Source organism: Callorhinus ursinus, unplaced genomic scaffold (genome assembly GCF_003265705.2).
Source record: "Callorhinus ursinus isolate GAN/ISIS: 27379988/994484 unplaced genomic scaffold, GSC_fseal_2.0 scaffold16, whole genome shotgun sequence".
Taxonomy (NCBI): Eukaryota; Metazoa; Chordata; class Mammalia; order Carnivora; family Otariidae; genus Callorhinus; species Callorhinus ursinus.
In genome coordinates, this window is record NW_027397078.1 from 8,011,591 (window position 1) to 8,083,679 (window position 72,089).

The 72,089-nt window shown below is 43.6% G+C and overlaps 1 protein-coding gene across 3 annotated transcripts; it reads right to left on the minus strand.

Annotated features, from left to right (window-relative positions):
• Nucleotides 1-21,585: 21,585 nt before the first annotated feature.
• Nucleotides 21,586-50,979, minus strand: DDX3X (DEAD-box helicase 3 X-linked). Of its 3 annotated transcripts, none has more exons than XM_025857868.2 (17): nucleotides 50,809-50,979; nucleotides 47,944-48,001; nucleotides 45,962-46,009; nucleotides 43,993-44,125; nucleotides 42,890-43,048; nucleotides 42,707-42,806; nucleotides 42,153-42,288; nucleotides 40,905-40,990; nucleotides 40,297-40,395; nucleotides 40,027-40,187; nucleotides 39,488-39,632; nucleotides 39,261-39,405; nucleotides 38,869-39,050; nucleotides 38,663-38,780; nucleotides 38,223-38,376; nucleotides 37,759-37,898; nucleotides 21,586-21,784 (listed from the first exon to the last, which is right to left on the minus strand). In XM_025857868.2, the coding sequence occupies exons 1-17, from the start codon at nucleotides 50,851-50,853 to the stop codon at nucleotides 21,711-21,713; spliced, it is 1,983 nt and encodes a 660-aa protein (XP_025713653.1). In that variant the 5' UTR covers nucleotides 50,854-50,979; the 3' UTR covers nucleotides 21,586-21,710. The 3 variants fall into 3 exon arrangements, with proteins under 3 accessions (XP_025713653.1, XP_025713651.1, XP_025713652.1); XM_025857866.2 differs by lacking the exon at nucleotides 21,586-21,784 and adding an exon at nucleotides 34,979-37,554 and having other exon boundaries at nucleotides 50,809-50,975; XM_025857867.2 differs by lacking the exon at nucleotides 21,586-21,784 and adding an exon at nucleotides 34,979-37,554 and having other exon boundaries at nucleotides 37,759-37,895; nucleotides 50,809-50,974.
• Between the last annotated feature and the right edge of the window lie 21,110 nt (nucleotides 50,980-72,089).

Below are 72,089 nucleotides of genomic sequence, written 5' to 3' on the forward strand. Positions count from 1 at the left end.
CTGTCTGTCAAATAGTCTTTAAAAAAAATTAAAAATGTCTTAAAATAAGCTTAAAAAAAAAAAAAACGCACCACAGTATGGTACTGGCACAAAAATGGACACACAGATCAATGAAACAGAATAGAGCCCAGAAATAAACCCATGACTATATGGTCAATTAGTCTCTGACAGAACAGGCAAGAATACGCAATGGGAAAAAGACAGTCTCTTCAACAAAATGGTGTTAGAAAAACTGGACAACTACATGCAAAAGAATGAAACTGGACCACTTTCTTACACCATACACAAAATAAACTCAAAATGGATTAAAGACCTAAATGTGAGACCTGAAATCATAAAATTCTTTTTTTTAAGATTTTATTTATTTATTTGTCAGAGAGAGAGACAGCACAAGCAGGGGGAGTGGCAGGTAGAGGGAGAAGCAGGCTCCCTGCTCAGCAGGAAGCCCGATGCGGGGCTCAATCCCAGGACCCTGGGATCATGACCTAAGCCAAAGGCAAATGATTAACTGCCTGAGCCACCCAGGCGTCCCGAAATCATAAAATTCTTAGAAGAAAACATAGCAGTAATCTCTTTGACATTAGCCATAGACTCACTTTTCTAGATATGTCTCCTTTAGCAAAGGAAACAAAAGCAAAATTAGACTACTAGGACTACATACAAATAAAAAGCTTTCACACAGTGAAGGAAACCATCCACAAAACAAAAAGACAACTCACTAAATGGGAGAAGGTATTTGGAAATGACATCCGATAAGGGGTTAATATCCAAAATATATAAAGAACTTATACGACACAACACCAGAAAAACAAATAATCCAATTTTAAAATGGGCAGAGGACATGAACAGACATTTCTCCAAAGAAGACATACAGATGGCCAACTGACACACGAAAAGATGCTAAATATCACTCATCATCAGGAAAATGCAAACCAAAACCGCAGTAAGATATCACCTCACACCTGTCAGAATCTAGTATCAAAAAGACAAAAAACAACAGGTGTTGGCAGGGATGTGGAGAAAAAGGAACCCTTGTGCACTGTTGGTGGGAATGCAAACTGGTGAGTCCATGGTGGAAAACAGTATGGAGTTTCCTCAAAAAATTAAAAATAGAATTACCATACAATCCAGTAATTCCACTACTGGGTATTTATCCAAAGAATACAAAACACTAATTTGAAAAGATATATGCACCCCTATGTTTACTGCAGCATTATTTACAATAGCCAAGATAAAAAAGCAACCCAAGTGTTCATCAGTAGATAAATAGATAAGGAAGATGTGCTATATATATACACAATAGACTATGACTCATCCATAAAAAGAATAAAATCTTGGGGCACCTGGGTGGCTCAGTCAGTTGAGCGTCTGCCTTCGGCTCAGGTCATGATCCTGGGGTCCTGGGATCGAGCCCCGCATCGGGCTCCCTGCTCAGCGGGAAGCCTGCTTCTCCCTCTGCCTCTCCCCCACCCCAGCTTGTGCACTCTCTCTCTCTCTCTCTCTCTCTCGAATAGATAAAAAATAAAATCTTAAAAAAAAAAGAAGAAAATCTTGTCATTTGCAACAACATCCAGAAGGCATAATGCTAAGTGAGATTAAGTCAGTCAGAGAAAGACAAATACCATATGATTTCACTCATATGTGGAATTTAAGAAACAAAACACATGAACAAGAAAAAAAGGAGATAAACAAAAAAACAGACTCTTAAATATGGAGAACAAACTGATGGTTGCCAAAGCAGAGGTGGGTGGGGGGGATGGGGGAAACAGGTGAAGGGGATGGAGAGCACACTTACCGTGATGAGCGCCGAGTAATGTAGAGAATTGTTGAATCAGTATATTGCACACCTGAACCAAATATAACACTGTATTTTAAAAATACTGGAATAAAAAAGAAAGAGAGAGGAAGACAGGACATTCTTTTTCTTTCTTTTTAACCATTTTATTTTTTTTTTTTAAGTAATCTCTACACCCAACATGGTGCTCAAACTTACAACCCCAAGATCAAGAGCCACACGCTCTACCAACTGAGCCAAACAGGTGCCCCCACAATGTTCTCTCTTTAATCCAGCTGATGCTCTGTGATCCTTGATGCTGCAGCCCTCTTGTGACCATGAAGAAAAAAGCCAAAGGACTAAAGCCAACAATTAAGGATAACACAGCAGAAAGGTGGAAAGGGCTTGGATCTTTGCTGGTATCATGGAGTCAGTGAATTAACCAACCTGGAAGTCCCTAGCTCTGCACTTCTTAAATGAGATGACAAACCCCAATATTGTTTAAGCCATTTTAAATCGAGTCTTCTATCACTTGCAGACAAAACACCCTCATGGGCACACGCTGTTGGCTGGCTACCCATTCCCAACCTTCTTTTCCATCATAAAGGGTGAAAATGCCAGATACTTACTTTCCCAGCTTCCCTTACAGCTGGTAGCTCATGTGACCTAGTTCTGGCTCACGAGACATAAAGGCAAGTTCACCTCAAACTACCGTCCCCGCCCCCACCACCACCCCAGTCAAAATAAAAAAAGAGGCACAGGAGGAAAATTTTCGTTTTCTTCCTGAATGATGTAGTATGAACATGGGACTCTCTGAGCCATGTCAACCATCTTGTTACTGTTCGGAGCAAAACTGAATATGAAGACCAGGACACAGATTGGCAGAGTGGAAGCGGGGAAGGAACTGGGTTCTGATGACATTGGAAAGCCTCTGAACGAACCCTTGGCCCGCCTACTGCATGCTCATTAAGAAAGCAGGAAAGAGGGGCGCCTGGCTGGCTCACTCAGGAGAGCATGCAACTCTTGGTCTTGAGAAGGTGAGTTCAAGCCCTGTGTTGGGCGTGGAGAAGAAAAGAGAAGAGAAGAGAAGAGAAGAGAAGAGAAGAGAAGAGAAGAGAAAAGAAAGAGCCTTATGGTTTAAGCCACTGCTGATAAGATGGATCTTCTGTTGCTTACGGCTTCCTTACTGATATACCCACATTTATAAAACTGCTGCTTAAGAAAGGAATTGTGGCTGTGGAGCATGATCTACCTCAGCAGTAAGCATTTGTGCGGTCAGAATAATAATATAAATGCAAATTTATATTTTGCATATAAATCACAAAATAGCCCTGTTGGGGGAGGAAAAGAAGGGGAAAATGGGACCAGGGTAAGAGAAAAGTCCCTGTCTTCATCACCATGACAGGAAGTCACAAATGATATCTAAACTTAAAAAATTAAACAGAGTGGTTTACGTGTATATTAATTAGGGGGGCCTGGCTGGCTCGGTCAGTAGAACATGAGACTCCTGATCTAGGGATTTTAAATTCAAGCCCCACATTGGGTGTAGAGATTACTTAAAAAAATAAAATCTTTTTTAAAAACTGTATTAATTAGAAATATGGAGAAATATATGAGAAAGACAAAGGGCTGAAAATATCTCCTTTGGAAGAGAAGTGAAGGAGGTAGGGAAGGCCGGGGCAGGGTGATTGCTCTGATTCATCATGAAACTCTCAGTTCCACTTAACTCTTTGAAAAAATGAACACATTTGGGTGGCGCATGGGTGGCTCAGTCAGTTAAGCGTCTGCCTTCGGCTCAGGTCATGATCCCAGGGGTCCTGGGATCGAGCCCCACATCGGGATCCATGCTCAGCAGGGAGCCTGCTTCTCCCTCTCCCTTGCCCCTCTCCCCACTCATTCTCTCTCTCAAATAAATAAATAAAATCTTAAAGAAAAAAAAAAAAGGAAAGAAAGAAAAAATGAACACATTCGGGCACCTGGGTGGCTCAGTCGGTTAAGCGTCTGACTCTTGATCTCAACTCAGGTCTTGATCTCAGAGTCACGAGTTCAAGCCCCACGTTGGGCTCCACACTGGGCTCCACACTGGGCATGGAACCTACTTTAAAAAAAAAAAGAAAGAAAGAAAATGAACACATTCTTTGATAAAATCTTAATTTCAAATCAAATCAAATTTAAAAAATATGGATTTGGAGACAAATTTCACTAATTAAGCCAAGCCAAAGAGAAACAAACTAACAGAAAAAAATGATCACATGATACTCACTAACATGCTCTAATATCATTTGCTAATTATAAAAATGGCGGCATCAGGCTGGCTCGGTCAGAAGAGCATACAACTCTTGACCTCAGGGTTGTAAGTCCGAACCCCATGTTGGGCATAGAGATTACTTTTAAAAAATTATAAAAATGGATTGAAGTTATAAAGACAGGGCTATTTGAGGTGTATGGTGACATATATTTATAATGAACATAGGAAATGTGGAGAGGAAGCCTGAAATTTTTAACTTCCAGTTCAAGGCATCAATTTATCAGTTTCTAGTTTTATGCATACCACATGTTCAGTCTTATACTTGAATCTCCTTGGATCCCTGCAGTAAAAGCTCAACATCCCAGCTGGGAAGCCAAGCTTAACCAACAAACATAAAGCATAGAATGGCACAAGAAAAGAGTCGAGAGGAGTTGAGGAGCATGCTTTAGTATGGCATTAGTAATGTGGGTTTGAATTCTGGGCCGTAAAGAATGAATGATGTTTCAGAAGGCTGAAGTAGAAGGGTGGGGTTCCAGGTAAAATAAATAGGACAAACAAAGTCATTAAGGTAGGAGGGAGTGGGTGAAAAAAAAAAAGGTAGGAAATATCCTCAACATATAAAGAGCTCCTCTAATTTAAAAAAAAAAAGGGGGGGACACCTGGGTGGCTCAGTCAGTTAAGCATCTGCCTTCAGCTCAGGTCACGATCCCAGAATCCTAGGATCAAGCCCCGCGTTGAGCTCCTTGCTCATCGGGGAACCTACTTCTCCCTCTACCTGCCATTCTCCCTGCTTGTGCTCTCTGACAAATGAATAAATAAAATCTTTTTTTTAAAAAAAAAAAAAAAGAGGGGCGCCTGGGTGGCTCAATCATTAAGCGTCTGCCTTCGGCTCAGGTCATGATCCCGGGGTCCTGGGATCGAGCCCCACATCGGGCTCCCTGCTCCGCAGGAAGCCTGCTTCTCCCTCTCCCACTCACCCTGCTTGTGTTCCCTCTTTTGCTGTCTCTCTCTCTCTGTCAAATGAATAAATAAAATCTTTAAAAAAAAAAAAAAGGAAAAGAAAAAGACCAAGAACCCAGTAGAAAAAGGGGCAAAGAACATAAGCAGATAGCATTCATCCCAAAAAAAACGGAAATGGATCTTAAATATATGAAAATATTTGCGGGGCACTGGGGTGGCTCAGTCAAACCTCAAATCCTGATTTCAGCTCAGGTCATGATCTCAGGGTCACGAGATCGAGCCCTCCCCTCCCCCATCAGTTTCCATGCTGAGCTTGGAGCCTGCTTAAGATTCTCTCTCTCCAGTATGCCTGGGTGGCTCAGTCGGTTAAGCGTCTGCCTTCGGCTCGGGTCATGATCCCAGGGTCCTGGGATCCAGTCCTGCATCGGGCTCCTTGCTCAGCAGGGAGCCTGCTTCTCCCTCTGCCTGCCATTCCCCCTGCTTGTGCTTGCTCTCTCTCTCTCTCTGAAAAATAAATAAATATTTTTTAAAAAAAAGATTCCCTCCCTCCTTCTTCCTCTTCCTTTGTCCTTCCCCCAACTTCCATGTGTTCGTGTGCATGAGTTCTCTAAAAAAAAAAAAAAGAAAATGCTCACAAGCATAGTAAAAGAAATATCCAATAAATTCCATTCTCATCACTCACACTGACAAAGATCAAAAAGTTTCATTACACTATGTGTGGCAGGCAGAATTCTAAGATGATCCCCCAAATTCCCACCCCTTGGTGTACACACAACTCCTCCCCTTTCAGTCCTACAACCATAAGGAACTGAAATTCACCAAAAACAAGCCTGGAAGTAGGTATCTCCCTAGAGTCTCCAGACAAGAACTCAGTCGGCCGACACCTCCATTTTAACCTTGCAATACCCTCAGCAGACAACCCAGTCATGCTGTGCCAGACTTGTGACCTACAGAACCGTGAGCTAATAAACGGGTGTTGTTTTAAGCCACTGAGTTTGAGGTAATTTGTTATGCAGCCATAGAAAACTAATACGCTGTGTTTAAAAGGGTGTGGAGAAACGGCTGTGTGCATTTATTGCTGGTTGGCGTGTAAATTCGCATGCCCTCCATAGAGGGCAAATTGGCAATATCTATGAAAATTAAAGTTGCTCATCCCTTTGACTCAGCAACTCCTCCTTTAAGAAGTCATCCTACAGATACACTCACACTTGTGCAAGATGATCTGTAAACAAAGATATACATTGCAGCCTTGTCTGTAACAGCAAATGGCTGTCTGCAACCTACATATCTATCAATAGTAGGCTAGCCAAATACAGGAGGTATGGCTCCCCAAATGGGACCCCTCCAGTTACCCTGATATTGAAAGACCTCCAGGAATGACTTTCAGGTAAAAATCTAAGGTTTAGATGGTGTAGAGAATGCTACTATTTATATGCAGCCAAAAAAAGAAAAATATAACCATATATAACCATATATCAACATATACATTGATAAATGCATAGGATATTTCTGGAAGGTACATAAGAAACTGGTCACAGGGGTTACCTTTGGGGAAGTGATCCACTGACTAGAGGACAGAAGGAGTCCTCTGTGTCCATGTTAACTGTGTCCATGTTACCTTGTTCTGTCTTTCCAGAACAAAGAAGGTGTATTACCAGTTCCGAAATATAAACACAAACAAAAGAACAAGATTAGCTCTGCCTCTGTGGGTACTTGAAGAGACTAAAACTACACTGCTTTAAAGGCAGGAAGGAGAAGGAAAGAAGAGAGGGAGAAAACTAGAAAGCGCCAAGGCGAGACAGTGCTGCTCGCCCTCTGTTCAACTGATTTTATCTCCGTGGTATCAACGCTATGGTTCAGGCAAAGGTCCACTTGTAAGTGGGCACAGAGACGTGCTCTGTGAGAAAGACGCCCCGCCATTTCCTTGTGTTGACTGGGCACCATCTGGCTCCCAGCAAGTGCCCCATAAATACTTACTGCGGGATTAAGCTAGCGCCTGATTGCTGTTTTATCTGTGTTCTTTCCTTCGAAAGTTAGGGTGCAAATGCGGTTTTGTTCCTATGTTCGTCGAAGACTTCTCTTTCTTTTAAAGATTCTATTTTTAAGTCATCTTTACACCCACCACGGGGCTCCAGCTCACAACGCCGAGATCAAGAGCCGCATGCTCTGTGGACTGAGCCAGCCTGGAGCCCCCCTCGAAGGCTTCTAAAAACTTTTGCTAAAACGGCTGCTTTTCAACATTTGATGTTGTCTTTTTTTTTCCCAGGGGGCGCTAGCGGGGCTAGAAGGCCGGGTACAGGGTTTGCTCACGATGAACCCGTGAACCGATTTTGAAACCGGGTTAGGATTGGACGGAAAACGGCAGGCGGTGTTGAGGCTGCGGAAAGGCAGGAAGCCCACCCCGAGCCCGGCGGCGCGGGAGATCCGGCCCCGCCCACCCTGGCAACTCGCACTTGCGCCCCCTGCAGGCTGGAGGTTCTACTCGCAACTCTCCATGGTTTCTCACACCCACAACCGTTTCCACCTGCGGGCCCCTCCGCCTGGAGCCCAAAACCTTCTCAATCTTCTTCGCCTGATCAACTCGGGCTTCTCATCTGACTCGGTTCAAGGCTTTTTGTCTGTTGAAACTTGTAAGGTTTCTGGTTTGGGGGCCCCTTCTCTGGGCTCCCATAGCTCCCCCAACTCACATCCCTGTTGTCTTAGGTTGCCCTCCCCCCAAAGCAAACCCTGAGAGGATTTGGAGGCAAGTAGCTTATTTGAGAGGTGACCCCAGGAATCACAAGTGATTTCCTTCCTTTAAAGAACTGTAGTTTTAGGGGCGCCTGGGTGGCTCAGTAGGTTAAGCATCCGACTCTTGATTTTGATTCAGGTGATCTCAAAGTCTTGAGATCAAGCCCTGCCTCAGGGTTCATGCTCAGGGAGGAGTCTGCTTCTCTCCCCCTCCTTCTCCCTCTCCCCCGCTGCCCCTCCCCCCTCCCTGCTCACTCTCTCCAGTGCGCGCGCTCTCTCTCTCTCTCTCTCTCTCTCTCTCTCTCTCTCTTTCTCTTTCTCTTTCTCTTTCTCTCTTTCTCAAATAAATAAATAAATCTTTTTTTAAAAAAGAATTATAGTTTTATTCTTTTCAAATAGGGAAAGTGAGACATAGAGGGAAGCCAATAAAGGTTGTGTTTATGGGTTGATTAGCACCCTGGGCAACTGGGGCTCAGGCCTGCTAGGGATCGTCTGAGAGGCGGGGGACACGCCTCCAAACTATCACACTGGAGGACCGGGAGGCTGGGATATTTCTCTACCAACTCCCATGGCCTTTTGCTAACCCCCACCCACAATTCCGGTTGTCTCTACAGTTTCTCAGGCTGAGAAACTGAGAGGCAGGCCTCTAGGTAGAGTGCTCACCCGCCTACCACAGCTGCAGGTGAGCTCAGGGGGCTCAGGGGAGATGGGGCAGGCCATCCAAGCACCCTGCAGCACCTAACCTAACACTTTCACACGGAATGCTAAATTGGTTTTTATTTCCTCTCTCTTGGCCCCTATAGACTGTATTTTTCATCTCTGCACCCCCAGCTTCAAGCAGTACATTGCCATACATCTCATGCTTAAAAACTGTTTATTGAATGAACGAATACATGGATGAATGAATGAATAAATAAAGGAGTGAATAAGCTTGGAGTTGATGTCAGTGAGTACTGAGGGAGAAGACTGATTTTCATCATGCTAGGATCAAAGTACAGCGGCTTTGAATGCCGGAATGTTGTCTACCTTAATAGTTTGAGGGAACAACTTTCACACGCAAAAACTGGCAAAAAACATAGGAGGTTCAAATCATTCGAAATCTCAAAACAACTTCAGGCACCTAGGCGGCTCAGTGGATTACGTGTCAGACTCTTGATTTCCGCTCAGGTCACGATCTCAGGGTCCTGGGATTGATTCCCGAGTCAGGCTCCATGTTCCGCGTGGAGTCGGCTTGTCCCTCTCTCTCTGCCCCTCCCCCTGCTTGCACTCACTCTCCCTCTCGCTCTCTCAAATAAATAAATCTTTTTTAAAAAAAAATCTCAAAACAATTTGGTAAATGAGACTGTATCCATATCTACCTTGTGTCACAGGGATGAACATATCCTATGAAAAACGTTTGTCGTTTCTGTAATTTCCAGGGGCAACTGAGAGTCTCAGGAAGTGACGGACTCATTATTCCCTCCTCAACCAGGGCCTTGAAAATCCATCCCCAACATTAAGGAGGGCATGTGATGAAATGAGCCCTGGGTATTATATAAGACTGATGAATCACTGACCTCTACCTCTGAAACCAATAATACATTATATGTTAATTAATTGAATTTAAATTTAAAAAAATATTTTAAAAATGTAAAAAAAAAAAAGGAAATGCCTCCACTCAAAAAAAAAAAAAAGAAAGAAAGAAAGAAAATCCATCCCCAAACTTCTCTCTGTGTCCAAATGGAGGGGCTATTTCTTTTTCATCTCATTTTTCAGACCAAGTGCTATAGAAAATAACAATCGGGGCGCCTGGGTGGCTCAGACGGTTAAGCCTCCGACTCTTGATTTTGGCTCAGGTCATGATCGCAGGGTAGTGAGATCAAGCCCCTCGTGCAGCTCCCCACTCAGCATGGAGTTGACTTGAGATTCTCTCTCTCCCTCTCCTTCTGCCCCTCCCCCCTCAAATAAATAAATAAATCTTTAAAAGAGAAAAAAGAAAGTAACAACCAAATCAAAACTAAAATTACCCCGGACAGGAGGAACAAGAAGCAGCAAGTCGTGTGGAAATCAGGGGTTGTGTGCCCAGCCACCGTCGTCCTCAGTTAATTGCCTGACACGCCCTCCTGGCCCAGTTTAGGGATCTGGACCGGGCAGGCCTGACCATGCAAGTGACCTGCCCACCCGCCTTTGGGCACTCCCACGGCCTCTGCCTCTCTGGCACTTGGAATTGGCCTCCCTGCCCAGGTTGCAACCATGGTAGTGGAAGGAAACAGTTGCTCCCTTGTCCTCTGGCCTACAGCCAGGACCCAGGCTCCCTGATGACGGGGAGTGCTCCCCTGGGCTACTGAAGGCCCTGACTCACCTCTCCCCCCATAATAGGTGTGGCTCCAGCAGGGACTCTACCAGTAAGGGCCTGGGTGGCCTCCCAAACAGGGACCTGTTTTCCTGTCAGCCTGAGATCCAACAGGAGTACAGTCCCCTCTGAAAAGAGCACATTCAAGGCCTGGAGAATTCAGCCTGCCCACCCTGAAATGTCAGGCAAGTAGGACAGCTCAGAGGCATACTAGGGACCCAGCTCCTACCACACGGATTAACCTAACTTGGCCGCCCCATGCAGTGGGCATGCACCAAGCACTTCCAGAACTGAACATCTGTCATTGAAGCTGTGGCCTCCCCCAGATTCTTCAACACAGCACTTTGTCAGATTTCCTGCCACACTTCTAGTCTCTTCAGGGACGGTCTTTTGTCCTCCCCTTGGCTGGGGGCTCTCGCAAGCCTCTGATCTAGTCTTCCCTAACTTAGGGGTCTCCTCACCCTCTTCGTCCGTGAGCTCACCAAGCTTGGATTCAAGGATCATTTCTTGAGAGTTCAAACTGTAGGTCACCTTGGCACCACTCTTTCTATATTTCCCAGGGCAGAACTTTCTAGGGGCTCAATTTATGTTGACTGCTAAATTTCTACCTATAGCCTGACTCCCTCTTCTTGGCCTAAATCCAGCCTGAACAGAAATTTCTGTCCAAGCCACGCAGCACAGGAAGGAAATCCTGGACAGCTACACTCCTCCCCGCTCTGTCTCTATCTATCTATGCTGCTTTGCCAAGACGTTCCCATGTGGCCCCCAGTGTGTGTTTGGCGGCAGGGGGCAGTTCAGGACACAGTCTCCTCTCAGGGTCCCAAATGTGAATATGACCAAAGGCCTCCTGCTTCTGGCTTCCTGTTCAACTTCTCCAACTTTTCACCGTTTCTCTGGCCATAAGCCCAGAAAAGTAACCTTGGGACCCATTGCCACGCCTTTCCTGGCCCTGCCTCCATGTTTCTTCCCACAATTCCTGGGGACCAGATGGGACAAATGTTGGGCTTTCACTTCCTCTAGGTCATATCTTCCTATTCAAAAGCAACAGCCTGACCAATATTAATGGAAGGGGCATTGTCTCTCCATCACAGAAGAACTATTGTGATCTGAATTCTCCAGAATCCGATTTTTTTGTGTCGAGGTATAATTGACATACAACATTACATTAGTTTCAGGTGTGCAACCTAACGATATGATATTTGTATGTGTTATGAAATGATCGCCACAATAAGTCTCATTAACATCCATCACCATACATAGTTACAAAAATTTTTTTCTTGGGTGCCTGGGTGGCTCAGTTGGTTAAGCAACTGCCTTCGGCTCAGGTCATGATCCTGGAGTCCCGGGATCGAGTCCCACATCGGGCTTTCTGCTCAGCAGGGAGTCTGCTTCTCCCTCTGACCCTCTTCCCGCTCGTGCTTTGTATCTCTCATTCTCTCTCTCTCTCAAATAAATAAAATCTTTAAAAAAAAAATTTTTTTTTCTTGTGATAAGAACTTTTAAGATCTACTCTCTTGGCAACTCTCAAATATGCAATCCAGTATTATTAACTATAGTCACCATGCTGTTCATTACAGCGCCATGACTTACTTATTTTATAACTGGAAGATTGTACCATTTCACCCACCCCCCACCTCTGGCAAACATCAATCTGTTCTTTATGAGCTTGTGTGTTTTGTTTGGTTTTTCAGATTCCACATATGAGTGAGATCATATGGTATTTGTCTTTCTCTGACTTATTGCACTTAGCATAATGCCCTCGATCCATCCATGTGGTTGTCGCCAATGGCAAGATTTCACTCTTTCTTATGGCTTAATGATATTCCCTTGTATATATGTACACCACATTTTCTTTGTCCCTTCATCCATTGATGGACACTTGGGTTGCTTCCACATGTTGGCTACTATAAATAATGCTGCAATAAACACGGAGGTACATGTATCTTTTCAAATTGGTGTTTTTGTTTTCCTCAGATAAACACCCAGAAGTGGGATTGCTGGATCCTATGGCAGTTCTGGTTTTAATTTTCTGAGGACCCTCTGCACTGTTTTCCAGAGTAGCCACACCAATTTACATTCCTAACAATGCACGAGGGTTCTTTTTTCTCCATATCCTCGCCAACGCTTGTTATTTCTTGTCTCTCTCTCTTTTTTTTTTAAAGATTTTATTTATTCATTTGACAGAGATAGATACAGCGAGAGAGGGAACACAAGCAGGGGGAGAGGCAGAGGGAGAAGCAGGCTTCCCACCCAGCAGGGGCCCGATGCGGGGCTCGATCCCAGGACCCTGGGATCATGACCTGAGTCGAAGGCAGACGCTTAACCGACTGAGCCACCCAGGCGCCTCTATTTCTTGTCTTTTTGACAATAGTCATCCTATCAGGAGTGAGGTGATATCCCACTGTGGTTTTGATTTGCATTTCCCTGACGATCAATGATGTTGAGCACCTTCTCATGTGTCTGTTGGCCATCTATATGCTTTCTTTGGAAAAATGTCTATTCAGATCCTCTGCCCATTTTTTAATTGGATTGTTTGGGGGGTTGCTATTGAGTTGTATGAATTCTGTTTATTTTGGATACTAGCCCCTTATAAGATATGTGATTTGCAAATATTTTCCCCCATTCAGTAGGGCACCTTTTCATTTTGTTGACGGTTTCCTTTGTTGCGCAGAAGCTTCTTAGTGCAATGTAGTCCCCCTTGTTTATTTTTGCTCAGAATTAATTTTTGAAATTGGTCCTCAAGAAATGTGGAAAAAAAACCTTTCCTGCTGCCAACCAAATGGCCCTCAGACTGCCCAAGGAGAAGGTGGCCTATATAGAAATGCAACAGGGAAAAGCCCACTTGAATTCTTCCAAGTGTTCCCTCTGTTTCATCTGGATTTTCTCAGGTACTCATCAGGACAACCTATGGGGTAGTTACTACGGTTATTTGAATTTTCCCGTTAGAAGAGTAAAGCACAGAGAGGTCACGTGACTCGCCCCCTGTCACGTGAGCCAATAGTGGGAGAGCTGGGATTGAAACTAGGGAAGCAGCCATGGTTCCTCCTTTCGTGTGCATGAGCATGTAGGCTTCTCTCTGATTCTCCTCTTTCCCTCATTCTCCATCTCATATCAATTCCCTCTTTAAACCCTGAGTTTGATCTTTCCTCTCTAACACCCTGTCAAGCCCCTGGTGCAGACCCTCACGATTTTATTTCCTGATTCCTGCCCCAGCTTTTCAACCGGCCTTTGACTGCCATTTTTATATAGATGGCAGATTATTCCTCCTAAAACTCTGCTTTCTTTGTGTCCTTATAACCCTCTTTGGCTCCACATCTCCCACCCCAGTGCTTCCTGGCTGGCACTCAAGGATCCCAGCCCACTCCTCCAAGCCTGTCTTCTCCAACACCCCCCAAGTTCACCCTCCAGGTCAGTTCAAACAGACCCCAAACCACACCATGCTCATTCCCACCCCCCAGATCTGTGCCAGGCCCATTCTCCTGCCTGGAATGTGGCCCCTCTGTCCATGTAAATGCTGCCCATTCTCCAAGGCTCAGTACCCCCACCCCTCCCAGGCCACCTTGACCCAAACTGTCTTCTCTCTCCTGAACTTCTTACGCACTCTCCTCTAGGATCACACGGTTTGACACTGAAATTGTCCCCTAAGAGGCTCCCGTGTTTCCCCAGCTCTTTGGGGACATGTGTGATGCCATACACTTTGCAAACCACTCCCTTCCCGACATTTAGGGTACTAGGGTACTTTATAAAAAGGCAGATGCCCAGGTCCCATCTCAGACTTGCTAAACCAGAATCTCTGAAGGTGGGCCCAGGCATCTGTATTATTTTTGGTAATAGCATAACCAAGGTGTAATTTACACACCATAAAATTCGCCTTTCTACACTGTACCAGTCAGTGGTTTGTAGCATATTCACGGAGTTTTGCGACCATCACCACTAGCTAATTTTACGTTTTCATCACCCCAAAAGGAAATTCCAAACCCATCAGCAGTCACTCCCCATTCTCTCCCCCCAGCTTCCTCCAGCTTCTGGCAACCACTAATTTACTTTCTGTCTCCGTGGATTTGCCTGTTCTGGACATCGCATGTACATGGAATCATTCAATACGTGGCCTCGTGTGGCCTCTGGCTTCTTCACTCAGCATCATGTTCTCACGGTCTCTCTGTGATGTAGCAGATGCCACTCCTTCCTTCCTTTTAATGGCTAAATCATATTTCCTTGCGCAGCTCGACCACATTCTGTTTATCCATGCATCCGTTAATGGACATTTGTGTTGTTTCCACTTTGGGGCCATTGTGTTTAATGCCGCTGTGAACGCCTGTGTGCAAGTTCTTCTGTGAACGTGTGTTCTCACTTCCCTTGGGTAGGTACCTAGGAGTGGAATTGCTGGGTCATAAGGGTAACTCTCTGCTTAATCCTTTGAGGCTCTGCCAAACTGTTTTCTACAGCAATCCCACCAGCAATGGATGAGGGTTCCAGTTTCCCCACATCCTTGACCTATGGATCTCTATCATGTTGCACAGGTGCGACCAAGTTTGAGCACCCTGCGCTAAGCTCTGGAAGTCCGACTTGTTTACCACTCTGAGGTGTGGGGTGGCCCAGGGTTGGATTCCCTTTCACAGAGAGCCCCAGGGTTGGGGATGGCGCCGATGGCATGCTTACGAATGTGAGCATTGCCAAGAAAATAATCATGGCAGCCCCAGTGCTAAAACTCAAGGGCCAAGAAACTGAGTGCTTAGAGCTATTTAGGAGGAAGCAGCTGGGGTAGAGGGAGGACAGAGACCCAGCCAGGTCCTGACTCAGCCTTTGAGTTGCTGTTTGACCGTCATTGGGTCATTCAGCCTCCCCAGGCCGGCTGTGATGTGTTGACAAAATGAGGATTGTGTCTGCTTCTCACCCCATCCCCTGAAGGGTGCCATGAGGTTAAATTTAGCTCATTGAAAGCATCTGGTGCAAGTTCATGGCAACTCCTATGCATTATTATGGTATTATCTCGCTCTTGTCCTCGGTGGGAACAGGAGGGCGTGGTTGATGGGACAGGCGACGCCACAGTTTTCCCGGGCTGATGCAGCAGCTCTGATTCTTTCCACGCCCAATAGCCCTGGTTTAAATCCCTGCCCTCCCCTCCCCCCACAGCTCAGCTGGACTAAAATAAACAGGAAGTGTCCATTTCACCCAGACCTCACTGAGGCTTGGGTGGCATGTGACTTCTGCTGCCCGGTTCCTTTTCTCTCTAGAAGGACCGTTCAGGCTGAGGTGTGGCTACATTCATACGCACAGCGAAGATACATCTTTTTTTTTTTCCTGGCCTCTATAACTTCCTGTCCCGCACTGATTCTAGTACCTTCCCCCCTACACATACACTTTTACAACATCAAGAGGGCATGAGCCGAAATAAAAGTGCTAGAATTCATATCAAAGCCCCACACCTAGGCTCTTGTTGCAAATCCAGATGAAGTTATTTGTGGGGGCAGAGACCGACAGTTGTTACTCAGAAGCTCAGTCCCCAGGAACAGGAAGGGGGTTGTGTTTGGGTTTGTCTTTTTTTGTTTTGTTTTGGGTTGTTTTTGTTTTTGTTTTTGCTTTTGAACCAAGTGAAACCTTAGTCCCTTGAGCAACAGGAGGCTGTTTCCTTGCCTTGCCCTACCCTGGCTCCCTGTGGGGTAGGGGGGCAGTAGAGACCTGGCTTTTCTTTGCCCCTGGGCAGAGGTGGAGGTCTGTTTGCTTTCTGGCGCGCAAAGAACAGCAAATCCCCGCAATGGGTCTACGTGGAAAGAGTCACTGAGGATAAGCAGCTGTTCCCATCTGACGGTCCTCACATGACAGCCACGGCAAGCCGGCCCTCTCCTGCTTCCTGGAATTGTGTTCCTAGGCAGGGAGATGAGCAGATGGTGTAAGTTCATTTGTGGCTTTGGAATGCTAAGGCCTGTGTGTGTGTGTGTGTGTGTGTGTGTGTGTGTGTGTGTGTGTGTTAATAGAAAAATAGAAAAGAGACAAAATTTTGTCAAGCCTTTGTATGTTTCACACGTCACCACGTCATCCAGATCTCAGTGAGAAATAAAGAAACCCATCGGAACCTTTCATCCTCTCCTTCCCAGAAGTAGGATGAGTCACCCGGCTCCTCAGCCTCCCACCCACAGAAGCGGGTGAGAATGTGGCTGGAGGGGGCTCTGCCCTGAGGGAAAACCAGGCAGGCCTCTGCCCCATGCTTGCTCTGTAGTTGTCTGTTTTCAGACAACGGAGTTCCAGCCCCTGGAGAGGGTGGGGGAGCTCTGTTCCTGACTGGAAGAGTCAAGAGTATTCTCGAAAGAGGACTGAGAAACTTCCCAGAACTGAAGAACCATGAGCAAGGGTATCCTCGCCCCGGTGGAGCCTACTGGGTTACCCTTGAAGAACAGAGGTCACGCAGGTGTCTGGGCTGTGTCCCCAGGGCCGTGACCTGGGGATAGAGCCTGTTTGAGGGAGGACTTGGAACTGGAGGGAGAAACCCCCAGGAAAGGTCATGGGGCACCTTCTCTTTGCTCTAGCGTGCTTACGGTCAGCCCTCAAACCTCACCCAGCCCCAGGCGGGAATCGAGGGACAGTGAGAATTGGACTCCAAGAGCATCCACGCTGGCCTTCCAGAAGCTTCGGCTTGAGCCCCATTTCAGGCCCGGCTCCTTTGAAGCACAGATGGATTAGAGGTACCTGCTCCTCACTAGGCACCCTGCCCACCCAGTTTGACGAGTTGGGGGCCACTCCCTCCCCAGGGGCAGCTCCTAGCCTGGCTCCAGCGTCCCCGCACCTGGCACCGACAACCCTCAGACTCCAGGGCATTGTCCAGAATGTTGATGGTTGGGAGGTGACTCTGGAAAATAACCGGAGCTAAAAAATAACTAACTGGTGCCTCCCACTTGGCCACCCCAACTCCCCTGCCCGGCTGTGTGGAAAGGGGGAAGGAGCTTCGTTTTCCAGGAAGTCAGCTCATGGGCTAATGACGCAAGCTCAAGACGGAGTGCTGAGAAGGCTGCCGAGAGTTCTCTCCGTCATCCCTCTGCACCATCCTGACCCGGGGGAGGCAGTGCCCGGCGCCAGGTGTCCGTCTCTGACGCTGTTTCTCCGTGGTGATGGGGACAAATAACAGCTCTGCCGTCCTGAGATTGTCATGAAGATAAAAGAAGATAATGTGAGGGAGCCTCAGGAGTGCTGGAATGTTCTGCAGCTTGATCTAGGTGTGGGTTGCCCAGGTGTATACATCGGGCAAAATTCATTGAGCTGGTCACTTAAGATTTATGCATTTGGCTGTATCTAAATAATAGGTCAGTAAAGTACTGTGGGCATGAAAAAGAGCAAAGAATGAGGTAACAGATGGGCACGGGCACTCCGTACCCTGTAAACCATTTGTCAGCATGGATTTAAAAACTTCTAGTGAAGGGGCACCTGGCCAGCTCCATCTGCGGAGCGTGCGACTCTTCATCTTGGGGTCGTGAGTTCGAGCCCCACACTGGGCATAAAGATTACTTAATAAAAATAAATAATAAATAGCCTTTAAAAATAAAAAATAAAATAAAATTTTAAAAATAAATTAAAAAAATAAAAAGTAAACTTCTATGCCCAATGTGGGGCTTGAACTCACAACCTTGAGATCAAGAGTTGCATGGTCTACCGACTGAGCCACCCAGGCACCCCTCTGGTGCCTCTTCTTATAGGAATATTAATCCCATCATGAGGGCCCCACTCTCATGACCTCATCGAACCTAATTACATTTCAAAGACCCCATCTCCATATACCATCACATTGCGGGGGTTAGGGCTTCAACATAGGAATGGGGGGTACAGTTTAGTCCTCAGCAAGGAGGAAGAAGACCCTGTCCATTCTGTGCTGGGTTGGAGTCCTGGAGGAGACAGATGGGATGCTTCAGGGACAGACCTCCTGAGCCTGGCCTGGATAGGGCAAGGGACAGTGGGGAGTTTTCCAGTGGGAGGAGGGGCTGTCCCTTCCTATTTGTATCATCTGTCTGGCTGTTTCACCACTGTGTCCCCAGGATCTGTGAGCAAAGGGTCTGGCACACACCGTGTGCCCCCGAAATACTGTTCTGAAACCCTATTTTTCTGGGAATTCTCAAGCATACAGAACTATAGAGAGACCAGAGTACTAAGCCCCTATATTCTCATTGCTCAGTTTCAACAATTATCGACATTTTGCCTATCTAATTTCACTTACCACTTGTCACAGTTGGTATTCCAAGGAGAGGGGATAGCATATAAAAGGCACAGAGATGTGAAGACTGCATGGTGTGCTCAGCCCCTGAAGGGCTGGAGGGTGGCCAGATTCAGGAATAGACAGCCGCTGTGACTATTCCAGCTCTCTGGCCCACAATCGCCCTGATCTCATCTCTTCTCACAACACATACTGAGCACTTCCTGTGGGTGGGCCAACCCTGAGCAGGAGTAACAAGGTGAATGAGATGCAGCCCCTCTTCTCATGGGGCTGACTCTTTAGGAGAGAAACCCACGAGGGAACAAGCAATATGGCACGACAGTGCTCTGGCAGGAGGCTGGGGGCACCCAGCCAGACGTGGGGTCAGGAAAGGATTCTTGGAGGAAGTGTTAGCTTGTGAAGATTACGCTCCATTTGTGTCCAAATCCATTCTTTGTTTTTTTGTTTTGTTTTGTTTTTTTAAGATTTTATTTACTTATTTGAGAGAGAGAGTACAAGCCGGTGAGAGAGGCAGAGGGAGAGGGAGAAGCAGACTCCCGGCTGATCAGGGAACCCAACTTGGGGCTCTATCCCAGGACCCAGAGATCATGACCTGAGCCGAAGGCAGACGCTTAACCGAATAAGCCACCCAGGCACCCCGGGACAGCTCTTTCTTACAGAAGAATTCCAATTAATAAATGTAGAAGGAACGAGAGAAATATAAACAACACAATAATAACTGTCACAGGCAAGATGTCCTGACGGATGCTAAAATCAGTGGGCCAAAGTTTGAAGAAAAACAGGATAGACGCATAGTCTCAAGGTGTCTTCTCTAAGATATTTATTAATAACAACAGGGAGGCAGGGTCGGGGGCGGGAGCGGCTGGCCCAGTCAGAGGAGCGAGCAACTCTTGATCTCGGAGTTGTGAGTTCGAGCCCTATGTTGGGTGTAGAAATTACTCAACGATAAAATCTTCAAAAAAATAACAATGGCAGTGTGCCTGGGTGGCTCAGTGGGTTAAGGGTCTGCCTTCGACTCAGGGTCCTGGGATCGAGCCCCAGGTTGGGCTTCTTGTTCAGTGGGGAGTCTGCTTCTCCCTCTCCCTCTGCCTCCTCCCCATTGCTCATGCTCGGTCTCTCTCTCTCAAATAAATAAATAAAATCTTTTAAAAAAATAACAGTGAGAGCACAGTAGTTTTACAGTGGAGAAACACAGCAGAAACCATCTTAACATCAGTGGTAACATTGCCAGGAATAAGACACATTGGCATCCATAACCCCACGATGAGATGAGAGGGGCACGACATCATTTCCATGGTATTCTTGCCCCAAATGCATAACCTCAATCTAATCAGGAGAAAACATCAGACAAACCCAAATCAAGGGACACCCCACAAAGTACATGACCGGGAGATTTCACAAATGTGGAAAAAAGACAAGATTGAAGAAGTGTCAGAGATGGGGCGCCTGGGTGGTTCAGTCGGTGAAGCATCTGCCTTCAGCTCAGGTCATGATCCCGGGGTCCTGGGATCGAGTCCCCGCATCGGGCTCCCTGCTCAGCGGGGAGCCTGCTTCTCCCTCTGCCTCTGCTGCTCCCCCTGCTTGTGCTCTCTCTCTCTGACAAATAAATAAAATCTTAAAAATAAAAAAAAGAAGAAGAGGTGTCAGAGACTGGAAGACACCAGGAGACATAATAGCCACATGCAATGTGGAATCGCAGGTTGGATCCTGAAACAGATCAAGAACATTTGTGAAAACACTGGTGACCATGGATTAGGTCCATGGTTTGGCGAATAGTGACATAACTAAATGCAATGTGGGATCTCCGGGGATTGAGCTAGAACCCTTTGCTTAGCAAAGGTGCCCCCAGAGATTCTAATGTTGCATTAAAAACACTTGCATTGCAGTGTTGATAATAGTTGAAGCTGCTTGTGGCTCCATGGGGATTCATCATACCACTCCTTCTCTACTTTTGTTTTTTCAAAAATTCTAGAACCCCAAAGCTCGCTCTGCAATTGTTCTCAGGAGCAAAATACTAGAAAATGGCCTAAATGTCCAGCAATGAGAGAATGGATCCAGTACATTGTGCTATTCATGAAATGGAATATTACAGAGCAAAGAAAGCTCAAAACCAAGCAAAACCAATATTTAAGGGGAGCCTGGATGGCTCAGTCGGTTAAGCGTCTGCCTTCGGCTCAGGTCATGATCCCAGGGTCAGGTCATGATCCTGGTGTCCCGAATCAAGTCCCGCATCGGGCTCCCTGCTCAGCAGGGAGTCTGCTTCTCCCTCTGACCCTCCCCCGCTCTCATGTGCGCGCACTCTCTCTCTCTGTCTCATTCTCGCTCTCTCAAAACTCTTAGAGAGGCATGTCCATCCTGAACCAAATAAATAAAATCTTTAAAAAAAAAAGTCATAAATGAGCCCATCCTCTGACCTCTAACCCCAGTCCTGGGAATCTATCCTCAGGGAATATTTTTTAAAAGATTTACCCACCATCCAACTTCGACAACTGTCAACTGATTGGACAATCTCATTTCGTCTGTACCCTGGCCCACTTTTGCCCCTCGATGATTTGGAAGCAGATGCCAGACATCACTTCCTTTCATTAGTAAATACGTATCTCTGAAAGGTCAGAATCCCCCTCACAAAAAAATAATTGCACTACCATTATCACACCTACAGAAAAAAACTCCCACAATTCCTCAGCGTCAGGTGCTCCTGAAAACTCGGCTCACCAAGAAAACTGAAAATCAAGAGTGGTGGTAGTTACTGGTGAGTCACTGGTTCTCGGTGTTTCTCTGTGGTGGGCTCACCTCCATCATAGTGACGCTATGACAACACAGTGTCCCCGCAGCCCGATGCTCTCCATATTCCTGAGTGTGTGTGTGTGTGTGTGTGTGTGTGTGTGTGGTGTCCTTTTTAACAGTAAAAATAAAATACACAGGGTGGCTCAGTCGTTGGGCATCTGCCTTCGGCTCAGGTCATGGTCCCAGGATCCTGGGATTGAGCCCCGCATCGGGCCCCATGCTCAGCGGGAAGCCTGCTTCTCCCTCTCCCGCTCCCCCTGCTTGTGTTCCCTCTCTCGCTGTGTCTCTGTCAAATAAATAAATAAAATCTTTAAAAAAATTAAAATAAAATAAAATATACAGTTAGGAGTTGTAAAACAAGAAATTTCGTATTTGCCAAGCGGTCATGCATATAATATCTCATATGATGAAAAATATATGTAAAAATATTTATGTATCATGACAGATTAGAGCTGCCCTTTCCCACTAGCTTTATGGGTTTGTTTGCTTCCCGATATTTTATTTAGAAAAAAATTCAAACCTGCCAAAGATTATAAGAATAAACAGCCCAAAGGAAAGAAAGTGAGATGCACAGGGGTTTATTTTTCTTATGGTAGGAGAGGCACAGGGGATGAGAGCTCAGGCTGGGGTACTGGTTTCACTGGGTCATCCATGAAGTAGGTTTGCTCATGTTTCTACTCCACTATGGTCTGCATATGGTTTTAGTCTTTCTGGCCACAGAGAATTTCCTGCCCCCCGGGTACGAGGCTCCAAGTTCTAGGAGAGAAAAAATAGCAGATCCAAAAGTTTTCTTATGAGGTTTTGCTTCGGAAGGGGCACCTGTCCATCCCAGGGGTTTTGCTTGGGAAGGGACACCCACCCATCCCAGGGACTTCTACATCTCATTGACCAGAATTGGAAGACAAGACTACCCTAGAGGAAGGCGGGGCTGAGAAGCCTAGAACTCTTAGAGAGGCATGTCCATCCTGAACCAAATTGGAGTTCTGTTCAGAAGGGAGACCAGAAAGGAGTTATCTGTCACAGACAGGGAGAAAATAAAGACAGAGAGGCAGCTATGTCCAGGGCCCAGGCTGAAGGCAGCAGGAAGGGAAGGAACAGCAGACAAGAGCCATGTTCAGAAACAACGAGCCAACCTTAGGTGATGGTACGAGAGATGTTACAATGGACCATCGGGGTGGCTCTAAGCTTCCTACCCTGGCAGACAAGTGGAAGGATTGGCGGGGGGGGGGGGGGGCAGGGCATAATTTTTTGTGTCAGTCGTGACAATTTACTATCGGTGATCTGTCCATCGACTCCATGGAATCATACAATGGCCCTTTAAATACATCCTCCCTTAATGGTCAGCAAAAGTGTATAAGGCGGATACTGTCATCGAAAGCTGTGATTCAGAGGTTAAGTCGCTTGCTGAAGGTCACTGTCAGTAAGGTGGCATTCTCTTGCTCATGAATAGACAGACAGCATCTTACTTTTAGGGAGTAAATGTGGTTTGGCGCTATAGATCCTTTCATGGCAGGAAGACAGTAGGGGAGGATGGCCCTCGGTGTAGGAGCATCAGGGAAGCACATCTAGTGGCCGGGAGAGAGTGGAAACCCAGCCCTCTGTAAGCTGGCCCTCATAAGCTGGAAAGGAGGTGGCCAAGGAAGAGTCATCAGCCTCAGCAGCTCTTGCTCCACCTTTTTTAGGCAAGAGACTGGCTCAGGGCCCTGTCAGAAGCTGCACGTCTTTCCTTAAGGGCTTCCTTGGTACTTTATAATTAGAGCAGTTAGCTAAGAATGTCGGAGAGGGCCTCTCTGAAGAGGCAACATTTGGGGGAGACCTGAATGAGCAGGAGACTGCCGTGAGAAGAAAGGAAGTTCTAGCAGAAAGGAGGAACTTGGCACGGTTAAGGGAGGGAAAGGAGGCTGGCATGAGGACACAGGGGATGCGGGGAGGAATCAAGTCAGGTAGTCTTACAAGGCATAATGGAGGCAGGGAGGCCAGTTGAGGAGACTGTTAAAGTAGTTCAAGAAAGAAAGGAAGTTAACTTGGACTTTAGCAGTGGGGATGGTGAAGTGGCCAGGTTTGGAAGTAGAACGTCTGAGGTTTGTGGATGAAGGGTATGAGAGAAAGAGAAAAAAAGGAATGACTTCTAAGCCTTTGGCCTGAGTGAGTAGGTGAATGATCTAGCCATTTAATGAAATGGGGAAAGGACCCAGGAGAGGTCAGGGAAAGGGAGTGAGAAGGTACAAGTATCTACTGTTCAGTCCTTTAGTTCAGATGGTGGAGAGTACCCCATTATTTGAATATTATAAAATCTATTAAAATTTATGTATATTTATATTCATTTATATTTTAATATAAATTCAAGTATATTGATATTAATATATTACTATATTATATTATTAATTATATTAACATAATAAAATATATTGATATTAATAAATCTAGGGGATTGATTAATCTAAGGAGTATATTTAAGTATATTACTATATTAAGTATATTAATAAATCTAGGGAGAAAAATACATATAATCATTTCTGCAGAGGCGGAAAAGGCATGTGATAAGCTCGACACCCATTCTTGATAAAAATTCAAAATATGAACAGACTGATACCCTTAGGTAATATTATTCTAGCATCATGCTTAATGGCAAACACCGGAAGAATTCACAATTCTTATTTTAACATTGTACTGGAGATACCAACTGAGGCAATTGGACAAGAAAAACGGATTAGAGGTCTAATAGTGTAGTTTTAAGGAACAGATACAATTACTTTATGTATTACTCGAGTGATTTCAGTATATCTTTATAGTATATCTTTAATATAGTTCATCTTTTATATCTTTAACATAGTATATCTTTTATATAGTATATGATATAGTTTATCTTTCATCAATTGTACCATTTCTGCAATGAAAGAAAAGAAAAGAAAGAAACATAACCTGGCTGGTGCTGCTCCCCCAATTCGAGGTCTAATAACTGGAAAGGAGGAAGTAAAACTATTATTATTTGTACATGTATACCTGGAAAAACCAAGAGACTCAGTTGAGAAACTACTATAAACAATATAAGAATTCAGTAAGGTAGCAGAAAATAAGATATGGAGAAATCAACAGCTTTCCCAGCTAGAGAATATAATGGAAGAACATTGCTCGTTTATAATAGAAACAAATAACATAAAATACATAGGAATAAACTTCACACGAAATGCGCAAAAATTATACAAAGCAAACTTTAAAAACACTACTGAAGTTACAAAAAGACAACCTGAACAGAGTCATCATAAATGTCAATTATCCCTAAGTTACTTTGTAAATCAACACCATTCCAAAACAACCTGACAAATTTTTAAAGCTAGACAAATGGAGTGTAAATGTTTTTAAGAAATAAACAAGAAGGGGTGCCTGGCTGACTCCATCAGTGGAGCATGTGACTCTTGATCTCAGGATTTTGAGTTTGACCCCCACATTGGGCATAGAGATTAGCTAATAAAAAACAATTTTAAAAAACCCTCTGTATTGTCAAAAACTAAAACACCATAAGCAACGTGAAAACACAAATGGCCAAATGTAAAAAAAAAAACAAACCAAAAACACAAAAACAAAAACAATTTGGCTACTACTATAACAAAGACCTAATCTTCCTAATATAGAGCGCCTACAAATCAAACACAAGAAATAGATCAATAACACAAAAGAAAAATCGGCCAAAGATCATTGGGAATAGATAACAGAAAAAGAAATACAAATAGCCTTTTAAATAACGGGAAGGTGTTTGAGCTCACTCAGAAGAGAACTATAAATTAAAACTATCCAGGTTAAAAAAACAAAACAAAACAGGATCAATTACATTAGCCAAAATACAAGTTTGCCAACACACTCATAGACAAAACTATGGAAGAAGCAGCACTCTTGTACCTTGCTGGTGGCAGTGCAAACTGATACAACTCCTGTGGGGAACTTGACCATATGTACCCAAATTTCAATGAATATACTTATGTGTACGAAGTTTATCATTCATTGCAGTATTACTAGAAATAGCAAATGATAGAAAACAACCTATCAATAGGATAGTTGCTTAATTATGGTATAGCCACACAATAAGCATATTTTGAGTACACAACTGTAAAAAAGAATGGGCTCTATGTACTGACATGCAAAATTTTCCATTGTATATTGTTTAGAAAAAAGGTATGGAACAATATAGTGTGCTATTTTTTTTCTAAGCAAGCTCTATGCCCAACGTGGGGCTTGAACTCACGACCCTGAGATCAAGAGTCACACACTCTGCCGACTGAGCCAGCCAGGGGCCCTGTAGTATGCTGTTGTTCATGTAAAACAAGGAGAAAATATATTCATAGATGCTTCCCTTTGCATAAAGACACTCTAGAAGTATAGACAAGTAAGTAATATGTGGTTACTGGTTGGGATGGGGGCAAGGTGGGAATAAGACTTCACTGTATAACTTCACATATCGTGTGATTCTTCAAATAAGTCAATGTATTCTCTAGGTAAAATATTAAAAGACATGGTATCGAAAGCGATGAACACGGGTGGAAGTGCAAGCTGGAGAAAGAGACATGAAATCAAGCCAGGGCTTTGAGATGGGTGACGTTAAGGGAATGATCCAGAAGAGAGGGAAATACAGATGATACATTACATTCACAGGTAAAACGCCACCACAGTGCTAAGTGGTTGAGAAAGGCACAGCCGGACGGTCAGGCCTTAAACAAGAGCAGGCCATACTCCAGCCACGAGGAGGTAATGGAAAGCATCTAAGAGAACGCAAAGTATGAATCTGGCCAGGGGTGATGCCGGTTCCTCTCTTTACTTAGGGTTTTCCACAGAGCTGTTAGCAAATACATCCTGATCTTCTGTACTAAATGCCTCTAAAAAACACCTTTGCAGGGCGCCTAGGTGGCTCAGTCGTTAAGCGTCTGCCTTCAGCTCAGATCATGATCCCAGGGTCCTGGGATGGAGCCCCGCATCGGGCTCCTGGCTCATCGGGGAGCCTGCTTCTCCCTCTCTGTCTGCCTCTCCCCCTGCTCATGCTGTTTCTTTCTGTCTGTATCTCTGTGTCTCAAATGAATAAATAAAATCTGTAAAAAAAAAAATAAAAATAAAAACAAATTTAAAAACCTATTAAAAACACCTTTGCTTTGGCTACTTGATCACGAAAACATGTAAGCCTATAGCTGTGTCCACCTATTGACACTACCAGTCACAACAAATCTCATTAGTTGTTGGCTCTCTCCCAGCAGAGAACACAATCATAGGGGCCATCCAATGTTGTTAAGCTAGTTTTTGGAAAGCCACAGACAGGAATATAAACCCTACTGTCCTATAGAATTAGATAAAACCTCTGCAGTGGTATCCCACCCAACTCCAAAGCAGGAAATAAATAGGATTACTCAGGTTACTGTGCTGTCAAAATTGAATCGCGCCCCCTCTTTTTCTTTTATTATCATTGTTAAAGCTGAATTCCCATCTGCAGATCTTCCTTCCTGTGGTTACACACCAAAACAACAGACTTAATAGCATTAAGTTTCACTTTGTATGTGTATACCTTATCTCTCTCCAAAATGTAGAGGCAAGTTTCAGAGGTCCGTGCAAGAAAATGAAAGAAGTCAGAAGAGAGAAATGAGTAGGCTGAGATTCAAGCGGGGCTATGGTTAATAAATGCCCCAGACCTCATTCCTAGGAGTGGCCCCAAGTGAAAACATGTCCTTAGAAACAAAGCCTATCTGTGACACTGACACCCAAAATAAATCTATCCCACAGGTCCTATTACAAGGAATACTGTGAACATTGTAGATCTCTTAGAAATCCACGGAATAAACAGACTCGCAAACTGCACACGGAAGCTTCCGTGCCCCTTGTGGAAAAGGCAGCTTTGCCTAAGTGTATGCCAATTAAAGAAACTTCTACAGGAAGTCACCACAGTACAAACCAAGGACACAGTTCCCTGATGAAAACTGACATTAAAACTTTATTAAAATTCTGGGACATTATGGTCATTAAGTTCAGTGCATGCTGAGAATTAATATTCAAGTAAGACTCCCAAGTACTCTCCCAATGATGAGTTTTAAGAAGATGAAACCGAAAAGGTACAACTTACAAGTTTGAGATGAACTGAATATTGCATTTTCTGCACAGGCAGTTACTGACTTGACTTTCGGGAAGCCTCTGCCTCTGTTCCTAACAGGAACCCTTCCAGAAGGTGCTTACTGGATCAGAAAGGGAATGCCTGCATTAAATTTACGTGTTTTTATGGCTGCCTTCAGCAGGAGCGTTGCTCTGAAATATCTAGGCTGCCATGAGACCCAGCTGGACTCCTTCATATATATATTCCTACGTGAACTTCCTTCACAAAATGTGGCATTTCATGGAGACACCTGCTCCATGGACATCCTCCAAACAAGGAGCATGATCCTGGGATGAATAAATAGGAGTGCACCAGATAGGAAGTAGCAGATGATTTTTCCTGTTGGCTGGATATTCTGAGTTCACAACTTAAAAATATATTTTAGACTCAACATAATAAAGATGTCAATTCTCCTCCAAATTGATCTATAGGTTCAGTACAATTACTATCGAAATCCCAGCAAGATTTTTTTGTAAGGAAAAGCTTATTCTAGGGGCGCCTGGCTGGCTCAATCAGTAGAGCATGAGACTCTTGATCTTGGGGTCATGAGTTCAAGCCCCAAGCTGGGCATAGAGATTACTTAAAAAAAAAAAAAAAGCTTATTCTAAAATTTATGTGAAAAGACAAAGGAACTAGAACAACTAAAACAAATTTGAAAAAGAATGAAGAGGGAAGAATCACTCTACCCAGTTTTCATTCTTACTATATAGCTAGAAGTAATGTTAACAGTGTGGTGTCGGTGGAGGGACAGACACATAGATCAATGAAACAGAAGAGAACCTAATATAGACCCACACAAGGATGGTCAACTGAATCTTGACAAAGTTGCAAAGGCATTTCAACAGAGGAAGGAGAGTCTTTTCAACAAATAGTGGTTGAGCAATTGAACATCCATAGATGGAAAGGTCAACATTGGGGCGTCTGGGTGGCTCAGATGGTTAAGCAGCTGCCTTCGGCTCAGGTCATGATCCCAGGGTCCTGGGATCGAGCCCCACATCTGGCTCCTGGCTCGGCAGGGAGCCTGCTTCTCCCTCGCCCTCTGCCTCTCCCCTGCTCATGCTCTCGCTCTCTCTCTGTATCTGTCTCAAATGAATAAATAAAATCTTTAAAAAATAAATAAATAAAAGGTCAACCTTAACCTAAACCTCACACCTTAAAAATGGACTCAAAATAGGGCGCCTGGGTGGCTCAGATGGTTGAGCGTCTGCCTTCACCTCAGGTCATGATCCCAGCTTCCTGGGATCGAGTCCCGCATCGGGCTCCCTGCTCAGCAGGGAGCCTGCTTCTCCCTCTGCCTCTCTCTCTCTGTCTCTTCTGAATAAATAAGTAAAATCTTTAAAAAAAAAAAATGGACTCAAAATGGATCATAGATTTAAATGTAAAATTATAAATTAGAAAAAATAGAAAATCTTTAGGACCTAGGGCTAGGTGAAGTGTTCTTAGACATGACACCAAAAGCACAATCCACAAAAGGAAATATTGATAATTGGACTGCATCAAAATTGAAAATGTTTTTAAAAAACTAAAAATGTTTGCAAAAAACCCTGTTAAGAAAAATCAGCAGCCTATGTGTCCATTGATGGATGAGTGGATAAAGAAGATGTGGTATATATATATATATATATATATATATATATATATATATATATATATACAATGGGATATTATTCAATCATAAAAAAGAATGAAATCTTGCCATTTGCAACAATGTGGATGGATCTAGAGAGTATAACGCTAACTGAAATAAGCCAGTCAGAGAAAGACAAATACTATATCATTTCACTCATATGTGAAATTTAAAAAGCAAAACAAACAAATGAAAGAAAGAAGAGAGACAAACCAAATAACAGACTTTTTTTTTTAAAGTAGGCTCCACACCTAGCATGGAGCCCACCATGGGGCTGAGATCAAGACCCTGAGATCAAGACCTGAGCTGAGATCAAGAGTCAGACACCCAACTGGCTAAGCCACCCAGGCGCCCCTCAAATAACAGACTCTTAACTATGGAAAACAGAGGATTGCCAGAGAGGAGGTGGGTGGGGGATGGGTGAAATAGGTGATGGGGATTAAGAGTACACTTATCTTTTTTTTATTTAAGTAATCTCTACACCCAACATGGAGCTCAAACTCACAACCCTGAGATTAAGAGTCACATGCTCTTCTTACTGAGCCAGCCAGGCACCCTAAGAACACACTTATCTTGTTGAGCGCTGGAATTGTTGAATCACTGTATTGTATACCTGAAACTAATAGAACACTGTATGTTAACTACACTGGAATTAAAATAATAATAAAAAGATAGACAAGCTATAGACTGGGAAAAGATATTTGTAAGTCATACATCTGACAAAGGACTGGTACCTAGAATATATAGAGAACTCTCAAAACTCAACAGTACAAAATAAATGAACAAACAGAAACGGACTTATACATACAGAGAACAAACTGGTGGTTTCCAGAGGGGAGGGAGTTGGGGGGATGGAGGCAATAGGTGATGGGGATTAAGAGGTACAAACTTACAGCTATGAAATAAATCATGGGGATGAAAAGTACAGCATAGTGAATATAGTCAATAAGGTTGCAATAACTTTGTATGGTGACAATGGTAGCTACACTTACCGTGATGAGCACCGTGTCACGTACAGAATTGTCAAATCTCTGAAACTAATGTAACATCATATGTCAACTATACTTCAATAATTTTTTAAAAACCTCAGCACTGAAAATTATTTTAAAATGGGCAAAAGACACATATATTTTACCAAAGAGAATATAAAGATGGCAAACAAGCACATGAAAGGATGTTCAACATCACTAGCCATTAGGGAAATGCAAATTAAGACCACAAGGAGACACCACCTCACACCAATTAGAACAGCCAAAATATGGCGTGCCTGGGTGGCTCAGTCGGTTAGGCGTCTGCCTTCGGCTCAGGTCATGATTCCAGGGTCCTGGGATCGAGTCCCGCATCGGGCTTCCTGCTCTGCAGGAAGCCTGCTTCTCCCTCTCCCACTCCCCCTGCTTGTGTTCCCTCTCTTGCTGTGTCTCTCTCTGTCAAATAAATAAATATTTAAAAAAAAATTAATTAGAACCCCCAAAATAAAATATGCCAATACCAACTGCTGGTGAGGATGCAGAGAAACTGGATCTCTTGTGCATTGCTGGTGGGAATGTAAAATGTTACAGCCATCCTGGAAAATGGTTTGGCAGGTTCTTAAACTAAACATACACTCACCATATGATCCAACAATTGCATTTCTGCCAGAAAAACAAAAATTCATGTCCACACAAAAATCTGTACGTGAATGTTCAATGTTCGTAGCAACCTTCATTTGTAATAGTCAAAAACTGGCAACAAGCCAAATATCCTTCACCAGCTGAATAAACAAACTATGGACCATCCATACCACTCAGCAATAAAGAAACCAACTATTTGCAACAACTTGAATGGCTCTCAAGGACATTATGCTGAGTGACAAAAAGCCAATCTCAAAAGGTCACATACTGCACAATTCCATTTATGTTAACAATTCTGAAATGACATTTTAGAGATGGAAAACAGATAAGCGGTTGCCAGGGGTGACAGGGTGGGGAAGCAAGAAGGGAGGCAGATGTGACTATAAAGGGGTAGCACTAGGGAGACCTTGGTGGTGGAACAGTTCTGTGGAGGTGGTTATACGAATCAACATGTGATAAAACTGCATAGAACTACACACACACACACACAGGTACACAAAAAAACTGGTGAAATCTGAAGGAGGTCTGTGGATTGTACCAATGTCAGTTTCCTGGTTTTGATGTATTAGTTATGCCAGATTTTACCAACAGGGGAAACTGTGTGAAAGGTACACATGATCTCTTTGTACTACACTTCACAACTTCCTGTGAATTTATCATTTCAGACTAAAAAAATGTTTAAACAAGTTTTATTGAAAATATAATTTTTTAAATGTTTTTTTAAAGATTTTATTTATTTATTTGAGAGAGAGAGAGAGAGAGAGAGAATGAAAGACAGAGAGCACGAGAGTGAAGAGGGTCAGAGGGAGAAGCGGACCCCCTGCCGAGCAGGGAGCCCGATGCGGGACTCGATCCTGGGACTCCAGGATCATGACCTGAGCCGAAGGCAGTCGCTTAACCAACTGAGCCACCCAGGCGCCCCTATTGAAAATATAATTGTATAAAACTTGTTCAGTACAGGAAAAGTATGAAGCAGCAGAAAATCTTTCCGCTTCAACCAGAAGCAAGAATTGTCACTATTTTTGCAGATTTCCTTCTAGTTTTCTACATCTTCTCCAAAGAGTTGCGCTCATTCTGCACACTCCAAGTTGAAACCTACTACTTCCTCAACCCATTAGAGCAATTATTTTCTCTACATCGCTAATAATTGTAAGTAGCGGCTTAATATTCTGAGTACAATATATAAAATTAAATATCAATTCAGCTCCAATTCTAGTCAGAAGGAACAGGGTGAACAAAAACTCTGGCAGAGTGGAGGATATGTCTTCACAATAGCATCATATTCAGCTCCAGTGTAAGGTATGGGGAAGAAGTTAAAAGCTGCCAAGGTAGACTGGTGCCACACCATTGGACTAACTTAATGCAGCGCCATGAATTTGGTTGCAGTATCTATTGTAATTTAGAATATAGAGATGATTCTGCCATGAAGTACCTGAAACATGATCATGGTAATTGAAGTTTTGGAGCAGATGATAAAAGGTAGAGAACAGCAGACTCCATAATAAGTTTGCTGCATCAGAACTGCCTGGGGAAATTATATACAAAAGCAAAAAGCAAGAGATTCCTGAGTGAACTCCAGGGATGGATTCTATTAGGAGTTGCCATAGAATCATTTCCCAGATTCTCCTGTTGGAACAAGTTGGGGAATCACAAAAGAAAAACTAGGTTCCAAAAGGACAAGGACTACATTTGAAGTCATTGCTACATTCCGCAACACTCAGCAGACCCCAAATCAGTTTTTGAATGAGCCCTAAATCAACCTTGGCCATCCAAATGTCTACTCGATAACCCACTAGGATTGTATCAGGTGACTGGGTCAGAAGTGGAGGTTCAGAGACCATTCTGCAATTAACTAACCAACTGATGTCAGGTAAATGAGATGGGCTGTTGAAAATTTAGGTGAGTGTGGTATAGAATTAAGAGTGGAAAAGGAAAAATGAGGATTTCCTCTTTCTTCCAAAGATGGGAGAGGCATTTTTACTCCACTTAGCTCTTAAAAAGTAAAATGTCAGGGCGCCACACTTGATCTCAGTGTCGTTGAGTTCAAGCCCCACTTTGGGCGTGGAACCTACTTTTAAAAAAAAGTAAAATGTCATCTTCAGTGTAACAAGGAAAACAGGAACCCTCAAATTATAAACCATGACTAGATCTGCTAACACAATAAAATCAGGACTGAAACCGTACAGACATCCACAGAAAACCTTAAGTCAGAATACAGACATGTGTCACAGTACTAACAGGCCCTCCTAATGATCCTCTGAAGAGTGGAAAGGAAATTAGGGATGTGGTCATGTCCCTGGAGGATAGAGATAGCATCAGTACTTCCTCCTTTTTAAGGGCAAACAGCATTCCATTCCACGTATACACATTTTGTTTGTCCATCCGCCAGCTGATTGGCATTTGGGTGGTTTCCACTTTTTGGTCATTATGAATGCTATGAACATTTGCATGCAAACCTAATTGTAAGCTTGTTTTCATTTCTCCTGGATAGAATTCTCCTAGGAGTAAAATTGCCGAGTCATATGGTAATTCTACATTTAACACCTGTTTTGAGACTTCTGCTTCTCTTACAGTAGATGTGTTCATCTGTTTTATGGTGTTTTCTCCCATAATAAACATGTTGGCAGGTCATGAAATATTCTTCCACACTATAATTAAACATAGGGCCCTGTGTTAAAATAATCCTATTTCAGAATTATCCTGAAGACAACCCAGTCAGGTATAGGTAGGAAAAACTCATCAACAATGAAAATGAGGAAAGAAATGGAGAACAGCCATTAGAGAGGAAACCACATGAGAAACAGACTGAACATGCTGAAAAGTAGATCAACTGAAATGAGGACAAGATCTGAAACAAAGCAGGTTTAAACATATCAGAATCGTGTTCAATGAGAAGAGAAAAAAACCCGAGATATTCCTAAAATGCAGTGAATGGAATCTCTGCATTCCAGTGGGAAAGCAGGTAAGAGCAGTGTCAACACCCAGATAGCTTAAGTTACTCAGTTTCAAAGAGAACAAGCCTGTGACCATTCAACCAGGTCACTTAGGAGCAGAGGCAAGGGAAACAGCCACCCGTAATAGAAGAAACGTATCGTTTTAAGCAAAGACAGTGAACATTTTCAGACATGGCCCCTGTAAGTCATTTTAGAAAAAAATTATCTGGTGTTGAAATTCAGCCAAGAGGTGGTTAAGAACAAACCCAGGAAACATTAACAGTGGGTGGAGGGGGAGAATGACTAGTATTTTATATTTAAACATTATCATTTAAATTACAAAAGTTAAAACTACAAAAATTAACATAGTATGCAAGTAAACCTGTATTATCTTAACCCTACTAGACTAGAAATAATCTCAATTAAGAATTTAGACAGTAGGGTGCGGTGCCTGGGTGGCTCAGATGGTTAGGCATCTGCCTTCGGCTCAGGTCATGATCCCAGGGTCCTGGGATCAAGTCCCGCATCGGGCTCCCTGCTCCTTGGGAGACTGCTTCTCCCTCTGCTTCTGTCTCTCATGAATAAATAAAATCTTAAAAAAAAAAATTTAGACAGTACCCCCAGATAGCTTGTGTTCACTCTTAATTTACATAAAAAGGACCTTGAACCATTCTTAGAATCCAATTTCACTATCACCTTGGGCCACGATCTTGTCAATCTAGCCATCCTAACATAACCTCTTTCCACTTTTGACTAGTCTCAGGCTCCCCCTCCTCTTCCCCACCTCCAAAACCAATATGGTTTATGGTACTTCAAAATTTTGCCCTAAAAATTTAGGCATGCTGCTTTGAGATCAAAATGGTCAGCTATCCAGAACTAAGTATTTTACAATGCTAAAAACAAAAAACTGTTCTCATACTGCAGAGAACTCCAAGTGAAACAAGGTGAATTACTTTCCTTAGGTTAAATCCTATCTGATTGCCAACACTTCATGTTTGGGCCCCAAAACAGAGCAGTCCTTACATATGTAACTTAAGGGAGTCTTATCCAGACCGTCTGTTAACTGGTAGTAGGAGCCTGCAGCAAAGTGGAGTAATGGAGGCCAGCAAAGAAACTTAAGGGGGAGGAAGGGTGCCCATGCCACCCCCATCACCCTGACCCCAAATACATTTAAAAGCAGGCTCCATGCCCAACATCTGGCTTTAACTCCCGACGCTGAGATTGAACCACGTGTTCTACCGACTGAGCCAGCCAGGAGCTCCCTCCCCCAGTACATTCTTGACCCCCAAGTGTTCATCATCACTTGGATCACTAGTACATTTGGTTTTTGCCCAACTTCTTCCACTATTCAAACGACCTTCAAGTGCTTCAGAAAAAGAGATTCCCACCCGTATTCAACTGCTCAAAGTACAAACCAATTTGCAATACATGCCATACATCACGAAGGACCTGAATCCCATCTACCCCAACAACTTTTTTGGGCCAACTTCATCTTTTATTACAAATACTTCTATCAGAGTAATTCTGTCTCCAAGAGGCATCTCCAAATTAGCACTGGAAGGAAAACCAAAAAAATTACACCTTACAATTCTTCAGGCAAGAGCACAACTTTATTTTCACCTATAATAATAAACCACAATTGACAACAACAAAGGAGACTGTGCAGTTCAACTTTTTATTTTAATAAAATCAGAATATGCACAGCACATGCAGTGCTAGCATCTAAACTAATACAATAAGCAATTACTAAAGCTACAGTGACTTGAAGTTCAATCTTTACATTCAGCAAGTTTACATCCATTCTTACGTGATTTTTGAAACCTTATTAACTGAAAATATTGCTTGCTGATAAAACTTGCTCAAACGCTACCGCTGAATGTACAAGTCACTGAATATGCCAATACAACAAAGATAACCACATGTTTGAGGATTGCAATGTGCCAGACATTCACTGAAAAAAAAAATACACACAACTAAACAAAACTCACGCAACAAACATCTGAGAATCTGGACACTTCTTATCAGTGTTTTTGAAGTGTGTCATTAATATCTTAAGACAAGTGTATCAAAACCTTGGCATGATTTAATTTCAAGTCGCCAATTTTGTTTTTACTAACATCAGAAAGTTATGGCTACACTGCCAATGCCGGGTCTGCTTAATTTGACTTAAGAGTTTAATATGACTTAACATTAAAAGCTCACACTACCCCGAAATATATAATTTCACGCATACGGTGACATTCAACATTCAAGTGCCAGTGTTTTTGTACTGTCTTTTGGTCAAGTTTCTTTAAACTTTCAAAGAATCACTTTTAGGCTTACAAAAATAAATATTTGTCAAAATGTTCAATAAATATTACATAAAACTAGCAGCAAAAAGTATCTAGAAATCTGTCGTGTGCAAATAGTTTTTCTTCCCAACTATTATTCCCGTGGTCCCAAATAAATTTTAGAATCTAGTCCCATCCCCTTCCTAGACAAGCTGCGTTCAACAATCTCCAAGAGACAAAATAAGATTGGAAGTTTAAGGACACGCACACAAGACATATATATAAAATTCTCTGAATGTGCAATAAAAGAAGTACTTTGTAAAAAGTTATGGGCAAAATGTACAAGGGCCTAAACCTAGACTAATTGAAATAGCACCATAACAAATGACCTCAATACTGTCAAGTGCACCTACTTAATAAAAGTTTTAGAACAAGGCACAATACACTTGAAAATCTATTGCACTTTAGGAAATTTTTGCCGTCTTCCTATGCCACTGTAAAAAGATTGAGCGTTTTGATCACCGCATTCTGGCCACAAAATTAGCACAGAATTCAAAGTGGCAGAGGCATTTTAGTGGTGGACAATGCTCATCTTTGGCCAGATTTAGCATAAACAGACTATAAATACAATGGAAACCTATGCAACTAAAACTGACTAAAACTGCACTGTAGAGCAGAATCGACACCTTGTGCAGTTATGTACATATTTCCAACCTGTGTGATCTCAAAAATTTCAGTTTGTTACTCTTCTGGAGCCATTTTTACAAAGTCTATAGTAAGCCAGTTTAACATCTCAACGCAGCTTGAACAGAGTAATGTGAATCGGCATTTAAAATAAAGCCTGCTGCATTAATTCTTCCTGTTCATACCCTCTTGACCAAAAAACATCAACACTAGCATGCGTTATTAGACCAAAAATCACCCAGGGCCCCGAGGAGGGCTGGTCATTGCTGTGGTCAGCCATTCTACCATTTCAATTTCATTTATGGCAGGCATTTAAAAAGTCTAAGTAGATGAATTCTCCTAAAAACCTATTTCAAGTTATCAGACCTTTAAACTTTCCCTGTAATAATATGCCCACATTTGGCTAGCTCATAGTTAATGATCTGCCTAAACATTGAAAGAGGAATTGCTGTATTTACTTGCATTAACTTTGAAAACAGTGCTTTGAATGTATGCATGTATTCATACATCACCTCATCATGACTGGAATGGCTTGTTTAAAGACTATCAGGTTCTAAATACCTATCCAGGATAGAGTGAGCAAATCAGAACTTTAACTTAATACAGTTTGCCACATTAGAAACTAATTCCATTAATATGCTTCAAGACGTTTGTTGTTTTCCCCCAATCTGCAAGTATCAAAAAGCCCTAATGCAGGCTACCGCATAAGTTTTTTCCTTGTAATATTTATGGATGAATCGATGATTCCTGTTAAGTTGTATCACACCTGTGTGCCAAGGTTTGATTTTAGCCCAAGTTCAGTAAATTTATTTTGTCAAAACAATTGGTATCTTGAGCATTACTGAGCCAACAGGACATCAAAATAAAAAGTTGTCTAAAGTTAAAGGCACAGTACATTAACAAACAAATGATCCTCAGTCACAAAATTATAAATGCAGTTTGGGATGGGGGTTGGCGGGAGGGGAGTTAATCCAAACTACAGCAATGAAGTCTTCGAACCACCTTCTGAACAGGGCTGCTGATTGTTCCTTTCAATTCTTCATGTGACCTTGAGCTCCCTTAAAAAAAAAATTTCAGTGGAGAATCACAGCTGGTAATGTACTGCGAGTTCTTGAAGCTACACAAGGTATAGTCTGGCTAAGTTACATGTGGTTTCCATATTAGCTTGTTTGGCAGGGTGGCCTACTGCAAAGCAGGTTCAGTTACCCCACCAGTCAACCCCCTGGGAGTTATAATTTCCTCCATATCCATCACTGTTGTAAAAGCCTCCATAGCCACCTAATGAGAGATTTAAAAAAGAGAGAAATTAATTAAGTCACCCACCATTAAATACAATCTTTCCCTCCTTTAAGTACTTTCATGTCAAATTACGAAAAGCAATCTACAGGGCTGCATTTCCCCACTGTTTGTAATTACACTTAGAAAAAGAGGACTCCAAGGAAGAAGCCCATCCCAAAGACAGGTTAAAAAACTTCCCATTACCTCCACCAAATGCCCTGCTGCTGCCGTGGCCGCCTCCACCACTGCGGCTGCTGCTTGCGCGGCTGCTGCTGAAGCTGGAACTGCTGGCACCGCTGCTTTGTCGGTAGTCTCGAGCGCCGAATCCTCCACTGAATCTACTACTGCGACAGGGTGTGTTAGGGGTTCATGGGACAATGAAATCCACCAAACACCCCAATTCTTGTTAAAACTTCCCGATGGTCAATTTCTGATTTTGCAACGAAAACATTTCCCTATCCAGCCCAGCCCTCTCTTCCCTAGTAGTGATCTTAAAGGCTGTAGCCACGAATGACTGGCTTCAACTCGGTGTCAACCGCTTCTAACACCCCTCACCCAAAGGACCCGGGCAACCTAAGAAATACAAAGCCTGTTCAACTAAATACTGGAAAAGTGAACTGTGGACGTGGCACCCATCCCTCTCTTTATGCACCACCTGTATGCCTTACCTCTTAGATCGTCCACGACTGCTACCCTTGTAGTGGTGTTCATAAGCCATGTTTTCTAACCAAGATGGCACTTCTTGTTTTGCTTCAACAAGAAGATCCAACAAATCCTTGGTAATATTTATATTCCTCTCGTTAAAGAATGAGGTGGCAAGGCCTACACCAGTTCCAAAAAGTACAGAAATCAGTCTTCCACAAAAGCAGAGTTATTCTTACTTTCCTACACAGCATATTAAGTAGAATACCAAGAAAAAGAGATGACACGTCACTTGCTGTCACAAGTGACAGCAGTCACTTGACTGCTGAGATAGATTTTAACTGCATTCCTTAGAAACAGAGTAGTTCTTAAAGTAGTTCTTTAAGATCCTGGGAAGTTCTTGGCTGCACGCCTCCCACTGAAAAACCACCACCACCACCAAACCATCAAGTAACCGAACACTTACCAAGGTTCCCTACACGTCCTGTACGGCCAATGCGATGTACATATTCTTCGATATCACTTGGCAAGTCAAAATTGATAACATGTTTCACATTTGAAATATCCAGTCCTCTTGCTGCTACCTGAAAAATAATTTTTGTTATATATGGCACACTTAAAGCCAAAAATTGAACATGCTGAACATGAAAGTAAGAACTGTCTTATACATACTGCTGTAGCCACTAGAATTGGGCTTTTTCCTGAGCGGAACTGGTGAAGGGCCTCTTCTCTATCTCTCTGAGATCGGTCTCCATGGATACTGGTACAAGCATATCCTTCATGGTACAGGAAATCTTCCAGAGAATCTGCACCCTTTTTGGTCTCCACAAACACTAAGGTCAGTGAATCCTTGCCTGATTGTGAAAAATTACCAGGTTTTTGTCACTAATAGTGACTTAGTTCTCTTTACATTTAGTAAACATGCAAAGAGAGGCAAATAATAGACTTTTAACGAATGTTCTGAATGGGGAGGAAAAGCAGTAAAGGCGATCCAAATGGATTCTCATTACCTAAGTCACCAGCGTGATGCTAATATTATTTTACCTGTTACATTTATTTATTACCTGTTGCATTTAGAAGGTCAAGCAAAAATGACCGTTTGTCAGACTCTTCCACCCAAACTACTTTCTGTGTAATATTCTCAGAGGTAGAGCCAACTCTTCCTACAGCTAAAAAGATATACTCATCCAAGAAATCACGAGCCAGCATCTGGAAAAAAAAAAAAGTTTATTATAATCTACTGAAACCAACAAATTCCTGAGTGGTGAAAAGTTGCAGCATCAAACAATACCTGTATTTCCTTAGGGAAAGTAGCACTAAACATCATAGTGTGGCGGACACCCTTTGGTGGCATAGTATCTTGTTCAACTATTCTACGTATCTGAGGTTCAAAACCCATATCCAACATCCGATCAGCTTCATCTAACACCAAGTATCTGCCATAAAAATAATCAGTTTAGAATTTGAGAAGACAGTTTTAGTACAGCTGTTATCAAAATTAATATTATTTTGATAGTTAAATTCCTCATACTGCATGATTTGACACATGTACATGAGACCTAGCCCAGGATTTTTGCCATCATTCACAAGCATACAGCAAAACTAGCTCTTACTACTTTTCACTCTGTCCCAGTCTGGTTATTCTCAGCCTCTACTAAAAAAGGTCCCTGGATTTTTCAACATTAAAGTTCCAATTAGCGAACTTCCTATACAAGTACTTACACAAGCCACTTCTCAAACTTCAAAATGTCGACAATGCTAATAACTACTGCAAAACTAATGGCCAGTAATTAAAAATTATTACATTTCATGCACTTAAAATTAACATACTTGCAAAAGTCTAATCCAATCTTTCCTCTTTCCATCATATCCACTAGACGTCCTGGAGTAGCTACTAACAAGTGGCATCCACGCTCTAAGTCTCGAATCTGTTGACCAATATCAGCACCACCATAAACCACGCAAGGTCGAACTCTAGATCGGTATGAAAACTGTAAACGAAGAAAGTTTATCAACTTCAAGGCCAACACTTTTACATGGTCATAAAACGTTTCATTACAATCAACGGGAAAGCCAATAATCCCTGAAATGCATACTTACTTTCCTGGCTTCCTCGTAGATCTGTACTGCCAATTCTCTAGTTGGTGCTAATACCAAGGAGATTGGGTATTGCTTGCGACGTCCATACCTTCCATTTTCCTAAGAAAGAATTTAAGTTAAACTCTCAACATCCTTTTTTAAAGACCCACTACAACGTAATTCCCTTCTGTAATTCATTGCTTACGTGAAAACTTTTTCATTAAATAATTCGGAATAAGTAGGAAGTTCTTTATAAAGAACTCTCATTTAGAAAGTTCTTTCAACAGCGACCTACAAAGTTTAACAATAATGTCCCACTGGGGCGCCTGGCTGGCTCGGTTAACGGCTGCCTTTGGCTCAGGTCATGACCCCAGGGTCCTGGGATCGAGCCCTGCGTCGGGATCCCTGCTGGGCAGTGAGCCTGCTTCTCCTTCTCCCCCACTTGTGCTCTCTAGCCGTCTCTCAAATACTTAAAATCTTAAAAAAATAATAACAATGTCCCACTTTAGGGGCACCTGGCTGGCTCAGGCGGTAGAGCATGCAACTCTTGATCTTGGGGTGGTGAGTTCAAAACCTACATCAGTCATAGAGCTTACTTTAAAATAAAGTCCCATTTAACAAGTATTTACCTTCATGGCCCTCAAAGCCTCGCCTGGACCATCTGAATAAATCTGACTCAAGATGGGTAAGAGAAATGCTGCAGTTTTTCCAGACCCTGTTTAAGAGAAAGCATATTCTAATTCAACCACAGAAAAACCTTATTATTTTTGAATAAATATTGGTACATGAGGTTTTTTAACTGCCCTATTACTGGTTAATTAGTAGTTTTACTTTATGCCCAAATAAATTTTCTAAAAATTAACACCAAAGTTAAAAACACCGAGAAGTGACTTCTTCTAAGTCAGCAAATGAAGACCCAGCCTATTTATCTTTGTAAATAAAGCTTTATTGGAATACAGCCATGCAAAATTTGTATGCGGTCTATAGGTGCTTTCAGACTACAACAGCAAAAATGAGTAGACTGGCAACGGAGACCATGTGGCCCATAAAACAAAAAAGGTTTATTCTGTTCCCTTACAGATAAAGTATACCAAACTCTGATCAGTAACAATGCAGTATTCGCTTCTTTGCATTTGCATGTGTAAAGGAAACAGCAATTTTGCCTCAAAAATAATGTCAACTTCAATTTCTAATACTTCCTTGCAGGTACTGTAGATATTGATGGTGTACAAAGGATGATATTCTCACTTTCCCATAGGGAAGAAAAAATACCAAATGATTATTACGTATTTTTAATGGAGGGGTGCCACCCTCTAATCTTATCGGTCAAACTCACCAATATAGCAAAGCTTGTCCTCAATTTAGAGCTGTAGCCATGAATGGCTGGCTTCAACTCGGTGTCAACCCCTTCTAACACCCCTCACCCAAAGGACCCGGGCAACCTAAGAAATACCCCCATTCCCAGAAGATGGGAGGTGCTCCTTTCCCATGAAGGCACCTTTCCCCGGGCCACATTCCTGTGGGTCAGACTATTCTCATCTTATCCCCCTTATTCCAGATACAACGTTACAGTGCTCATTTCCCACCAACGCACGGACAATCATCTAGCCCTCTTGCAGCAGTACCGGGCTGAGGACTTTCCATAGGCCCTAATGAAAACACTAGAGATAACGTAAAACCCAAAGGTCCAACACAAGAAAACAGCAGCCAGCTACTGCATACCTGTATCAACGGATACCGGTGAGGCTACATCTGGGACTCAAGCTTCCCTGTGAAACTTAAGATACCCCATGTGGTTTTTTTTGGTACTAGCTTTACAAGACCAAACCCTATTATGGCATTCTTGACAATTTTTTACTTTTATCAAGTAAACTTACCTGTTTGAGCACAAGCCATCAAGTCTCTTTTCTCTTTGATAATAGGAATAGCATGCTTTTGCACTGGAGTTGGGCGAGTATAACGAGTAAGCTCAATGTTTCCCATAATAATTTCTCCCATCTCAACATCACTGAACTGTCAAAAGAAATTCAACGGGGTTAAATAGCTAGAAATGCTATCTGGAGCCATTTTTGCTTTACACTAATACAATAATGGGGGGGAACCCTAAAAGCTGATTTGTACTATACAGCTGCTTTACGTGAAACGACAATACATTTTGAGAAAAATCAACCCCCAGGTTTAACATACGATGGAGAAGTCTGGGTTCTTCCTGTATTTGACCCATTTTCTATTTCCAATTATTAGTAATGGTGACACTGAACTCAATCTTTCCTTTTCCACAAACCGATGAGGCAGGTTTTTTATGTAACTAAAGAATTATTAAAGTAGGTACAGTCTGCATTTGCTTTTAAGAAGGCCGCCTCATTTTGATGTGCTGTGAAAAAGTTTACACTTCCCTCTGTGTCTTAAAAGGTCAAGCACAAATACTTACACTTTCAATGTGTGGAGGACAGTTGTTGCCTGTTGCCTCAACTGGAATGTCGTCATATTTCTCAAAGTTAATCCCAGTGTTTCCTCCAGAAAAGAGTTCCCTGAAATCAAAAGATTGGTACATTTACTTGTTATACTAGCTAATGAGGCTTTATCATAATTAACATACATTTCAAAAACTTACTGTTCCAAGCGTTCACTTGGTGGGAGTGGTTTTGACCAATCATCTTCATCTGATTTGTCACACCAGCGACTATTTCCACCGCGTTCAAATTTGCCAAAACCACTTCTGTCACCACGGCTGCCAATGCCATCATAGTCACTCCGTCCACGATCATCAAACCTGAACAGCATAAACAACTAATCAGAATCATATCATTTAACCACTATCGGATTCCTAGCACTACTCTAGAACTGTACCTGAAGAGAAGTTGAACTGTTCATTATGGCTAACTTCAAGGATGTCAATTTTCCTTACTCTTATTTGACAAATAAGGCCTTTCAATTAATCAGACTGTGTCGTTTACATACGCTAAGTATGTATCCTTCTTGATTTCTGTATTATACAGCCTACACAGGCCTCATACATGCTGAAATTAAGAACCGAGTCTTAAACATTTGGTATCAGCACATAACTTACACCTTTACTTAAACTTCTCATCCAAATATATTTTAGTGGTAGGAAAAAGTAAAAAGACACCAAATATCAATTGTCCCAGTTATAACTAGGATGTCACTTGAAAGGACAATCAATTGACCTGTGTGACAGACTTTGGATAAAAGGTAGAAAATAATCCTTACCTGAATTAAGATGTTTTTAGTTTTAGGCCTGTTTGCGAAAAATCAGGACACACAGGACTAACCACAGCTATTAGGCGCATGAGGTCAGTTCACCACTTGTGTAATCAAAAATATAAGGTGTTTAAAAATTGTCATTTAGAATATCCACAAAAAATCTCAACCATATTAGGCCACTCACTAGATAAACTTACTCCTTTACATATAAATAAAACTGAAGAAATATAAAAGCAACTGATTTCACTATGCCCAGGGGCACATTCTTATTCTCATCCGATTTCTATGTAACAAGTTCAATTTAGTTAACACCTCTTACAGCTAGGAAATTAGGATTACACAGATGTAACGCTTAACATCCAAATAGGTGGTCCATTAAGGGAAAAAAAACATGCTTAATGGTCAGGGGACAAGAATGAGTACTTATCAAATTAAAGACCAATTCCTAAATTGCATACGCACAAGACCAGAAGATCAATAAAAATCACTTACCTTCCCCTTGATCCACTTCCACGATCACTAAAGAAACTAGACTTCCCTCTTGAATCACTACGAGATCCAAAACTGCTGTACGCATCCTTATCCTTACTAGAACTCCACCCTGAACTGTCTTTATCGTAGAATCCTTCAATGAAAAAAAGCAAACCCATTTTATTGTATTAATTAGAAATTTTCAATACCTAGGTCTCTGAATTCGAAGCCCTCTAAAACTTTATCTTATGTGTGTGAACTGGAAGGACAATGGAAATATTCCTATCACGGTACTAGAAAAGAACCAAGACTTAGAGCTGATTTACAACTGGAACACAAAATTTTTTATGTTTTTAACTCTCTCCACTAGAAAATACTGTGCACTAAGCCAAGCAATTCGACAGTCTGAAAGTGTTCTAAAATGAATAAAATACCACCTCTAAGAAGGTCAATCGCTTTGCCTATAAAACAATTGTTATATGACCACAATTTAATTTCCATTCATTTTATAGGTGTGAACCCAGTTTACTTGGAAACAGCTGCCATTATTTCAATGTTTCTTAGAGGTGTTGTTTATTTAAGACATTCCTAAAGGTCAGATTACTTTTTAATAGAGAATTTTCCAGTTTCCATAGTAGCAAGTAGAACAATGCTCTGTTCACATGAAATGCATACTATCAGACAAGAATCAGGAATACCTAGAAAAAAGGAAAATCCTCATCCCTGCAACACTGTTAGTGCGGACAGATTCTTACGTACAAACTATAAACATTCAATAACAGGGAATGAGAAAGGTATGAATTAGCCCAACAGGTAGAGGGTTTAAAAAACAAGCAGTGGAGGGTGTAAACTAGTTTCAGTAGCACTGAATAGAGATCGTTTACAAGTTACTTTCCTTCCGCCTGATGTCCCTACTATTAGCCAGCCAGGTGACTGACAGCCTTAGCTAGCAATAAAGAAGTGAATTACATTTCTAAAATCTTTCAGTTCTAAAACCTCTATACTGCCTCTTCCCTTTGATCTTTGTCACTGGGATGAAGAGGGAAAAGCACTAAGCACTAAATATACATGGGGCCAATTTCAGCTAGAACACTCTCAAGAATGAGAGAACCCATGATGATACAAGATAAAATGTGCTGTAACTAGGAACAATGATACGATAGTCAAGAAATTATAATATGGATTTTATACCCATGTATTGCAAGGACAGTGCAGCTAACAAAGACTGCACATGCATATGGAGGAACGACAGCAAACCACAGGTTTCTGTGGGCTTCTCCACCCTCGGCCTTCTTTATCATCTTCCTTCTCCTTAACCTTTAAATAGTTTCCCAAACCTTCACTTTGTCTCCAAATCTCAGATCACCTATTTTATGGAATATACAGCACGCAAACAATGGTCCCATAATGAAGTATGTACTAGTTACCTATCACTACATTACAAACACAATCAGAAAAGACCAGGTGTTGTGATACATTTTAGACGAATCCTTTCAAATGAAGCAGTTAAGGGCAAGGAGATGAAACCAGAGGATCACTCCCAACTTACTGGGAGCATGCCCAATGCTACGATCGATTTATAATCTGTTATCTATTCTGCAATAACCCATCTTTCTTGACAGCTCTGCAAAACAGAAATAACTGGGTTATCAACCATGCAATTTGGTTTACATGGTAGGGTGCCTACTCACCTTTTTCAATGTGAAATCATCATGTGAATGATTACAAACACAAATCACAAAGTACACTAGTAAAATTGTACAAAACCACGCCCTTGGCCACAGAAGAATCTGACGGAGGAAACAGAATTTTGCACTGCGTGACCGAAGATGAGTTTTCCCAAAAGTGAATTAAAGTCCTAATATTTGAACCAATTCTGACAGGCACAGGAGAGCACAATCTTTACAGACTTCCCAAAGTGCCTCATTTTTCCCTAGGCTCCGACTTCTAAACACAAAGAATTAGGTCTACACCAAGTTACTCGACTTACCTTTAGTAGCTTCTCTGTTCCTTAAGTGAGGAGGAATATAGCGCCCCTCTAAAAGAAAGAATATAAAATTAAATGCCAAAACTTCAAGTTAAAGCTTTTCACGAAAATTTGTGCAATTAAAAAATGGTCCTGGAAAAAAATTTTCTTAGTACCCAACCTTCTAGTCTCTTACTTGGAAACTGAGAGGGGGAGAAAATGAATCTTTTACTTTAAATGGGTATTGCTTTTTAAGAACTTTAAAAAGGGAAGGGGAGGAGGAAAAGTTTGGTAAATAAAAATTTCACTCAGAACCTAATCATTGAAATCCACAAATAAATATAACTTGTCACTAGTGGTTAGTATAACGCAACTTTTTAAAGGCCTGCCATTATTTCAGAGAAAGGTCATAAACAGACACGGTTGACAACCTAAGTATTACAACCTCACAGACTACTATGTAACAAATCATGGAATTAGACATTAAGAGACATTTTTGTTTCCATCCTGGTAAGTTCCAAAAAACAAGACGATACACATAAACAAAAAACTGCGAAGGCGAAAGGATTTCAAGGAACTGAGTTTTAACTTGGGGCTTGCTGAGTCTATAGTCAAGTTGTTCTGTAGGCAGGCAAGAATACAGCCTAGACTTGGGCGCCTGGGTGGCTCAGTTGGTTAAGCAACTGCCTTTGGCTCAGGTCATGATCCTGGAGTCCCGGGATCGAGTCCCACATCGGGCTCCCTGCTCAGCGGGGAGTCTGCTTCTCCCTCTGACCCTCTTCCCTCTCGTGCTCTCTGGCTCTCATTCTCTCTCAAATAAATAAAATCTTAAAAAAAAAAAAAAAAGAATATAGCCTAGACAGTGGATGAGAAACAAAAGCAAATAATGTGTATCTACCAAGTAAAGAAAAATCAACACGCTTTATTACTAATGAATCTACAACCTAACTTTCCTTTCCACTTTTGGGTTGAATTAAGTATTAAATATCTCTATTAGGATGACCAACCCTTAGGGGCGCCTGGGTGGCTCAGTCGTTAAGCGTCTGCCTCCGGCTCAGGTCATGATCCCTGAGTCCTGGGATAGAGCCCCACACTGGGCTCCCTGCTCAGTGGGAAGCCTGCTTCTCCCTCTCCCCCCCTGCTTGTGTTGTTCCCTCTCTCACTGTGTCTCTGTCAAATAAAAAAAAAAAAAGGATGACCAACCCTTAAAAGATCTTCACCATGGCAAATAAAGTAGAATACAAAAAATACCAAGTTAACTTTGTGCACAGCGAGGTCCTTCTTGCCTAAAAATGAGGCCACATCCTTTACTACCTAACAGTGCTTGGAAAAAATGCTTTCACACCCTACAGCCTGTACCCATTTCCCCCCTCCTTTTCTTGGGGGGAGGGGGTTTAATAGGAAGACCTGACCTGAAGGAAACTGAAGCAGGTCTACTGCCAAATAATAAACCACTTACACCTCAATACTAATCTGTAACAAGTCTCAAAAAAGCAAAAACAAAAACTGAAAAAAAAAAATGAAATAAAGCTTTTATCTAACTTCTTTTGAAAAGAACAATGCAATTCAGCATTTACAATCCTAACCACCACCTCAAGATTCAGTATAGCCCTGTAAATCTCATGTTCACAGGAAAGGGTTAGCTGTAGCACGTGTATGTTCCCTTTACTGAATTTAATTCTGGTAAATTCACTCAAATAGGGATAAACACATTCCCACCACCTCTAAGCTGGGCTCAAGATTCATAATGAACATAAACACTTCCAAAGACAATTTGTTATAAAGTTCTTTTTAATGATTTTTACTCAAAAAAAAGTCCCTTTTATTACCAAAAGGCCACAATGCTTTCATTACTAATTACACTACATAATTCCAAGAACATTGACTATATAATTCTTTCCACAGTAAAAAGTGGAGGGGAAATTCTTAAGCCTTAAGTAACTCCAATGAAATATGAAGTTATTAAAGCTCTAATAGTCAAGAAATTCATAAAATGGTTTACTTACTGCTTGCTGTACTTCCTCCACTCTGATTATCGGAAGAGTTCAGGTCTAGGCCAGCAAACTAGGAGAAGAGAGTTAAATGGTTAGCACACTAAGAGAAAACCAGTCCTGCCCTCTAGCACTGAATAGCAAGCACTAGTTGCCCGGCCTGCTTCGTGGGGCTGATGTGAAACTCTTAATGAGAATATGAACTAAGAATGCGCTCTGAAGACTGTAAAATTCTAAGCAAACCCAAAACAGCACTGTCTATACTACAGAAAGCAGCACACCAGGATGCTGACGTTATCTGGTAGAAACTGGGTCCAAATTTAAGTCATTCAATTAAAAATGAATTTCCCCCTGTAACATTTTCCATAGTAAAAGCCCCAAGAAAGTATTTTAAAATGTCAGATAGGCAATGGATTCACCTTTACTCCAATCATATTTGACAAATGTTTCCAATGCCACCAACTTCCTACTTGGAACTATTTTAAGCCTACAGAGCACACCTGAAAAACAGAACAGAATTTTAACTGACCATTTCTTAGTTCTTTTATCCCTCAATGCTGCACAAGGATTTTTAATTAGGGTAGCACTGTTAAGATCAGCTCTCCCATTTTCAAGATCCAGATTAAGTTCAGAAGACTGAACATAAATAGCACAAGTGACATTCAACACTTTCTTGTTGAACACATTTCGCTACCTTTAATCTCCATTTCTACTCATCCCCTTAACATTGGAACTCAAAACCTCAACATTCTACAAAAAGACCTTCTATGTTTTCTCCTTCTTTTATGACTAACCAGAAACTATTTGCAGGCAATACCGGGGGGGAAAAAAACTACACGTGTCAAAAGAAACAGTATTTTTTTAAGAAAGCCACAAAAGACCAAATCATAGTACTGATGCCACCTGTTTGCAAAGATGACGTAAGTCTTCTGTTAAAAGTTCAAGATTGATACTGTCAAATTGCAAGCATCATCAATGGAGTCACTGAACACTGGAAGCAGATGCTAAATCTTAAAAAGTAAGTTAAGTATGGTAAGACTTTCAGGCACCTCGCTTCCACAGTGTGTATTAGCAAAAACGCTGCCATGCTTTCTGTTAATAGACTGATTCTTTAAAGTGCAATAGTAACAAAAACTCCTTTTGCACTTATTACAAATTTTGTTAATTTTACACTGGGCAACAGGAACGATAAAGAGCACGTTAAAGACTACTATAAAACGTTAAGATTACACTGCTTCATTCCTGCCCATGATCTTTTTAAAACGGCTCCACCTATACAGAAAATGTTAAAACTGGGGATAGCCAGTGCTCTTGACAAGATATTCTATATGCTTCACTCAACATATGACGTGTCAGCATTTTGGAGGATGTAACTGATTCATTAATGGGGAGGGGGATGCTCCCAAAGAAACAGATCATTAAATCCTTGAAGTCGTATAACCACGACTACATTAAAATCTACTATCAATTTGTGTCACTAAACTTCGTTTCAGGATTTTTCTGGCGTTCCTGGTAAGAAGTTTAAAGGATCCAAACATCCCACCTAAAAGCTTATCTGAAGCACGTTGCTTCAGTTGCAGAGGGATGCAGACTTCCTGCCACCGAAGCCCATAACCCCTCCTCCTCGCTCAGATCACACGTCCTCCTCTAATCTACCCCCAAAGCCTTAGAAGAGGGGATTCCGGTTAAGATGACAGACCCGAAGATCTGACCTATTTCACAATTTCACTGCACAGGCAGCAACAAGTCAACAACAAAGCGTTTATTTCCCCCAAGCTACATTCCGGGTATTTTCCCTCCGGCCGATTCCTGGATCAAACGTCACTAACACGGGAATGGTCATACAACCCGTGGTACCACCCAAACAACGCGCGGTCCTCGCTAAATCGCCAGACACAAAACTATCTGGAGCAAGTAAGGAAAAGGGGCCACTCCAGGTCCCTAACCTCCCTCATGTCTCTCCGCCGCGTTCTAATCTCTATCTAGAACCCAGTGCCACCGCGCACGCAGAGACCATTACTCCCTCCCCTTCCCCCCACTCCTCCCCGAATCTTCTGCGTCACAAAACTTTCCACTCCGGAAACGCGGCCTCCACGGCCGCGGCACCCGCCGTACGATGGCCCCTGCGGAAACCGGGCTGGAGCGAAAAAGCCTGCGGAAGGAAGCCCGGGAGGAATAAGATGTCCATTCCATGGTCCTTTTCAGGCCCTCGCCGGCCCGGGGCCCGCTCTCTCCCGCTAGTGGGCCCCAGCGCCGCCCAGCCCCACACAAAGAAGGCCGCCGCCATTACCCCGAGCGCAGGCCACCCCCCGCGCCACCACCTCCCACATTCCAGGGCCGCGTCCCTCCGCTCACTCACTCACTCTCTCTCTCACACACACACACAAATGCCGCTGCGCGCGCGCGCACACACACACACACACACACACACACACCAACGCCGCCGGGTCTCTGGGACATGAATCCAGGCCGCGCGCGCAGAGTCGAAAGCCCTAGAGGCCAAAGGGGTGCCCAATCGCGCACCGCCGCGCCGCGCAACCCCCCAACACACACCACCCATGGGTCACTAACCAGTCGAGGTTCGCGCGTGCGCGTCCCCGCGAGAGCGCGCCCCCTCCCCCTCCGCCCGCCTGCGCACGCACACACAAAAGCCGCCATTGTGCTCGGCCCGGGGACAATACCGCGGGCCAAGCCGGGGCCCCGGCCCGACCGACGGCCATAACCAGCATTCCTGCCACCTCCCCGTTCTTCCACAGCCCCGAAACACTGACAATGGCCAGCTCGAGGCACCTAGGAAATGGGAACTAAGAGTGCCAGTTAGCGCTGCGCCATAAGCTAAGTTAGGTCAGCAACCACCCCGGTAGACTCCTTGCAGCTCACCTGCTGGTCCAGCCCGAGCGCATTTTCCACCGCCACATGACTCATCCCTGTAGAGTACCGAGAACTCGGAGTCTTCCTCCGCTGAGCGACTGTGTTTGACTCACCGCGAAGGCCCTCTCACGGGAGAACTGCGGCTCTGGAACTCACGGCGCGGCCACCGATCTAATATACCCACTCGAAAGGCTGCTACGTCAGCACGTAAGACGTAGGCCCTCCCTCTCACACCCGCCCTCCTCCTGCCTCTGTGACTTCTGCCTAGCTACTGCGCGCTCGTTTAGTCCAAACCTCGCGTGATTTCCTAGTCAGTCCCGTCCCTGTCTGGTTGTCCTACCTTGGACCTCAGAGCGCCAAATGCTGTCCTAGTTCGCTTGAGCCTCAGTTCCCTTGTTGTCCGCTAATACCCTAGCCTGTTTTTGAGTTCTTGAGATCTCGCGATAACTCGTTGGGTCCCGTTTTCCGCCTGCGAGAAGGTCTTTAAATTTGACCTAGGCCTCTTCCCCGCTTTTCTCCCTATGCTGTTTTTGCTGTTCTTTTCAACCGAGCACTCGTTCTTGTTTCTGTCAGTCCTCCGACTTGGGGATGTCGGTAGATTTCTTCGAACTAATAAGCCCTCGTTCTTCCGCGGGCAGCCTCCCCGAAAACGGAGTTAGGCCAAAAAAAGCCCGAAGCCGGGAGGACGGCGGGTCACGTGACCGCAGGTGTTGATCGCGGTGGCCATTTTGTGGAGCTGGAAACCTTGGCCTTAATTGAGTGCTCGGAAGGCGGGGGGGTGGGGGGAGAGGGGACAGGAGAGGGAAGAGGGGTAGAGGAGGAAAGAAAGGGAAAAGGAGGAGGAAGGAGGGAGGAATGGTGGCCGGGGAGGGGGTGGGGGTAGCGGAGGGGATCTGGGGACAAGTGCTGGTGGCCGGACGCTTAACTGCGCGGTTGCCTAGGCAGCGGGACCGCCGCCTAGGAAGGCAATAGCCCCTCCTGTTTCGCCCTGCGACGCGAGAGCGCTCCTGCGCGCGCCCCCGCCCCCCGGGGTGAGGAAACAATGAGACAGTCAAGCGCTGAACCTGAGCCGGTGCTTGTGTACCCTCCTGGGACCCCGGCCCTCTGTGGGAACAACGGCTACATTAGGCCCCTAGTTTCCAACCGCGGGGCGCTTAGCGACTCAGGGCCGGTGGCTTCCGGTGCTCTGCTGCTTCTCCCAAAGCTAGGGGACCCTGGGGCTTGCAAACGGCTTTCCTAGAGAGTCGGCAGTGTTTGTAGCTGGCCGCAGTCAGGGCCTGCGGAAGTGCTACGGCGTTATCGGCTTGGGGTGGGGGTGACCCTCAGGCCACTGCAGTGGATGAGGAATGGGAGGAAATGGGTTTTTGCCGTCGGAGGAACCCGTTCTTGTGGCCCCCTCCGAAGCAGGCCACCCCTAGCTCTTGCTTAAGTGCCACAGGCCCTTATATAGAAGAAAATGTATTGACTAGTAGATCCCTGGCTTTTAAGTGAGCGGCCGCGCATAACGTGGTTCTTACAAATGCTTTTCCTCCTCCCTTCTAGCCTTCAGACTGATAGAATTAAATAATACACACAGGTTTTCCACCATCCCTCAAAAGGGTCTTCTGCAGCCAGAATTCAAATAGCTAGTGCTCATCGCATAAATTACCACGTAGCTTCTCTCCCTTTCCGATTTTTAAAATTGAAACCGAAATTCTAAGGAGATGGGAGATAACATAACACTTGTGACCTGGCAAGTTGCTTAACTGCTTTGGGTTTCCATTTCCTCATCTATATAAGGAGTTGACTGGACTACATAACCCTGTAAAAGACTCAATTTCTTTTTATGACGACCGTTTGTTAACGCCGCCTTTAACCATGCTGAAATAACATAGATAATATAATCTAAATCGGACAACACACAATTTCAAAAAAACGTGACCTAACTGTGGAATAAAAACAAAATGATTATAATAAAACAGTGTACTTTAATATGTGAACGCTCCCGCTCAACAACACTAAGTGATGATAGAGACCTGCCCAGTGCAGTCAACAAATGCAGCTCAAGGGATTCTAAGAGCAGCGTTGCCATTGGTGACCTTTTCTAAAATGATAAACTCTTGGTAATGTTTGAAACAAAAAAGGATCGTCTCTCAATTGTTGCAGTATTACCATTTGTAGAGAATTCAGTGTACATCGAAACTGGGCAAAAATATTTTTGTTTATGTGTAAAATAGTGTTCCAGGCTTTATATCATGATGAACTCATTTTTCACTTATATGAGTGTCCATTGGATCAATTCTTTGCAGCATAGGACTGACCAACATAGTAAAACATCTAGCTTGCCTGGTTCACTAAACGCCAGTAGTCATGCTGGTCATTGTGACATCCAAAAATACAGATACCTACAATGCCCCCTTGAGAACCATTAAGCTTAATGACCATTAGGGTCCTTTTCAGCCCTGAGATTCATGAATTCTCACAGAGCATTGGTGAGGTGTTTCTGCTTGGTTTGGCTTCAGTTTCCTTTTATTTATTATTATTTTTTAAGATTTCATTTATTTATTTTTGAGAGAGAGAGAGTGCATGAGCTGGGGGAGAGGCAGATGGAGAGGGAGAGACAGACTCCCCGCTGAGCAGGGAGCCCGAGATGCGGGGCTGGATCCTGATCCCAGGACCCCAGGATCATGACCTGAGCCCAAAGCAGACGCTTAACCGACTGAGCCACTCAGGCGACCCCCGGTTTCCTTTTAATATACACCAGGGTATGTACCTATAAAGAAAACTTACAGAATTTTACATTTTTCTAGGAATTCAGGAATATTTGGACGTTACAGATTTGTTTATATGTTCATTATTTTCAAAAAAAGATGCTCTTAACAAACTCTTAATAAAAAGAAACTTTTCTAACAACAACAACAAAAAAAAAAACCCTCTAGGTTGAGTAGAGATCAGAATCCTAAGGCAAAGAGATGGGATAAAGAAAAGTTGGGGACCAGACGGGAGATACATAGAAAAATCTGGAGCTAGGAACATCCACAGTACCTAGACTGCTGAAAACACATAACTGTCGAGTGTTGTTGAATTTTACCTGTTTCATGGTTTTGCCTAGAGCTTGTCCTACGTATACCTTAGGTATTCCAAACCTTTAAGTGCAAATCATGTCAAAGGTATCACAGTTTAACTACAATTAAAAACAGGAAAATATAAACCCGAATTTTCTAAAGAAATTCAAAAGGTCTGATACATCATTTTCTAGTGTATAGAATTCTTCTTGACATATATTGATTTATCAGAAGTCTTTCACTAAAGAAAGACATTTCTTAGTTATATCACCCCCTCTATTATCCACTAATAATATTTCTTTAAAAATCACTAAGAAACATCTTTCAGGCTATCTAGCATAAACACTAGTTATTTAAATAAACTTAAGACTCTGAAGAAAAAAATATATACACCAGGGTAAACAGATTCAAAAGGTAATAGTTCTGACCGTTCAAACTGCATGTAGCAACAATAGGATGTACTGATATCCCTGGCTCTGGGCTTTATTTTACTTTTCAGTAGAGCCAATGTACAGGGTACTACCATGGGAGTACCCAAAAGAATTAAAATATACAGCAGTTTCCTACTTTCAATTAACCCCTGCTTATAGGCATACTCAGTTCAAACCACCAGGGTGTTTTGTTAATCAATATGTTATAATTGGAATATCAAATTGGAAAGGAAGCAGGGAAACACACAAAGCTTTGTCTTCAAACACTTTCACTCAAAAAGAATAATGTGCACACTTGAAGTAGCTCAAGAAAGTTACTTGAAAGTAACTTTCATAGCACTCCAAAGGACTTTTCCACTAAGCAGTCATTTGCATATCTTCTCCACAGGGCAGTCATTTGCAAATTTTATTTGAAGTGACCTAAAAAGGGTTAGGAAAAGCTGAAACCAGGGAAACATTTTTGCATTCTCACTTCCTTACATTCCCAGACGTTCTTAAGTTGATGGCCCCTATTGAAGCAAATATACTATTTGCACTCCCCTCCATCCCCCAATCCCTGGAGGCAGCCGAGCAGACAAAACCCTAGAAACTGCAGATCCTTGAACCGGCAGTTCAGACTCGCTGGCTCAGTCGGGAGAGCGTGCGACTCTTGATCTTGTCATGGCTTCCAGCCCCACACTGGGTGTAGTGATTACTAAAAAAAAAAAAAAAAATTAAAAAAGTAGTTTCTGTCTCAAAAGGTGGTTGGGATTCAAGGGCTAGTGCATGAAAATGCTTTGCAAGGAGTGAGAGATTAGTACATGGTAGATACATGTACACATACACTTGGCTCTCTCCCCATTGTCTCAGCTCCCTCGGCAAAGTGAGTTGCTCTGGCACCGGGCCACTTAAGCCACTGTTAACATTCACCGTGTTGTACTGCGGTCGTGTGTGAGCCCACAGAGGAGAGGGAACTCGCCACACCCTGGGACTGCCCCATAGATGTTTGATGATGAGTAATTAGTGCAAATGCCCGCCCTGGGCAAGTTGTAATGCGGGGCACGTTAAGGGGTCTAAATCCATTATTTTGCTTCCGCAAATGGTTTTAAGTAAATTCCATCACCATTCTCTGAGACTGAAATAAACTGAAATCACATTATCGTGGTACAAAGAAATAATGGGCCCAAGTAACCTAAAACCTTGCAGAAAGATAATCAGACTATTTTGTGGCTTGAAGAAAAGCGGTAGGAAAAGGGATGCTGAGAGCTAGAAACCTCAGAGCCTTTAGTGAACCTTATGATTACCAGTAGTTTTTCTGCAAGGTCCAGAGGAAAGGTCTCCTGGGTCCAACTGACCCATACTTCCCTTTAGAGTGGACAGGGAATAAAGTTCGAAGAGGGCGGAACTCCCCTGTAATCAGGAAAATGACCAGGTATGGAGGTAAAAGCAGTGCCCACTGAGTCTCCTTTTATGTTTTAAAGTGTAATAGCCTTTTTGAGTTTCTGTTTGTTTCGGGCTCCCAATAAAGCAGATTACCTTCCCCTGCCAGCTAATTTACAGTACAATTAACCCTTGAACAACAGGGGTTTGAACTGCGCGGGCCATTTATTCATGGGTTTTGTTTTTTTTTTTTTTTACAGTACAGTACCCCGTAAATGTATTTTCTTTTCTTATGGTTTTTTTTTTTTTTTAAGTAAGCTCTGTGCCCAACATGGGGCTTGATCTCATGACCCTGAGATCAAGGAACATGCTCTACTGACTGAGCCAGCCAGGCTCCCCATCCTTATGATTTTCTTGATAACGTTTTCTTTTCTCTAGCTTACTTTGTTGTAAGAATACAGTATGTAATACATAAAGCATATTAAATGTATTAACTTTTTATGTTGTCGGAAAGGCCTCTGGTCAACAGTAAGCTATTAGTCAAGTTTTGGGGGAGTCGAAAGTTACACGTGGATTTTCAACTGGTCAGGAATCCGTGTCCCTAATCCCCACATTGTCCCAGGGTCAACTGTGATTAGGAAGATGTTACTATGCAGGCTGATAAAAGTTCTAAAGGGAAAAGAGGAGTCTTAGACTAGGGGATATTGCTGTACACCCTTATTCTTCAAGGGTGAGGGCTGGTATATTCAAAATCAGGTATGTTGTAGGCCATTATTATATTCCCAAATAGCAAACCTAGCCCAGAATCCACTTTCCTCCCACAAAGATGGCAAGACGAAAAACCAAGTTACGTCGGAGGGTATTTTCGCTACCGCTAACACCGCTAAAAATATTTCCAAACAGAAAAATCCAGTGCACTTCTGCCTTCATTCATGCAAGGCGACAAGGCAGTACAAGGGATAAATAATAGGGAAGCCCTGGGTGGAGTCTCTGAGCCAGGGGAACGGGGGCGGGGGAGGGCGGGGGGGCGCAACGAGGCTGACTTGCCTTGGGAGAGAAGAGGAGGGCTCGGAAATACAACGATGGGGGTCACGTGCCTTCAGGGTTCCATGTTGTGTCTTAGGTAATGACATCTTTAGCAGTCTTTCTCTCTCGGGTGATCCAGAACTTGGCCATAACTGCACAGTCTGCAGTCCTTGTGTTGGCATTACACACTGTGCTTTAAAAAAACTCATTAATTCTTTCCCCTATACCTTCCTACTTGGTGATTATTGCTGTCGTTATCTTACAGACCTTGGTGGCTGCTGGGTTTACCCGTTTTTAAAGTGTTTTAGACCTTTTCAACGTTTGAATTTTGATTTATTTAAAGACCTCTTGCTAGGACGGTCTATGAGATTGTGCTTTAGAATAAGAAATACGTACTTGGTCTATGACCCCCATTCCGGGCACTGAGCTCCTAAAACTCTAGGAATTTCCTGTGAAGAGAGCGAGTGATAAAGGTCTTTTGTTACGTTAATGACTTTTGGAAAGTGCCAAAGGATGGGGGCTGGTTGGCTGGCGGGTTGGACATTTCAGTCCCACCCTGCTGACCTGGGAGGGGGCGGGGAGCTGGAGGTTAAATTCATTTATTTGACAGAGAGAGAGAGAGAGAGAGAGAGAGAGAGTGAGAGCAGGAACACAAGCAGAGGGAGTGGGAGAGGGAGAAGCAGGCTTCCCACAGAGCAGGGAGCCCGATGTGGGGCTCGATCCCAGGACCCAGGGATCATGACCTGAGCCGAAGGCAGACACTTAACGACTGAGCCACCCAGGCGCCCCTGGAGGTTAAATTCAATCTCAATGGCCAATGATTTAATTGTGCCTGTGTAACAAGCCTCCATAAACCCCAAAAAGACTGTTTCAGAGAGCTTCTGGGTTGGTGAGCCCGCGGAGATGTGGGGAGAGTGGTGGGGCCTGGAGAGGGCATGGAAGCTTCCCGCCCTTTCTCCCCTACCTGGCCCTGTGCATCTCTTCCATCTGGCTGTTCTGAGTTACATCCTTTTATAATAAACCGGCGATCTATTAAGTGAAATCCTTCTCTGAGTTCTGTGAGCCGCTCCAGCAAATTAATCGAACCAAAGGTGGGGGTTGTTGGAACCTCCGATCTGTAGCTGGTTGGTCAGAAGCACAGGTGAGAATCTGGATTTGTGGCATCTGAAGTGGGGGAAGAGGAGCAGTCTTGGAGGACGTAGCCCTTACCCTATGGGATCTACCTGGAGACAGCATCAGAAAGGATTTGAATGTAGGGCTCCCAGCTGGTGTCAGAATTGCCTGGTAGTGTAGAAAAAAAATACACATTGTAACTGGAGTCAAAATCCTACTGTCCAACCCTTTGTACTCTATGAATGCAGAATTGTGTACTTAGGCAGAACCCCGAACCCTCTTCTTCAGAGTCTTTCCTTCATGTTGGCCTTCCTAATGTAATGAACCAAAAGGCAGGAAAGATTCGTCATGGAAATTCAGTTTAATTACAGGCAGTCTGTGTCACCACCCACACAGGGCAGATGAGCCCTCCTGCAATGTGGAGACCAGGGAAAGTGCTTTGGAACTCTTCGTTTACGTTTTCTGGGAAGATGGAGCTGCATTTTCCATGGTCTGGTTTTCTGTGTCCGTGTTCTAAGTGCCTCACACGCATTATTAGCTCAGCTAATCCTCACAGCAGCTCTAGAAGGGAGGAAGCGCCCCCCCCCCGCCGCCCCCAGGGCACAGACAGAAGGCACAAGGACATGCTGTCATTGGCAGGCCTGGCGATTGGTGGACACCACTGGAGGTCACACCACACCCATGAAGCCAGGGCCCAGTGCACACCATTAACCAGGATCCAGCACACACCGTTAAGCAGGATCAGGCGCACGCCATTAACCAGGGCCCTTCCTACACCTCAAACTCAGCAAGACCTAAACAAGATTCCCCATCGCCTCCCAAACCACCTGTTTCTCTGGCTTTTATCTCACATACTGGCATCATCATTTTGCACACCCAGACTTAAAACCTCAGTGATTTTTTTGGATTCCATTTCCCTTCTAGCCTACCCGCTATCCATCAACAGACCCCCTCCTCCTCCTTCCCACCTTATGCCTCTCTAACTGGCCTCGTTGTCCCACTGCCTAGTTCAGGCCTTTATTTACCTTGACATCAGTAGTGAGCAATCTCTCTTTCTTGGCATGAGTGCCAATTTAAGAGCAATATACATGTTTATAAGAATTTTCCCCGATAGGGCGCCTGGGTGGCTCAGTGGGTTAAGCGACTGCCTTCAGCTCAGGTCATGATCCTGGAGTCCCGGGATCGAGTCCCACATCGGGCTTCCTGCTCGACGGGGAGTCTGCTTCTCCCTCTGACCCTCTTCCCTCTCGTGCTTTCTATCTCTCATTCTCTCTCTCTCTCAAATAAATAAATAAAATCTTAAAAAAAAAAAAAGAATTTTCCCCAATAGTTTGGGCTTTGCTCAAGCCTGCTCTTGATGATTCCAGAAACTTCCTCACTGTTCTTCCTGCCTCACTCTTTCCCCTCTGCCCAGCTCTTTACAGGTCTGTCCAAGGTTCTTAAAGATTTTATTTATTGGGTGCCTGGGTGGCTCAGTCGGTTAAGCGACTGCCTTCGGCTCAGGTCATGATCCTGGAGTCCCGGGATCGAGTCCCACATCGGGCTCCCTGCTCAGCAGGGAGTCTGCCTCTCCCTCTGACCCTCTTCCCTCTCATGCTCTCTCTCTACCATTCTCTCTCTCTCTCAATAAATAAATAAAAATCTTTAAAAAAAAGATTTTATTTATTGATTTGAGAGAGAGAGAGCACAAGCAGGGGGAGGAGGGCAGAGGGAGAGGGAGAGGGAGAAGCAGACTCCCCACTGAACAGGGAACCCAATGCAGGGCTCGTTCCCAGGACCCAGAGATCATGACCTGAGCCAAAGGCAGCAGATGCTTAACAGACTGAGCCACCCAGGCACCTCGGTGTCCAAGGTTTTCTTAAAACAGTCCTATTGTGCCACTTCCCTGCTCAAAACACTTTGACATCTCCCACTGACTGCATTCAAGGCCCAATCCCATTTTCTCCTCTCCCCCACCATTCCCCACCCCTCCCGTCCCCCTCGCCCCCCCACAACCACCAGTGCTATCCTTACACCTTGTGCTCCTCCACTGCCCTGCTCATTATTCTCTGAACATATTCAGCTCTAACCCCGCCTCCGTTCCTTCGTTCACAGCGTTCCCTCCACACAAAATGTTCTTTCCCCGTGTTCCTACCTCTTAAATTCCCACCTGAACCTTGCACGTGTGCACACACACGCACGCACCCAATGCCATCTGTGAGGGTGAATTGTATTTTATTATTATTTTTTAAATATTTATTTATTTGACACAGAGAGAGCACAAGCAGGGGGAGCTGCAGGCAGGGTGACAAGCAGACTCCCCGCTGAGCAGGGAGCCTGATGCGGGACTCGATCCCGGGACTCCAGGATCATGACCTGAGCCGAAGGCAGTGGCTTAACCAACTGAGCCACCCAGGCGCCCGTGAGCCCATTTCTTAAAATCAATCTCCAGATCCCCTTGGTTCTGTTTCTCTGGAGAACCCTGACTAACACAGTTTCTACCTGCTTTGTGCTCTTACACCCTTTCTCCATTCCCATTGTTGCCTGTCTTAGATAATATGCAATCGTACACAGGTCACTAGGATGTACGCAGCTCATGTCCACCAAGGGTTGAGACATCTCATCGGTGCATCTTCGTGGAGCCTAGTGCCTCTGAAAGGCCCCACGCCACCCAGAAAGGAGGTGCCCCGAAGCAGAGGCAGGAGAACTAGGGAAATGGAGGTCTTGAACCAGGTCAGAGGAAAGAAAACCAACCCAGAAAGGAAAGACACATACCAGGGGTTATGAACTCAGATGCCTTGGGGCCAGACAGGTCATGTGGATGAAGGAAGGCAGCCAGATAAGCAGACACAGGGTGGGATGTGCTGAACTGGAGGGGTGACCCAACCCAATATTTCCCTACAGGAATGCAGGCCCCCAGCAGTGCCAGGTTTTTCAAGAGAAACTGGCTATCTAGGTGTTTACGTGAAATGGTAACCGTTTGGGTGCCTGGGTGGCTCAGTTGATTAAGCGACTGCCTTCGTTCGGCTCAGGTCATGATCCTGGAGTCCCGGGATCGAGTCCCGCATCGGGCTCCCTGCTGAGCAGGGAGTCCGCCTCTCCCTCTGACCCTCCCCCCTCTCATGCTCTATCTCATTCTCTCTCTCAAATAAAATAAATAAATTAAATAAATAAATAAATAAATAAATAAATAAATGAAATGAAATGTTAACCATTTAACTGTTGGCAGCTCATCCCTATTATTTCTAGGCACTGAGTGTGACTAGAAGTCCTCAGGGCTATCAGTACTGGGTTGATGGGTACACGAGGGTTTGTTGCCTCATAGATAGGTTGTAAATACCCTTGTATAGGTAATCCGATTTCAAACTGTAAACCTTTTATGTGAATTCAATTTTGCCACAGACTACCCATTTGCGTCCTCTACCGTATATCAGTTTTGTAAAACTTGCTGATGAAGGTTTGCAGCTAGCTATACACCTTCACTTGAATAATAATTAGATTAGTTAAGTGTTACTTTGCGCTGAAAATAGAAAAAGGCAGCAATGCTGTTTCTTCCACAAGAATTGTTCTATGAAAAGAAAAATGTTGCAGCTCACCAGCTGCCACCCACTCTTTCCTCTCTGGAGTGTCTTGGAATCTATCATATGTTACCTTTCGTACAACTTGATCTTGAATATCAGAATATTCATTATTCTGAAAAAAAGAATATTCATTATTCTGCACAAATCAAACTCTGACTTCAAACACACACATGTTCCTCTTTGTGATTTTGATGAAGTCTCTATGTGTGTGTAATAGGGCATAATTTATACTCAGCGTCTAAGAGAGAAAGCTACATACTGGCACCATGGAAATAGAGCTGTCTTTGGTTCCAAAATTGTTCAACCTCTATTTTGAATGAAGGAACCATGACTCACTTGCAGTCTGGAACAGTAACTTCACCATTCTGTGTTTCAGTTTCCTCATTGATAAAATAAGGGTAATGAGAGCCATCCCCTAAGTACTGCGAATGGGTAATAGGACGTTATTTTATCTGGGTGAAGGGAGAAAACTACAGAGAGGGGAAATAGCAAATCAAATTATTATTTTAGTCATTCAGAAGATGTTCATTGAGGGGCCCTGAGTGGCTCAGTTGGTTAAGTATCTGACTCTTGACTTCGGCTCAGGTCATGATCTCAGTGTCGTGAGATCGACACCTGCATCCGGCTCCATGCTTAACAGGTAGTCTGCTCTCCCTCTCCCTCTTCTTCCACCCCTCCCCCAACTTACACGTGCGCATGCTTGCTCTCTCTCTCTCTCTCAAACAAATCTTTAAAAAAAGATGTTTAGTGAATACCGTGCTAAGGGCTGGGTGTGGGGGGGAGGGGACACATAAGTTTAAAACGTGGCCTCTGCCATTACAGAACTGGGGAGATAAGACATACACACAAAAAGATCATTAACCCAACATGGGTTATATATAGTAAATATGTAGTAAATATGAGGCAATAGGTAGTAAATCTAGACTATGAGACTGTGAGCTCCTCGACTGCAGGGCCTGCATTCTGTCCATCTTAGTAAATGTGGAGTAAATGAATGAGTGGTACCAAAAGTGAAGTAGCTCGTCTAAGGAGGAAGATATGGTAGGCTAGAAAGTTCTGGAAGCCTTTAAATTTGGAACTTGAGTCAAACCTGGGGACATGGATAGGAGTCAGATAATCAGAGAGGAGGGGAAAGGCTGTTTTTGGCTGTGGGAATGAGAGAGAAGACACCTAGTATGCTAGTATGTGGATACATAGGGGCTAGGGGGTAGGAATGGCCAAGGAGCTTTTGGAAGCAGTGAGTTTGGGAAACAGTGGCTGGAGAAGATGGTTCATTTATTCATTCAGGAAAACCCACAATGCAGAGATACAGTGGTGAATGAGCAAGACACCAGTCCTTGATGTCATGGGACTGCCTGTCTGTTGACCATGGTGTTTAAATATATGTTTAGAAAATAAATAAACAAACAAACAAATAAATATATGTTTAGAAAAGTAGTGGAATGGGGCGCTTGAGTGGCTCAGTCGGTTAAGCATCTGCCTTCAGCTCAGGTCATGATCTCAGGGTCCTGGGATCAAGCCCCACATCAGGCTCTCCCCTTAGTGGCGAGTCTGCTTCTTCCCCTTCTGTGATCTCTCTCACTTTCGCTCCCTCTCTCTCTCTCTCTCAAATAAATAAAGTCTTTTAAAAGAAAAAAGAAAAGAAAAGTAGTGGAAGATAAAAAGGTAGGTGGAAAAGATCTATTGGGACTGATCATGGAGAATGAAGCATTTGGACTTTATTTTGTAAGCAGTGAGGAGCAACTAAAGATTTCTTAGCAGGGAAGTGACAAGAGGAAATGCTATATTTGGGATATAATTCTGTCCTTGCTGCTGTCTTAGCTCGGGCTACTATATCCGAATACCATGGACTGGAGAGCTTATAAACAACAGGCATTTATTTCTCACAGTATTGGGAGGCTGGAAATCTAAGATCAAGATGCCGGCTGATTTGCTGTCTAGTGAGAGCCCACTTCCTGGTTCCTAGAGGAGCCCACTTCCTGGTTCCATGTGAGGACATGGTAGAAGGGGCAAGAGTGTTATATGGGCCTCTTTTGTAAGGACACTGACACAGTTCATGAGAGCGCCACCCTCAGGACCTACTTACCTCCTCCAAATATCATCACATTGCAGATTAGGCTTCAACACATGAATTTGGTAGGGCGGGGGGGGGCACAAACATTTAATCTATAACAGTTATGTTCAGTTATGGGTTTGGGCACAAAGAAACCGAGGCTGGGCAGCTAGATGTCAACTGTCTCTGGACCAAACTGTAGTAGGACTAGGAAGGAAGGAGAATGTAAGCGGGGGACATCACCCAGGGAGAACCGACAAGACGAAGTACTGATTAGATGTGAACACAAAGAACACGCAGGTTTTGAGCCTCAGTTGTTTGTTATAATAATAATTTGTTCAGTTCTATATAAGCAAGATCGGGCCTTACACTTTAAAAAAAATTCTTGGAGCAGAAACGTGGCTTAAACCAATGGTTCGATTCTCTCTTCTCACCAAAGGATCTCTAGGTTCCTCCCGAATGCATCACGGGACATACTTTTCCAGTTACCTGGGTAGGGAACATCATACTCTATTTGGAATATAGACCACTGTGTAATAAATCTTGTCTTGTCTTCCTCGAAGAGTCAGTGCAAAATGAGGCAGCTTGTCATGTGAGTCAAGTCCTTTAAGCTTCTCAGATGAATGTTGCTATATTAGGACCAAGGACTGTTATGCAACAAGTCATGGCTATACCTTTCCTTGATACTTATACTTCACGGTGAAGACCACCTGTTGAACTAACGGGTATTATTTTATTTTTGTAAAATGATCACATTCAGGGGTGTATTCTCGGCTAGGCTCACGGAATCTCAGTTTTGGTATTAGTCATCTGGGGATGTGGAAAGAATGTTCTAGAAAATGAACCAGCAGTAATTTTGATGAAAAGAATGGATGGAAATGTTTTTCCATGATACACTATGACCTATGCAGAGCTAGCATAATGCTAGGATTTCAACTCGTTCATAACTGACAGTCCCTCAGAATCTGTGTAAAGGAGAAAAGCAAGGAACAGCCTTCCCCACCTCCCCAGGCCAGAGCAGGTGCTCTGTCTTGTGCTCCCGCAGCCTGTTTTACATCCCTTACTACACTCTGATGAAAGTCATGTGCTCCATGTCCCTCTTCCCATAAAACTGTGAACCCTTGGAGGCAACCATATTTTATTCCTTTCAGATCACTAGTACCTGGAACATAGTAGGTGCTCAATAGACATTGCCTAGATGGACAGATGGGTGGATGAAATAAGTAGTTGCCCTTATTTGGCATGGAATACAGGGCAGGCCAGGAGAGCACTATTATTTTTTTTAATTTTAAAATAAAACCACATTGAAATTAAAAACTTTGCTCTGCCAAAGACCCTGTGAAAGACTGAGAGAAAATATTTGCAAATCACACATCTAACAAAGGGCTTGTATCTAAAATATATGACTTTCAAAAATCAACAATGGTAATGTTCCAATTAGAAAATGGGCAAAAGATGGGCGCCTGGGTGGCTCAGTTGGTTAAGCGACTGCCTTCGCCTCAGGTCATGACCCCGGAGTCCCAGGATCAAGTCCCGCATCAGGCTCCCTGCTCAGCAAGGAGTCTGCTCCTCCCTCTGACCCTACCCCCTCTTGTGCTCTCTCTCTCACTCTCTCTCTCTCTCAAATAAATAAATAAATAATCTTAAAAAAAAAGAAAATGGGCAAAAGATATCAACAGATATTTCACTGAAGAGGATATACAGATGGCCAACGAACACATGAAAAAATTTCAATTGACATCACCAGTCATTAGAGAGATACAAATTAAAACCACAATGAGAAAGCACCACACACCTGTCACAATGGCCAAAATAAAAAATACCAATAATACCAAATGCTGGAGAGGATGTAGAGACACTGGATCTCTCATACATTGCTGGTGGGAATGTAAAATTGTATAGCCACTCTGGCAAACAGTTGGGCAGGTCCTTTTATTTTATTTTTTATTTTTTTTAAAGGTTTTATTTATTTGAGAGAGAGAGCACAAGTGGGGGGGTGCAGAGGGAGCAGCAGACTCCCCACTGAGCTGGGAGCCCGACGCAGGGCTCTTTCTTAGGACCCTGAGATCATGACCTGAGCCAAAGGCAGATGCTTAACTGACTGAGCCACCCAGACGCCCCTGGGCAAGTCCTTTTAAAACTAAAAATGGATTTACCTTATGACCCAGCACTTGCACTCAGGCATTTATCCCAGAGAAATGAAAATTTATTTTCTCGTGTAAACTTCTACACAAACGTTCTTAGCAGCTTTATTTGTAATAGCCAAAGATTGAAAGCTATCCAAAATGTCCTTCAGTGGGTAACTGGCTAAACTGTGGCACATCCATACCATGGAATAGGACTCAACAATAAAAAGGAATGAGGGGCACCAGAGCATGTGACTCTTGATCTCAGAGTTGTGAGTTCAAGCCCCATATTGGGCATAGAGATTACTTAAAAAAAATTTTTTTTAATTAAAAAAAGAACAGTTTAAAAAAATAAAAAGGAATGAACAGTTGTTATGCACTGAACATTTGTGACCCCCCCCAAAGTTCATGTGTTGAAGCCTTAACCCCCAATGTGATGGTATTTGGAGATGGGGGGGCCCTTGGGAGGTCATTAGGTTTAGAGGAGGTTATGAGGGTGGGGCCCTGAAGATGGGATCGGTGCCCTTATAAGAAGAGACACCAGGGGTGCCTGACTGGCTCAGTCAGTACAGCACGCCACTCTTGAGTTCAAGTCCCGTGTTGGGTGTAGCAATTACTAAAAAATAAGTAAGTAAACTTGTTTTAAAAAAGCTAATCTTGGGGCACCTGAGTGGCTCAGTTGGTTAAGAGTCCAGCTCTTGAGGGGTGCCTGGGTGGCTCAGTCGTTAAGCGTCTGCCTTCGGCTCAGGTCATGATCCCAGGGTCCTGGGATCGAGCCCCACATCGGGCTCCCTGCTCTGCAGGAAGCCTGCTTCTCCCTCTCCCACTCCCCCTGCTTGTGTTCCCTCTCTCACTGTGTCTCTCTCTGTCAAATAAATAAAATCTTAAAAAAAAAAAAAAAAGAGAGAGTCCAACTCTTGATTTTGGCTCAGGTCATGAGCCAGATCTCAGGGTTGGGAGATCGAGCCCTGTGTCAGGCTCTACAGTGGGTAGTCTGTGTGAGATTCTTGCCCTCTCCCTGCCCCCTGCCCCTCCCCCTCCTTGTGCATACTCTCTCTCTAAAGTAAATAAATAAAATCTTTAAAAAAAAATTTTTTTTAAAAAGCCAATCTCAAAGTTTATATACTACATGGTCTCGTTTGTATGACATTCACAAAATAACATAATTCTGGAGGTGAGAACAGCGTAGTATTGCCACGGGCGGTGGGGGGGGGGGGGCGGGGAAGGGAGTGGGTATGGCTATAAAGGGTTAATCCGAAGGCGCATTGTGGAGATGGGAGAGCGCAGTGTCTTGGTGGTTACACCAAACTACGTATGTGATAGCATTGCATGGAGCTACACACAGAGACACACACAACTGCGTGCTTGCAAAACTGGTGAAATCCGAATGACGTCTGTGGATTACACACTTCCCCACTTTCATTTTGTACTATAGTTATGCAACTCCTGTGAATCTATAATATTTCAAAATTAGAAGTTTTTTTTTAAAAACAGAAACCAGTCAGCACTTCTGACTTGCAGCGTTTTTTCTTTATGTGAGCCCTCTCTTTTAAACACCTGCTTCTTACATCCTGATTTGTGAGAACTTGAGGCAATTAAAATATATCCAGAGCCTTCAAAGGTGCCTTTAAAGTCGCAATTCTTTTGTTATTGTTTTGTGGTGCTAACAGCAGGAGGAGATTTCGTTTAAAGGCCCAGTATCACTTCCTTTCCTCCTGGTTATCATAATCCTCACCGCCTTCTTCTTTGGTAAATTCTTCTGACGAATGTTGAGTGAAGTATTTTTGGAGGATCCTGGAAGATTTAATGGAGTGTCCAGAAATGTAAACTAGTCAGCAATGTACATGCTAAAGTTTCCTTTTGTCCTTTCCCCCAAAGGCTTATTGGATAATTATGCTTTTCAATTAACCTAACTTTAATAGCAGGCAGGGCTCTTTACTTGGTAGTTAATTAACCGTCACAACATCCTTGTATTGTATCTTGACCTCATCACAGGGACAACTGGAAAACCGTCTTCGTCCATTCGGGCTGCTCTGAGGAAATACCACAGATGGGTGGCTTATGAACAACATGAATGTATTTCTCATGGTGCTGGAGGCTGGCTGTGCCAGCTCAAGGCTCTGGCAGATTTGGTGTCTGGTGAGGTCTCGCTTCCTGGTTCCTAGATGATTATATTGCCGTGTCCTCACAGAGGGCTAGGGACCTCTCTGGGGTCTCTTTTATAAACCTACTCACCTTCCAGAGGCCCTGCCTCCTAATGTCACCACACAGGAGTGTAAGGTTTCAATATACATACAGTAAGAACATTTCTCCTACGTCCTCCAGTTTGAGGGGACCCAACCCCAGTTGGCTGGGAAAGCAAAGAGAAAAGAAAGGCAAGCGCCCTTAGCAGAAATGTTTCTGAAGAAAGACCCGAGAGTTGGTGGCTCTGGAAATGGGATCAGGCCCCTCTTCTTGTTCTGCTCCTGCATTCCCCGCCGTCACTGTCACCATTACTGCTTCCAAGGGACCAACCATTGGTCCTCCAGCCCGGCACTGCTGGGGAAGGACGGGGGAGGTAAACCACTGCTGCTGTCTCCAGCCTTCTCTGGCTGCCTGCTTATGTCTTCTTGATGCCCTTCAGGAGCCCAAGAGAGACCAACTGCCACAGCCCAGCTCACAGGCACCTTTGTCACTTCTGAGTCCCCTCCTCTGTGTGAGGCCCCTTGGCAGTGCCGACAATAGGGTTTGTGCCACACAGGGTTCCGACCAAAGCCTTCCAAACCAAAAAAAGTTTGTTGCATCCTCGGGGATCAAACTGGTAAGAGATCACAAATGTTTGATGTTAATGTACACGGTGTCCATGAAGTCTGGAAACATAGGTACCTTTTTTCCCCTCCCCCCGAAGATGTCCTTGACATCTTTTTCATTCGTATAGAATGAAAAACATTCTATATTTTTGCCTGTTTCCAGCCTGGACGAATACCCTGTATAGTTAGCTAGGGTGTAACTCAATTACAGCATGAATGGAGCTGTTTTCGGTCTGGCTATTTATAGTATCCCTGCGAGTTACCTGACTCCAAGCTACTCAGTTTCAGGACTTCGAAGTCATAGATTCATTCACCGGGCAGACATTTGTGAGGGCCATCTGTTTCAAGACAGCATTCCAGGTAGGAGGAGGAAAGCAACTCCCAAGGTTGATTATCTACCTTGTAGGGGGCACTGACCCCTCGAACCAGTTCTCTGTGTCGTATCAGCTCCTCTAACGTGACCACATGTTTGTTCTTCTGAAGGGAAGGAATTGGTGAAACTGGGATCTCAAAGCCAGCTCGATGACTCTGTTGTCCTGATTGCCTTAATTTGTGTGACTGTTCAACGGTGAGTCTACCAGCCTCATCATAAACAACAACCCAGGGAAAACTCACCAAGAAAGTGAGTGCTCTCTTAAAGTCATTTCAATAGCGCAAGGAATCTCAAGCAGTGTGCCCAGATGGTCTTCCTTTACATAATTCCCTAAGCCAGTCTCTGAAAAACACCTGCACTGTTCTGTGTCTCCAGAAGGACCCAATTCTTCGAGATCGTAAAGAAACCTGTAAGAGATTTCAACTCATAGCAGTGAAATTGTAGAGATAGGAACCTGCTTTTCCAGTAAGCTGTGGGACACTGGCCCAGAGATACTTCTGGAGTTCCACCAAGGCCGCCCCACCGGAATGCCACAGAGAGTTAATGTTACCTTTATTCATTCAAGAGGTTGATTTCTTTTTTTTTTTAAAGATTTTATTTATTTATTTAATTGACAGAGAGACAGCGAGAGAGGGAACACAAGCAGGGGGAGTGGGAGAGGGAGAAGCAGGCCTCCCGCCGAGCAGGGAGCCCAATGCGGGGCTCCATCCCAGGACCCTGGGATCATGACCCGAGCCAAAGGCAACCGCTTAACCAACTGAGCCACCCAGGCGCCCCTCAAGAGGTTAATTTCTTTTCCTTAACTGTAGTCACTAGACTTCTAGCCTAGCAAAGGGCCCACGAGTGAGACTGAGGAAGAAATGAATCGAGGTCTAAAAGCTGAGCATGGGGGCGCCTGGGTGGCTCAGTTGTTAAGCGACTGCCTTCGGCTCAGGTCATGATCCCAGGGTCCTGGGATCGAGCCCCGCATCGGGCTCCCTGCTCGGCGGGAAGCCTGCTTCTCCCTCTCCCACTCCGCCTGCTTGTGTCCCCTCTCTCGCTGTCTCTCTCTCTCTCTCTCTGTCAATTAAATAAATAAAATCTTTAAAAAAATAAAAAATAAAAAAAAATAAAAGCTGAGCATGCTGGGAAATTACTATTATTTTTTAAGGTTTTTTTCGATTATTTTAAGATTTTATTTGTCAGAGAGAGAGAGAGAGGGAGAGCGCATAAGCAGGGAGAGTGGGAGGCAGAGGGAGAAGCAGTTTCCCTGCTGAGCAAGGTGCCTGATGCAGGACTCGATCCCAGGACCCTGGGATCATGACCTGAGCCGGAGGCAGATGCTTAACCAACTGAGCCACCCAGGCATCCCTATTATTATTATTATTATTATTATTATTATTATTATTGAAGTATAGTTGACATGCTGGGAGATCCTGGATGTCCCCTTGTGCTAAGCATGTTGAAGGATGGGTCAACACATCCTCATGGGAGTAGATGGTAGTTTGGAACTAAAATGTGGGTGTGCCTTGTAGTCCAGCAAGTTTTGGGCTTAATCCAGTTTCCTGTTATCTACTGCTATGTAAAAGATACCCCAAAACTTGACCCACCCAGATGCCCAATAAATACATGGCTTAAAACAACCATGTATTTATTGGGCGCCTGCATGGCTCAGTCGGTTAAGCATCCAACTCTTGATTTCGGCTCAGGGCACGATCTCAGAGTTGTGAGACTGAGCCCCACATTGGGCTCCGCGCTGGGCGTGTAGCCTGCTGGAGATTCTTTGTCTCTCTCCCTCTGCCCCTTCCCCTGCTGAAGCTTGCGCTCTCTCACTCTCGCTCTCCCTCTCTCTCAAAATAAATAAATTAAATAAAACCTTTAAAAAAAAAAAACAAACCCAACCACATATTTATTATTCCTCACAGTTCTGGGGGATAACAGACTCGGATATACAGTTCTTCCTTGAGGTTCTGAGTTTGGTTGCAGTCAGATGGTGGCTAAGGCTGCACTTACCTGAATCCTCTTCACTCACATGTCTGCACCTGGGCTAGAGTGGCTGGAAAGCAGCTGTGGGCTTCCTTATGACACAGTAGCCGTCTCTGAGTACAAGGGCTTCTCGAAGCTAGCGTTGCGTCTAGCTTTCCCCAGAGCTCATGTTCCAGGAGCCCCAGGTAGTAGCTACAAGACTTATTAGGATCTAGCCTCGGGAGTCACACAGTGTCATTCCACCGTTTTCTATCAGCCAAAAAGCAAGTCTCAGGGTCAGCCAGGATCCAAGAGCATGAATACCAGTGCACTGGGGAGGCCATCTTTGGCAATGAGCTCAGCTGATGTTAAACCAGAGTGGTTTTAGTGCTATGATTGTATTAAAAAAAAAAGAAAGAAGAAGAGCCATCGGTTGTGAAGTAAAATTAGGGAAAAAGAACCTGTGCCTTCAAGTTCGAAGCCCTTTGAGAGTTCCCAGAAGCACCTGTTAAAATCTTCCCCGAAGTGAACTCCTTCTTCCCTAGTATCTAGTAAGTCTGGTTTTTTTTAAGCACTAGTGCTTCAGATGAACAAAACATGTCTTATTTTCTGTTCTGAAATGGTTTTTCCTTCATGTTTTTAATTTTTTTAAAGATTTTATTTATTTATTTATTTATTTGAGAGAGAGAATGAGATAGAGAGAGCATGAGAGGGGGGAGGGTCAGAGAGAGAAGCAGACTCCCCGCTGAGCAGGGAGCCCAATGCGGGACTCAATCCCAGGACTCCAGGATCATGACCTGAGCCGAAGGCAGACACTTAGCGACTGAGCCACCCAGGCGCCCCATGTTTTTAATTTTTAAAAAAGATTTATTTATTTATTTGAGAGAGCAAGAGAGAGGACAGGGGGTGGAGCAGAGGGAAAGGGAGAAGCAGACTCCCTGCTGAGCAGGGAGCCCAAAGCAGGGCTCAATCCCAGGACCCTGAGACCATGACCTAAGCCGAAGGCGGCAGATGCTTAACCAGCTGAGCCACCCAGGCGCCCCCCTTTGTGTTTTTAAAATATTATTGCAAAATCACATTTTGTTTCCTACTAATTTTTAATGACAAGAGACGGGTATTTCAGCCATAGTATGAATTATATAGAATTTTGAGGTCTAGCCTAGGAGTCTAACGACCACTTTAAACACTGCTCTGGTTTTCTTTGGGAAAAAGCATTCCAAGCTCCAGACCACAAACTTTAAAATGGCATTTTGCGGACACGTCCCATTTGTATCTGACTCCTGCTCATTTGCTTCTTTCTTCCATGGAGTTATATCATGAACTTGGGGTTGGTTGCATTACATTAAGGTATTGAAAAGCAAACTTGATGGGGAATTTAAGGAACATTCTGTGTTGGTTCAGGACCAAGTTGCTTGTGTCCATGCCATGCTATCTCTATCAGTCAAAACCTTTAGCCTTACTATAAACCAGAG

What these genes read in the sequence shown, in the direction of transcription:
- DDX3X (XM_025857866.2), bottom strand. Translation starts at nt 50,853, where the DNA reads ATGAGTCATGTGGCGGTGGAAAATGCGCTCGGGCTGGACCAGCAG. An exon ending in GTCCTCCACACATTGAAAGT is followed by an intron (nt 42,289 to 42,706) that starts GTAAGTATTTGT and finishes TTCTTTTGACAG; the next exon opens with TTCAGTGATGTTGAGATGGG. An exon ending in ATTGGATTAGACTTTTGCAA is followed by an intron (nt 39,633 to 40,026) that starts GTATGTTAATTT and finishes TTTTTATGGCAG; the next exon opens with ATACTTGGTGTTAGATGAAG.